Source organism: Photinus pyralis, unplaced genomic scaffold, assembly GCF_008802855.1.
Source record: "Photinus pyralis isolate 1611_PpyrPB1 unplaced genomic scaffold, Ppyr1.3 Ppyr1.4_LG7, whole genome shotgun sequence".
In the NCBI taxonomy this organism is placed as follows: Eukaryota; Metazoa; Arthropoda; class Insecta; order Coleoptera; family Lampyridae; genus Photinus; species Photinus pyralis.
The window spans coordinates 31,300,187-31,371,158 of NW_022170738.1; the positions used below are offsets into that span (position 1 = coordinate 31,300,187).

A 70,972-nucleotide genomic window follows, 5' to 3' on the forward strand; every position below is an offset into this window, starting at 1 on the left:
AGAGTTTTTGAAATGTATATAGAGCAATTAGGACAGATAGGCGCGATTAGATTTCGGTACTTTGAATGATTTTAAGGGTGGTTCCCCCAAATTAAGAAGTTAGGATTGAAGTTCTTTAAGGTTGTGTGGTTTTAGGGGAGAAGTACTATGGTGGTTTCATAATAGTGCGTTTTTTCCCTTGCTCTATTGATTTAGATGTCGATGGTTTCTGAATAAATTTGTTGCTCTATCATTTTTTTAATTAATGGTGGCCAGATGCGGGAATGACCGATTTATTGCGCGAGACTGTAGGTCGCGCTAGTCTGGCGGCAGATTAGGCAGAATTAATGGGTTATACGTGTCCGTTTCTGATTAGTAGGATCGGTTTCGTATCGCAAGTTAAATCAACCAGCAGCCGCAGAAACATTTGAAAGAATTCCTCTGTGTATCCCGTAGCGATTTTCATTTAAAGAAAGTTTTCAGTTTGCAAAGATAAACTTTCTTGGAGATAATAAAGTAAGGTGCAATGTATTAATGTTAAATGGTTTATATTAAATAAGGGTTTGTAGACGCGTCTCTTCAAAATCTCTTCAAGATCCCTTCACACTCTCTTCAAAATCTCTTTAAAATCTTTCCACGTCGTCAAAATCCCTTTAAAATCTCTTCACAATCTCTTCAAAATCTCTTCAGAACCTCTTCACACTCTCTTCAAAATCTCTTTAAAATCTCTTCACAATTTCTTTACAATCTCTTTATTTATTATCCCTCTCTTGTTCTGGGCCCTCAACAGGCTTGCGCATTAAGATCTCTTCAAAGTTTCTTAAAAATCTTTTCCAAACTTGTTAGGTCTTTTTCCTTATGGCCGTTTGCACCGACAAATTTAAGTGGAGCTTAGCTTAAGCGTAGCTTAAAATCCATGGCAACGATTATTGAGACAATGGTTGCCATGGATTTTAAGCTACGCCTTAAGCTAAGCTCCACTTAAATTTGTCGATGCAAACGGCCATTAACGATTTAAATTGCATTTAAGTAACGTTCGATTTGTGCTCTTAATTAAATTCTTACGCCATTTAGGTATTTCCTCTTTGTAAACCTAATGTAAGTTAGTTTTGTACTGGATTTCTTATTACCTTAGTTCTCTATTTTCTTTTTTCTTTTCATTTTTTCTACTTACGCCTTCCTTTCAGTGAAGATTCATGAAAATTATTTGTTCGGTACGCCATTATTTTTCTACTCACTTCGTGTCTATCTGAGCTTTTGGTTTTGTCTGTCACCATGTATCTTTGCGAGTGTTTCTTTCTGAAGTCTGTGGCTGTGCTCCACTGAACGCTTTAGGCGGATTTGTATTTGCACATAATCAGTGCAAGGTGCGTAGATTCATGATTGAGCATTTTTTAAGGCTATATCTTCCCTCGAGTTCCCTCATTCTTTTCTCAGAATTTCCTTTATTTTCCCTCGCAGTTTCCTTTATCTTCTCTCCCAGTTTCTTCGATTTTCCTTCTCTTATTGTTAATCTTTTTTACGCATTTTTTAAGAATTAAAAAAAAATGTGCTATTGTTTGCCTTTTGTCTGACCGTCCGTCCGTCTGCCCGGACCCACTCCTGCGGGTGTGAACTGCTTTTAGGGGAATGGTCCTAGAGTTCTGGAATTTTTTTGCAATACGTAGCCTATACCTTGGAGGTGTGCCAAGCGACCATCAAATTTCGTGGTCTCAAGGGGGAGGCTCCCCCATGAATTATTTCCTGAGATGTTGTTTTTTAAAATGAAACTTGCATAACTTTTACATGTCACAACCAGCTGGTCTTAAATTTTACATACACATGCCTTTAGTGGTGCAAGAAAATTCAAATTAAATTTTTGAAAATGAGGGGGAAGGGAATAAACAGACGTTCTACCCTTTATGGCATTCTAATGAAACGTCTCACCAAAATGAATTGGTTTGTACAAACTATAACTTTCCTGCGCGACTCCTTTTCGTGATCAGTAGGTGGCCGGGGAGGCGGTTGGAGGTAGAAATTAATTTTATCTTTCATGATATTCTAATGAAAGGTCTCAACAGAAGGTACCGTTTTCTACCATCTACCGTCATACTTTCTGATCCCTTATCAAAAGAAGGGGTTGGACGGGGTGGGGGTGGAACTGGTTTTATCCTTCATGGTACTCTAATGAAAGGTCTCAACGAAAGCAATTAATTTCTACCAACCATAGTATTTCTCCTTGACACCTTATCGTGATAGCATATAAACAATTCTCAAGAACAGATTGTCAGAGCATGGTGCTCACGAAGAGCGATTGGGACGTCTGAAAGATATATCCATTGATGATGGTGGTGGTCAAAACTTTACGAGCGAATATCTCGCGAACTCTTTGTCGCAGCAAACTACCCGCAAAGGCAAAATGAATTATCTGGGCGAGACATATCTATTGACGATGTCTCCCTATTAATCTCCACCTTCTAAGAAGACGTATACTATTGATAGATAGTGGCTCTCCTTCATCCAAGAAATCAATTACTCCCAGAACTAGATTGTCAAGACTAGAACAAGATCTCTCAGTAATCATTGTTTGCCCCTTTTGGTAAGTATTGTCTCCTCTCTTTTGAAATTTACTATTTACTACATTTCCCTTTCTGCTTCGTTTTTTTAGTGTACAAGAACCCCGATGTTCACCCCGACCCACCTCTACCTTGCCTGAGCTTACTGCGTGCTTATCTCAAAGTAATTTGGTTACTTTTGAGTTTTCCCCAAAGTAAACGTAACAATCTCTTCAACATTTTTGTTGCCCCTCCCCCTTCGATGCCTACCTCTGCCCCGTCGCTGTGCCCTGGTTGGAGACATCACTTTGCCATCAGTTTCATCCCTCCTTACTATATTTGCACATCCCCTCCGTTGCAATACAGTTAATATGGCGGTGGTGGGGGAGGGGGGGGATACATAGGGCATTCAATAAAAACCTTCGCAAATAAATATATTATCCTTTTTTAAATTTTAATAACACGATACTAAATAAAAGAAATACAAATGCCCAGATAGCAATAGAAATAAATCCCATGTGCACCACGGGAGAAGTCATTCCCCAGCCTCGCTGCAAAATACTTCGCATACTTTCAGTGGCTTTTGTGAGTGGCATCAAAAAGGAACATAACTGCAAGATGTAGTGCATGCCTTCAACTGGCCACACAATTCCGGATAACATCAGCAAAGGGACCAGACTTCCTAGAGCGATGTACATGGCCATTCGTTCAGAATCGACTCCACACGATATTGCGAAACCTGAAATTCGACCTTGGTGCATTTTCAAGACCACCAATGGAAAAGTTACCGAAGCACATTCCACAAAATCCACTCAGGATGGACAGTAAGGTCACTAACACTACGGATCCATTCAGAGTAAGTTTAAATATCACAAAAGAACACACGAGAACTATAGTAAGCTGAACTAGAATGATAACGAACTGGCAAATGATGTGAGTAACCAACAGTTCAATTGGTGTCACTCCGCTAACCATGGCCCTCTCGATACATCCCTGGTTTCTTTGAATTATCATGGCACCAGCCGTCAACGCCAAAGCCAAGAAGAAGGTCGTCCTACAATTACGATCAACCGTCCTCGTCGCCAATTAACAACTATACTCACGTTAGAATTATTCCCGGAGTCACGAATTCGGTAAAGCTGGGATAACGTAGCCCATAGACCGGCGGTTCCCACTGAAAGCAACATAGGTAGTTCATTTGGTTTAGGAAGTGCTGCTCACCTGGATCGGCACTGATATTGCGTGCGAGCGGAAGCCGCAGGATTTCAAATAGTTCTGGATGAACTCCTGAAAGGCCTCGTATATGTAGAACATGAGAAACATAGCGATGTCTTTACTGGTCGTGTCGCGAAGCACTTCGATCTCGCTGGCGGAAATGTCCCAAGGCGTCGCGTTGCAGCCTTTGGCGATGCGTGCTTGCAATCCCTCGGTGTAGTTGGCCTTGATTACGATGGATGCGTACGTTTCGCCTTTGAGCACTGAGTCGACTCCCTCATGGTCGGTTTTGTAATGGACCTGCCAAAGTCATCACAATTTTGCAATTATTGTGTTGAACACGTCTGAGCTGGTAACAGCAGAATATTAGGAGACACATTTATTTTGATGTGTGAGAGGGGCTGTCGAAACTTACAAAGTTTAGATCCTTTCCCTTCAAGTAGTAGAGGTATCCGCAACTGAGCGTGGAACTGTTACACGCCAGCGTGGTGTCACAATTCGACAAATTCTGCGTTTCGTAATTGACAATCGCCACCGTCAGACCTTTAGGATTGTGTCCTATCGCCGAACAGAACAGCGACATCTGCACCAGTGGTAGCAGCAACATGAAGAGGACCACGGGTAAATTTCTTAGCATCCATAGTCCGTTGATCCACAGCAACGTCCTTAGGTGATCCCAGTGTATCGAAGGAAGAAAGTGCGACTTTTCCACGAGATTTTGGGATCTTTGAGTAAGGGAGTCTCGTTTACCTGGCATGTCGTTCGATTCGTTTTCTTTCATCAAAATTTGATTGGCGCTCAATCGCAGAAAAACCTCCTCCAAACTGTCGGTACTGAACTTGACGAGAAGGTCTCTGGGCGATTCCTCTGCTAGGAAGCGACCTCCTCGCATTAAACCAATCTGCGAAATGAAAAGTTTATTGCAATGCGCCCGTGATCGGTTACACAAATTTTGCAAGAATGTCTCGCAACATTCAAAGAGAAGTGAATTGTGTAACGGTAGCCATCTTTGGATTAAATTCGGTTAATTAGGGCTACGTGATAAAAACTGCGAGTTAAGCAGAATGGTTTAGGTACTTAATTACCTACTAGAAGCCAAATCGAAAAGGGTGTTAGTTAGTCTGTAATTAATCAAGTAGGGGCTATTCCGCAGGATTTTACATTGATTCGCGTTTAAGCCATCGATGCGACCAGTGTGTGATTGATAGAAAGATTTTGGATTCATTAGGGTCTGGGTTACCAGAGCAAGCAGTGTTTAGTAAGAAAGTAAATTTGTTTTCTGAGACTGCCGGCGGGAAATTAATCAGGGAAAGTTTTGGTTCCGGTTCTTTGATCTCGGAGGCATCAGTTATTCAGTTACAAAGAAAAAGTTAAAAAATCATTTGACTTTGGATAAAGGGTTTGTTATAAAAATTCCACTGGGTATCCGCGAACTTTACCAGTGGGATAAATTAATATATAGAAGCCAGTTAATTAAATGTGTCAGTTAATTACACTACAAGAAAGGAAAAGAAAGAAATAAAGACTGTCGTAAAATATGCACCTTTTAGTAACATAAATTGAACAACCGTATTTCGGCCAAGGACAATCTAATTAAGCGCGCCAGTATATTTTTTTTCCATAAAGATCTATTGAAAAAAACATTATCGAAGGTTCTTCATATTTCAACTTCAGGATTGTGGTAGCCATTAGCTTCAGACAAACAAAACGATACTTTCCAGCTTTGTTCACTAAATGGGTAAGTAAAGCTTCCACCATTCATTTCAATTCGAGTGGCGAGATGAGTTTTTTTCCCCAAGAAGGCGATTTAAAGCTGCCCAAATGCAACTACGAGTCTATACCGGAGAAAATATGGATTCGTGGTTTCGGTTAATGCTTTTAAACCGCTGGACCTGTAAAATTGACTTGACCAAACGGCCAAAATCAGAAAAGGGTTCCGAAATTGTCTGAAACTTTCAGGAACATTCCACCATGTGCTGAAATTGTTGTAATCGCTAACCGCATCGTTCTAAAAACTTCTGCAACGTCTTCCAATATGTTTCAAACTATTCCGCAAAGATCTAGAATCACTCTCGATGTGGAATTAACGTGTTAACTGTTACTTTTTCAAAAATGACCATTACGCAAATTTGAAAAAAACATGGGTAAATTATCAAAGGTTATGGAAGTAATTCACAGATGCAATGTTGTGTGTATTATTTCTGTAGTCTTTGCGAAGTCTGGGAAGGTCCATTGCAGTTTTTATGAAGTGTCTTGAAATCTGTTTTTGAAGTTATCCGGATGAGGTCATTTAATGGAACAACGTTTAGTTGAAGCTAATAAAGCTCTTCATTTTGTCAGCTACCCGCATACAAAAATCTCTCCAACTCCGCTAATATCATATGACTTGAGCTCTCTGACGCCCCACAAGGAATTTAATTTGCCGTTCTTTAAAAAAACTTTTGATGTGGGCTCTACGACGGCTCAAAACGCATTGATCTTTTCGCGCTCGTGAACTACTCACAAGCCCACTTACGCTTTTTAAAATTGGCAGTTTCTTCTAAGTTGCGTCGCGTTCTTTCTCAACTACAGGATTTGATTCAGCTGTACTGTAACTTTATTTATGAAAAACCTGATCTTATAGCAGGCGCTTGAATTTTATCCGGCCATTAAAAAAGATCCTATGGCACATCTGGCCTTCGTCTGACAGAAATATCGACTTAAGAAAGGAATTTAAAACAACAAAATCTTGGAATATCAGCCCCTTCAGCAGACCACCCTACTCAACACTGAGCTACCCGAAACCCAGAAAACGAATCTAACCCTACAAGAATTAAAAAAAATCAACTTCATTCAAGGACCCCCGTTACAGGATGCAATCATTTTGTTCGAGAGAATGCGTAATGAAACACCTGTTTTTCGCTATGGCTTGGTGAACACCCGGTATATGGACGAACTCGAACGAGTGCTTCATTACGAAAAACCGTAGCTCCGGACCTATTCATTTATATTCTCGGGAACAGAAGGTAACGTTAAGTGCTTTAATTTATAACGTCGTTTTAGCCGCCGTTACGGAAAAAAGATGCCGTATCTAATTGTTCAGTTTCTTAATTTAGGTTGAGTTTAGTATCGAAAGAAGCGCGCTAATTTATGGTGGAAGATTTTTCGGATGACAGAGAAGAAACAATTAATTAAAGAAGTTTAAATTTTCTAGTTCTTTGGACGAGCCGGATTTTCCAGCATTTCCTTTCCGCATTTCGAGAATTTTAGAAAAGATGAGGCCGTTATTTACCGTTAGTTAATTTTTTTGCCGTTCTCACTGAAGAATTGGATACCGTTTTGTGTGCCGTAACTCTGTTTTTAGATTTTCCGCTAGTGACCTGCCACCGTTTGCCGGCAACCGCACGGGTATTAAATCGCCGACCTTGGTCAAGGGCAAGGCCACAACTACTGGTGGCGCTCGAGAATTCCGTTCAGTTTACACCGGTCGTGGAAAAGAATATCACATGATAATATTATAATACATTATAATATTTATATTAAATTAATATCCATACTGGACTTTTAATTTATTTGGAAAAACACTTCTACTTCCCGATTCTTTACGTAATGGTCTGTAAATTAGATGCGCTCAGTTTTATAAGTAGTACATTGGTATCCACCATCACTTTCGACATAATGAGTCTTATGTCTTCCCGAGCTTAATTGAGATGCCGCAATGATTTTTTTACCGTTTTAAAAAGCGAATAATGTTGAGGTTTAAATAATTCCGTAAAGCAAGTAGAATAGAAACAATTGACTTACTAGATGAGCTTGCCTCATTTCGTCTATATAGTGACTAGTCATGATAACGGTAGTTCCTTTGGTTTGGGTAATATCCACAAGGTGATCCCAAATAATCTGTCTAAGAACTGGGTCGACGCCAACGGTGGGTTCGTCAAGAATTAACAGTTCGGGCTCGTGGACCAAGGCGGAGGCTAGTGATACTCTTCTCTGTTGGCCTCCACTAAGATCGGCCACCTTCTTGTCTACCGACGGTAGCATCAGCAAATTAGACAGGAAGTTCAACCTGTCTTCGATCTTCTTAGCGCGCATGCCGACTAATCCACCGAAGTAATGCAAGGTTTCGCGGATGGTAAACTCTTGGTAAAGCGCCAACTCCTGAACTTTATTTAGAGTAATAGCGCAAAAGGGAAGATTTTTCACTCACCTGCGGCATGTATCCGACGCGCGCGCCTTTGACGCAGCTCCCGCCCAAAGCCCATATTTCGCCCGAGTTTAGTCTTCGCCTTGCAAGTATGCATCCTAATAACGTAGTCTTCCCGCACCCACTTGCACCCAGAAGTCCGTAGCTGCAACTTCAAGTTACTTTGAACAAATCCACAAATGATAAAAACTTACATAATCCCTTTTGGTACCGTCATACTAAGACCGTCGAGTACCACGCACAGGTTCTTATTTGTTCCATACTGCTTATGTGCGTGACGTACCCGTATGGCATATTCCCTATCCCTTTGCAATGAAGAATAGAACTGACCGTGAAAGTTCTCCATCGCAATATTGTCGCAGGTTGACATGTCCAACTGAGCAAAAAAAACCTTGATATTAGGTACCTACTAACAGAAAACTTTTTGGTGACGTTCTCCAGTCCGGTTTTCGTGGTGAATAATGGAACCCCATCACCTACTGCAAAAACTTTCCTCAAAAATAAGAACAAAATCCGATTCAGATCATTCAACTGTAGCAGTTATGTAAAACGAAAAGTGTAAAAGAGCAATTGAAGCTGGCGTTTCTTCTGCCACTTAATCTCTTACCTAAATACTTAATTGTCCAAAAATCCAAACTACTTTGTAGATAAAGTAGTTTTTTAATGACCAAATTACACAATATTATTGATTGTTCTAATTGGCTTAAGTACGCGAAGTAAGCCAACGTTATTGTTCAGTAGGTTTTGATTGACTAATAACAAATAACAAATTTTAGTAATGCACTCACCTGAACACCTTGTCTTGGAGGGGACAGCACTGGGTTTTTTCGAATACGTACGCAGTGGCGTATTTAGCTCAGTTTAGGGCTAAAAAATAGTTTGTAGGGGGGCCCTAGTTAACTAAGGGTGACCTGACAGCATCTAAATTCCTCGAATTACACACTTTAGGGCGAAAAAGTACGAATCGTTTTGGATTCTACGCCCCAAAATTAATAAGAAAAAGTGTTTTCCCGAGAAATTTTGGTGCAGTCGATTTTTGGTAATAAAGGAAGGTTATACACTGCCTTTTTTTGAGCCTCGAAAAAAAAATTGTCTCAGATCGACCGGGAAAAAAATATTCTTATAGAATGTGGCCTGTAGAATCCATAATTTCAAACAGTTCCAAGATTGGGCTACTAGTTCGAAAGTTATAGCCCTTTGAATTTTCTTTCGAAATTGGTTTCTAGTCTATAACTTTTGATTGAGAAGTCCGATCGAAAAAGTACGAATTGTTTTGGATTCTACGCACCAAGAATTATAAGAAAAAGTGTTTTCCCGAGAAATTTTGGTGCAGTCGATTTTTGGTAAAAAAGGAAGGTTGTACACTGCCTTTTTTTGAGGCCCGGAAAAAAATTGTCTCAGATCGACCGGGAAAAAAGATATTCTTATAGAATGTGGCCTGTAGAATCCATAATTTCAAACAGTTCCAAGATTGGGCTATTAGTTCGAAAGTTATAGCCCTTTGAATTTTCTTTCGAAATTGGTTTCTAGTCTATAACTTTTGATTGAGGAGTCCGATCGAAAAAGTACGAATTGTTTTGGATTCTACGCACCAAGATGTATAAGAAAAAGTGTTTTCCCGAGAAATTTTGGTGCAGTCGATTTTTGGTAAAAAAGGAAGGTTATACACTGCCTTCTTTTGAGCCTCGAAAAAAAAGTTGTCTCACCTCGACCGGGAAAAAAGATATTCTTATAGAATGTGGCCTGTAGAATCCATAATTTCAAACAGTTCCAAGATTGGGCTATTAGTTCGAAAGTTATAGCCCTTTGAATTTTCTTTCAAAATTGGTTTCTAGTCTATAACTTTTGATTGAGGAGTCCGATCGAAAAAGTACGAATTGTTTTGGATTCTACGCACCAAGATGTATAAGAAAAAGTGTTTTCCCGAGAAATTTTGGTGCAGTCGATTTTTGGTAAAAAAGGAAGGTTATACACTGCCTTTTTTTGAGGCGCGGAACAAAAATTGTCTCAGATCGACCGGGAAAAAAGATATTCTTATAGAATGTGGCCTGTAGAATCCATAATTTCAAACAGTTCCAAGATTGGGCTATTAGTTCGAAAGTTATAGCCCTTTGAATTTTCTTTCGAAATTGGTTTCTAGTCTATAACTTTTGATTGAGGAGTCCGATCAAAAAAGTACGAATTGTTTTGGATTCTACGCACCAAGATGTATAAGAAAAAGTGTTTTCCCGAGAAATTTTGGTGCAGTAGATTTTTGGTAAAAAAGGAAGGTTATACACTGCCTTCTTTTGAGCCTCGAAAAAAAAGTTGTCTCACCTCGACCGGGAAAAAAGATATTCTTATAGAATGTGGCCTGTAGAATCCATAATTTCAAACAGTTCCAAGATTGGGCTATTAGTTCGAAAGTTATAGCCCTTTGAATTTTCTTTCGAAATTGGTTTCTAGTCTATAACTTTTGATTGAGGAGTCCGATCGAAAAAGTACGAATTGTTTTGGATTCTACGCACCAAGATTATAAGAAAAAGTGTTTTCCCGAGAAATTTTGGTGCAGTCGATTTTTGGTAAAAAAGGAAGGTTATACACTGCCTTCTTTTGAGCCTCGAAAAAAAAGTTGTCTCACCTCGACCGGGAAAAAAGATATTCTTATAGAATGTGGCCTGTAGAAACCATAATTTCAAACAGTTCCAAGATTGGGCTATTAGTTAGAAAGTTATAGCCCTTTGAATTTTCTTTCGAAATTGGTTTCTAGTCTATAACTTTTGATTGAGAAGTCCGATCGAAAAAGTACGAATTGTTTTGGATTCTACGCACCAAGATGTATAAGAAAAAGTGTTTTCCCGAGAAATTTTGGTGCAGTCGATTTTTGGTAAAAAAGGAAGGTTATACACTGCCTTCCTTTGAGCCTCGAAAAAAAAGTTGTCTCACCTCGACCGGGAAAAAAGATATTCTTATAGAATGTGGCCTGTAGAATCCATAATTTCAAACAGTTCCAAGATTGGGCTATTAGTTCGAAAGTTATAGCCCTTTGAATTTTCTTTCGAAATTGGTTTCTAGTCTATAACTTTTGATTGAGGAGTCCGATCGAAAAAGTACGAATTGTTTTGGATTCTACGCACCAAGATGTATAAGAAAAAGTGTTTTCCCGAGAAATTTTGGTGCAGTCGATTTTTGGTAAAAAAGGAAGGTTATACACTGCCTTCTTTTGAGCCTCGAAAAAAAAGTTGTCTCACCTCGACCGGGAAAAAAGATATTCTTATAGAATGTGGCCTGTAGAAACCATAATTTCAAACAGTTCCAAGATTGGGCTATTAGTTCGAAAGTTATAGCCCTTTGAATTTTCTTTCGAAATTGGTTTCTAGTCTATAACTTTTGATTGAGAAGTCCGATCGAAAAAGTACGAATTGTTTTGGATTCTACGCACCAAGATTTATAAGAAAAAGTGTTTTCCCGAGAAATTTTGGTGCAGTCGATTTTTGGTAAAAAAGGAAGGTTGTACACTGCCTTTTTTTGAGGCGCGGAACAAAAATTGTCTCAGATCGAGCGGGAAAAAAGATATTCTTATAGAATGTGGCCTGTAGAATCCATAATTTCAAACAGTTCCAAGATTGGGCTATTAGTTCGAAAGTTATAGCCCTTTGAATTTTCTTTCAAAATTGGTTTCTAGTCTATAACTTTTGATTGAGGAGTCCGATCGAAAAAGTACGAATTGTTTTGGATTCTACGCACCAAGATGTATAAGAAAAAGTGGTTTCTCGAGAAATTTTGGTGCAGTCGATTTTTGGTAAAAAAGGAAGGTTATACACTGCTTTCTTTTGAGCTCCGAAAAGAAAATTGTCTAAGATCGACCGGGAAAAAAGATTTTCTTATAGAATGTGGCCTGTAGAATCCATAATTTCAAATAGTTCCAAGATTGGGCTACTAGTTCAAAAGTTATAGCCCTTTGAATTTTCTTTCGAAATTGGTTTCTTTGACTATAACTTTTGATTGAGAAGTCTAATCGAAAAAGTAGGAATCGTTTTGCATTCTACGCCCCAAAATTAATAAGAAAAAGTGTTTTCCCGAGAAATTTTGGTGCAGTCGATTTTTGGTAAAAAAAGGAAGGTTATACACTGCCTTCTTTTGAGCCTCGAAAAAAAAATTGTCTCAGATCGACCGGGAAAAAAGATTTTCTTATAGAATGTGGCCTGTAGAATCCATAATTTCAAACAGTTCCAAGATTGGGCTACTAGTTCAAAAGTTACAGCCCTTTGAATTTTCTTTCGAAATTGGTTTCTTTTACCGGGAAATAGTAGGCTAATAATATGAAAAATTTCCAATCACGTAGGTATCCGTCAGTATTGTAAAATTATCAAACTGGACAATAAAAAACAATGAGAAAAAGCTTAGATGTACAACCCGAAGGAGATCGCGATTCCCTCTTTTCCGACGAGGAAGTACTAGGTAATCTAACGTCTTATCCCCTTTCCATTTCATTGTAGCTTTTTCAACTGCAGAAAAGGTCGTCAGCGTAATACTACCAGATGTAGTAGAAGACTCGGGGATTGCGTCCTATACTGATGAGGAGTTGAACGAATTGGTGCAAGTGATCAAAGACTTGACGGTTTTGTATGATTTGAGAGATAGCGATTGGACCTGCGAAAATGGGAAGATTGTGGAGGAATTTTTCATCGACCTGACCATTCCTCTCATAGTGGTATACTTTAGAGAGGATGACCTTGTGGTTTCGAGGGAGTTTCCGCGACATCCGGTGGTTGATTTGATGTACTTCATTAGAAGTCATCGGGAAAGGTTTGAGCTTGCAACCGTGCACGACTGCCTCAACTTTGGTAACGTGCACGATGATGTCGAAGGTGCGGTTTTGGATGTACTGCAAGTGGTCTACGCGCCCGCTTTGTTTAGCGCGACTACGTGGGCTGACAGTATCCTTGCTTTTCAAAAATTACTGTGTGTAATTTTCTTTAATAATGTATTGGCATTAAACATGACATCTCTGGAGCGTTTCACACTTTCCTAGCGAAAGTAACGGACCTTTGTTATCGTCTGCAAGGCATAACTGTAGTTTACGTGCCGGAAGAAGGTGCGCAACTGTCACTTAATCAAGCGCACAAAGACAAGGATCTGATTAAGAGACTAGAAGGCATTGTGGTGTACTGGACGCGACAGATACGAATCACTCTGCAAGACCAAGACCAAAATGTTGCCGAAGATTTGCTTTGTCCAATTGACGAATATGAGTTTTGGGTTTATAGGTGTAAGTATCGTGTTTTGGCATTGTCCATTGTACAGGATTGCTTCTAGACGAAAATCTTTGCGGACTGGAGCATCAGATGGGAAACCTAAAACTGAAGCATGTATGCGACATTTTAGCTTTTGTACAGTCCACCCACGTTAACCAGTTTCTGTACGTGTTCGAAGATTTACACTCCAACGTGCAAGAAGCAAAGTCAAACATAGAATACCTTCAGACCATTATCGAACCATGCGCCGAACTATTTCAGTTGCAATCCCCACACGAAATTCCAGAGAAGTTGGTGGATATTTTGAATTTGTTCCGTTTCATTTGGATGCGTAGTCCCTATTACAACACTAGGCAAAGGATTACCACCCTATGCAGAGGGTTGAGTAATCAAATTATCATACAATGCATTAACTTCATCAAGCTGGACGTTGTGTTCAAGAGTAAGCATAGTCGAGCTGCGATCAAAATGTTTCAAACCTGCATTGACTGCTGTATGGACTACATCAAAATGTATGCTGTTGTAAGTTGTAGCATTAAGAAAACATACAAGAAGTTCGAGTTTACTCACTCATCTACATGGTCTGGAAAAATGACCATGGAACTCCAAAGCGTCGTACTTCTATTCTGTGTGGTTTTTTTTTATGATCGAGTTAATGAAGATGCCTTCGACCATGATCACCCAAAAGTACTCGTACTTTTTCGACGATCAATTTCCACGCATTCTGGATTCTAGGTCTTGGGCCTGATCTTGCCAAGAATCTTAGAACACACACCATTGATATTGAAGAACCTGATCAGTCTGCACCTACCGAGCCCATAGTTGACGTCGTGACCTCTGTAACTGTCAGCAAACATGAAACAGGCCATCGATCATCATCATCCTGTACCATTCCACTCCGTAAACATTGCTTTAAATGTGGGGCTAGTAATGTAACAGTAGGTAGTTTCCATAAATGTCAACGTGAAAGACGGGAAAACGGACATGGCGACGTTAAGGAGTCGACTAACTCACTGTTCTACTGGCAAGGCCACATCTTACGACGCCAGGAGATATTGGACTTCAATTTAAATCAAACTGAGGGTGATAAACGACCATATCTGGATGTCACAATTTTCGGTATACTTTTCCTAGGCGCTTCTCGTACCATTATCGGTGGACAATATTGGGACATACTAAAAGAATTTATTTTCAATTTCAAAATGTACAGCACTAGGAGAAAGAGCTATGTTCTGCCGGATGCTAGTAACTTCTCTGCTAAGTTTGCACCCAAGTACATAGGGCCCTTTAAGCTTTATAACATGCTGACTAGCTGGATATACCAACTTAAAGATCCTGATGGTACTGGTTGTGCAAAAGATTGTAACATTGCCTCCACGCACCAAGATACCGGCCCCCTTCTCATATCTTTGTTCCGAGTAACATTCGATATTTTTACAATACCGACCTCTAATTCGGGTGCAACTGAAATAGCATCGATCTCCATAGAAGTTTTCTAAATTGAAAAATTCCCCTAGGCCAAGGCTCATATTCGTGGTATATGAAGGAATTGGCAATGGGCCGATATTATGTAGATTATTTTTTTATGATCCTCTCATATTGATGAAATTTCCGTACTGGCTTTATACGGCTTTAGCTTTCCTTTGGTCAAAGAGTGTTGATAATGCATTAATTATGTACTTTGGAGATTCCGCGCTACTTGGTAGACGTATTGCACGGTTAGAATATATTTTAGTACAATGCGAATGTACCTTTCCTTTTTTAGTTTCCGAAATTGTAAAACGAAATTAATCTCCCGTCGCCCAAGTCTGTGATGGAAAATGCAACATCATGTCACCAGTATGAGGTTACGAATTACCCAATGCGATTTAAAAAATGAGTTTATTGCAATGAACTTTGCTTAGCTTCTCCGTCGCTCGCTCGAATTTTTATTGGGGACCTAGTCCCTCGTCTTGTTCACACTAAAATTGATCCCGGCCCGCTTGAAATCCTAGTCCCTGCTACACTGATACCATCCTTTAAGTTCCAAATTTCCCAAACAAATGATTACAAATTTCTTTCTTCCGCCGTAGGTATCGGAAACCCACGCTCAAAGAAGCCAAACGCCATGGGACCTTAACAAGGCGCCAATTTTCAACCACATCGACACATTTATCAAACGCTGCAGAGACATGGTAGAAATTTGCGAGTCGATGATAACGTTCGGTCGTTTCGACGAGGTCGATCCGATACCGGCGCCGAAATTCGGAGGAACGCGCGGCCGCGAGTTTGAAAACTGGTGTCTAGAAATCGAACGCGCATTCCTTGCCAGTTTGGAGGACGTCGAAAAGGTAAAATCCGTTATGTCGACGTATCCGGTGTCGTTCATCTTCTTTGGCAGCGCCAAGAACTGATTTTGGACGTGCAGGAGTCCTCGTGGAACGACGTCATTTTGAAATTTCGAGGGGAGATGAACGAGATCGAAACGATCATTGAAAATCTTGTTACGGCGATCTTTAAGAGGGTGGTCAATGTTGACGACGGCGTGGAAGCTTTGGCCGCACTCCACAATTATTCTACCAGGGAGTCTTTGAGGAATTTGTTCGATCAGAAAACTTGCTATGTAAGGGAGCTATTTCCAAATGATAATTAACCGTCGCACTTTAGGTGTATTCGCTGTTGAGAAGAAATATACAGGAGTGCAAGGAAGATTTGGTTAGAGAAAAGGACAGCTGTCCTTCGTACTTTCCCTTTTATGGCGGAAGGGCGTTAATCGCCTATTTGAAAATGCAGTTCTTGAAAAATCGGAAAACTGTTCTGGACAACGCCGCCTGGATGAGACCCTGCAGTACTTCTGGAGACGTCTTCAATCAGTACCATCACGTTTCCACGTCGATAGAGCATCTCATAAGAGATCTCTTTCAAGAGTGGATACGCAGTATCGAAGGTGACGTCATTACCAAACTGAGCAGGTCTTTGATGAATCGTAGCGTTACCAAGATAGGAATGTTGGAGTGTAACATTGACCGGTAAGCCTCAGTTAAACTTCAACAGCGGATCACCGAATCTTCTTCTAGTACTCTTCTGGAAATGTTTCGCGAGATCGCCTACTGGGAGGCGCTGAATTTCGAAATTCCTGGCTACCTGCAGTTCGTGCGCGATAGAGCGGAGCAAATTTCGATGGTCTATGAAAGCGTGCTGTCGGTTGTAATGGACTACAACAAAATTATTGCCGCGTTGACGAGTGAGGAGCTAATGCTTTTTAAGCAGCTCATCGGGAATGTGGAAAAGAAGATCTTGCCCGGACTTTCCAAGCTAACGTGGTCGGCGGATGTTGGCGACGCTTATGTTGCAGAATGCTGCGCCGCAACTGCTCAGGTACTTTGACTATACAACCGTATTGTAGCGTACACGAAAGAATATACAATACTTTGTGTTCCTTTCTGAAAACTCAATCCAGGTACGTAGATCGAAATTAGCCTCTCTAAGATGTCGCTGCTAAATGCAACTCGAAGAAAGTGGTGAACGATCAACGGCCCTTCAGATAAAAATACATATCTTCTAATCTCTTCGTCAACCGGAAATGCCTTCTGCAGTTGGTCGTGTGCTGAAAATGTCAAATCTGATTGGACAAAATGTAAATCTTGCGCAGGTTCAAAGGCTACGGTTCTTGTACATCCCCATTACTCGATGTGCTCTTATATAGCGTTGTAGCTAGTAAAATAAGAGCGAGAACGGTGAAGATAATAATAAATAAATACGGGAATGAAGATGAAAAATTAAATTACATAGTGTTCCATTACTGTCGCGATTATGTTCCTATTAACAATCTACCTACATTTCTAGTTGCAAGACTTTTTGGACGACTACAAATCTAGCAATCTTCAAATAATCCTATTGTGCGAGAAAATCTGCGACACCTCCCTGATATGTCTGCGGCCAAACTACGCGTACAACCTGATCGAACTAATAAAAGACATGAGCCAGTACAGAAATGAAACGATCGACACGATTGTAAAGTACTACCAAGAGATAATTCAATACGTGGTGCTGATTTACGAGGGATTCGAGAGTCAGATTCACTTGGTGAGTCCTACTGCGCCACGTAGCCGAAACGAAGGGATTTTTGCAGATGGGTGATCGCTGGGTCTCATATATTCACAACATCGACGTAGTCATCGAGGAGGCACTGAGGATATGTACGAGGAACTCTTTACGCACTATGCACTTGGCGTTGCATGGAGATGGTGGCACACAACCTTCGCCCATACTGCGACTCGAAGCCACACTGAAGAGCAACAGGGTAAGTGGGAACAGAGGCTCATGAGTGCACAATCCAAATCTTTTGTTTAGATTCACTTTGACCCATCTCTAGCCGATGTTGCTCGTGTAATATCGAATATTTTGCCCAGCATTACGAGCACATTGCGATCTTTGCCGAGGCTGGTAGAAAAATTCGACATTCAAACGGCATACGTTCGCCCTTTCCACATAGTGATCGGTGCAGATCGGGAATGCACGAGGCTCCAATCGCTTTTGAGTGAAGGTGAAGCTCCATCCTCGTCCTCCATCATCACCATTTCATGTGCTTTCAGAGGTGAATGTAAACGTTCAGCACATGCAAAGCTACCTCGCCATCTGGGAGCCATTCCGCGACATGTGGGAGGTGGACAAGGAGCGCTTCATCGGACGCTACGAGCTTTCAAAACCCAAGGCGATGCAGTTCGATTCCAACATCGGCCGATATACTGAGGTGGCAAATAACGTGCAAATCCAGGAGTCGACAACCGCTGTTCATTTTATCGTCGTCAACTCCGTCGAACTGAAGCGCGCAATTATCGAGCACTGCGTTGAGTGGCAGAGCAAACTGTGCGCCTTGCTGAAGAAGTTAACGTACGAACAAATTAACCACGTCTACACTTACATAAACACAAACACGGAAATGTAAGTAACTCCCTTCTCCCCATTTATGACTCAAACCGCGCATTCTAGAGTGATGCGCCAACCTCAAACGTTGGAGGAGATGACGGTGGCACTGAAGTACTTTGACGAGGTGATTATGGAAGCAGACGTCTTTCCCGAACAATTTCCGCCAATCACCGATCAAATTATCACTTTGGATAAGTACAACGTGGACATAAGCGAAGAGATGCGCAATTTGGAGAAGGAGATACCGACGGCGTGGATAAAGTATTTAGAAACCCTGGAGGAAGCTGAAAAATTGCTTGGACAGTCCAAGGTATGAATCCACCCTCGGTATATTAACTTGACTCCAAGTAAACGCGCTCCATCTTCCCTACAAAAATTTAATGCCGGGGCGCCACAAAGAGAAGCGGTCACAAGTATTCGTCTACAAAATAATAATAATAATTTATTGCATAGTTATTTACATAATTGAGAAAAATTAATTCCTTTCGTTGAGACCTTTCATTAGAGTACCATGAATGATAAAGCTAGTTTCACTCCCCCCCTCCCCCTCCGGCCCGTAATTAGATAAGAGGACAGAAAGAAGGGTAGTAGTTGGTAGAAAACGGTTCCTTTCGTTGAAACCTTTAATTAGAATACAATGAGAGATCAAATTAATTTTTAACCCCCCCCCCCCCCCCCCCCCGCCCCGTCGCTCAGTGATCTCGAAAAGAGTCGCACGAAGAATGTTACATTTGTACAAACCAATTTATTTCGATGAGAGCTTTCATTCGAATACCATGAAGGGTAGAACATGTGTTTGCCCCCCCCCCCTTCTCCCCCGTTCCTAAAGTTTACCTTAGCACCATTAAAGACATGCGTATGCAAAATCTGAGACCAATAATTATTGGTTGTCGTATGTAAAAGCTATGCACGTTTTACTTTCAAAAACAGCATCTCAGGAAATAATTCGTGGGGGGGTCCCCCTTTTAGACAGCGAAATTTGATGGCCGTCTGGCACACCTTCAAAGTATAGGCTACCTACTGCAAAACATTCCAGCACTCTAGGACCATTCCCCTAGAAGTAGTTCAAAACGGTAGAAGTGGGTCCGGCCGGCCGGACAAAATGCAAACAATAGCACACAACAAAATAGTAACAACAAAAAAATAAAGATATAATTCAATTGTATGCAAAAGGGTTTCAAAGCAGTAAAAGAATCCAAACCCAAATATTCCCCTCCGAAAAAGCTCCCTAAGATCAAAGTACGGAGGGGAGGGGGGTGGAACTAATTTTATCCTTCATGGTACTGTAATGAAAGGTCTCAACGAAAGGAATTAATTTCTACCAACCACAGCCCTCCTCCTCGACCTCCTATCCTGATCGGGTATATTCCCTTATACCTCAAGAACGGATTGTCGGAAGAGAGTACTCACAAGCGGCGATTGAGACGTCTGCAAGAAATATATCCAATGGTGATATCAAAAGAAAAGCTATTTCGGTTTAAAAAATGCGCTTTATCTGCACAGGAGTTGTGCACAACTTATACTTGTTTCTAATTGTGTTGGAGTCAAGTTTTTTAATATCTCAACCGTCCACCCTTTTTAGGGCAAAATGTGCTATTGTTTGCGTTTTGTCCGTCCGTCCAGCCCCACTTCTGCCGTTATGAACTACTGCTAGGGGAATGGTGCTAGAGTGCTGGAATTTTTTGCAGCAGGTAGCCTATATCTTGAAGGTGTGCCATCAAATTTCGCTGTCTTAAAGGGGGTGGGGGGAAATGAATTATTTCCTGAAATACTGTTTTTGAAAGTAAAAGTAAAGAAATAAAAAGCATAACTTTTACATACGGATATTGCATACGCATGCCTTTAGTGGTGCCAAGTAAAACTTTTGAAAATTGGAGGAGGAGGGAGGGAGGGGCACGTGCTACTCGTTATGTTATTCTATTGAAAAGTCTTATGGAAATAAATTGGTCTGTACACTGCACAGACTATAACTTTCCCTCGCGACTCATTTTCCTGATCATGAAGTAACCGGCTCATCTTTTACCCCTTATTAAAAAAAGGGGTTTGAGGCGCGGAGAGGGGGAACTGGTTTTATCCTTCATGGTACTATATAGGACTGAAAGGCCTCAACGAATGGAATTAATTTCTCCCAACCATAGTCCTCCTCCTCGACCACTTATCGTGATCAGGTGTATTCCCTTACATCTTCACAACGGAAAACTTTAAGAGCGAATATCTTGAAAACGGTTTGTCGGAGGAAAGTGCTCTCAAAGGCAAAATGAATCGACTGGACGTGACATATCTATTGGTGGAGCAAATACCTTAACGACGACGTGTCGGAAGAGGTACTCATAAAAGGAAAATGGAATGTCAGGACGAGACATAGGATTATGAATGTATGCCAGGCGGTCTTTAAATGTTTATGTGTAAAGCGCCTCCTCCCCCCCCCCTTCATTAATCATTTACCAAGAAAGTAAACATCGATAGCATGCTACGGTTTAAAAAAATGTGCTTTATCTGCACAAGTTGTGTACAATTTATACCTGTTTTAATATACCATGTAAAAATTCCAAACATCATCACCTTTTTTTACAGGAAAGTTTCAGAGCGGGTTTGTTGGAGAGTGCAGAAATGTTGCGGCAAGATGGCATAGCGCTATTTGATACCTTCCTACGAACCGGTCCCTTTTCGAGTACGATGAAGGCAAAAGATGCACTGTCTTACATAATGGCCATGAGGGAACACCTAAAAGCGCTTAGAGAGAAAGAGGCACAGTTGAGGAAGGACTTGGGGATATTCGATCTGAGTCTTCCCGAATCGTTGGAATTGCAGGCGTTGGAAGCGGTAAGTCGTTACAATACAACGTTCTAAAAATACGCTAGGAGTGTAGGAACTGGACGCTATCGAATTGGTGTGGCAACTTACGGACGAGTGGGATACCGCGTGGGAGAACTGGAAGAATTCGGCCTTTTGGGACATCAAAACCGAAGATATGGAGGACATCGCGCAAACCCTATTCCGGAAATTGACCCGCCTTTCAAGAGAACTGAAAGATAAAGGGTGGGACATAGTGGACCACACCAAAGCGCGAGTCGATAACTTTAGGAAAACTCTCCCGCTACTAACTGACCTGAAAAATCCGTCGATGCGTGCAAGGCACTGGGATCGAGTTAGGGCGGCTATGAATAGGGATTTTGATGAAAATTCGGCCGATTTTAACCTGGAGGCGATCATCGCAATGGAGATGCAGCTTTACGCCGACGAAATTAATGAGATTTCTAATGCCGCCACTATGGAGTTGCAAATTGAGAAAGGTTTGGAGAGCATAAGGGCTTTGTGGGAGGTGATGATCTTCGAAATCGTCCCGCATAAAGATACCGGGGTTTTTCGGTATATTACCCAATTCGATTCCTCTTCTGAGATATCTTTTACAGAATCAAGTCGGTTGACGACTGCTTTCAAGCGCTGGAGGAGAACATGCTGCAGTTATCCACGATGAAAAGCACGCGATACGTTGAGCCCTTCATAAAGGATGTGGACTACTGGGAGAAAACGCTGTCTTACGTTATGGAAACGCTAGAAGTTGCACTAGTCGTGCAAAGACAGTGGCTATACCTCGAGGTAGTCGGCGTGTCACATGCAATCTAAGTAACCTCCCACTTGCAGAACATTTTCGGCGGGGAAGACATTCGCAAGCAACTTCCCCAAGAAAGTCAGGACTTTGAAGATCTAACGCAGGACTGGATCCAAATCACCACGGCGATGTACCAAGCGGGTACGGCTCTGAGAGCAACCCACATCCAACCACCGCCGGCCCTACTCAACGTGATGAACAAAATGAACGACCAACTGGAGTTGATTCAGCGTGCCCTCGAACGATACCTGGAGACCAAGAGGCACATTTTCCCCCGCTTCTATTTTATTTCGAACGACGACATGTTGGAGATTCTTGGCAATTCTAAAAAACCGGAAGCCATACAGCCGCACTTCAAGAAGCTGTTCGACAACATCAACAAGATTAAGATACAAAAGGTATCTCGTTGTGGTTTGGGGGTGGTACACTAGTTGTTTTAGAACACAATTTTGAATAAAATGGAGTCGATCGGAATGACCTCGGAGGATGGGGAGTACTTGGAGTTTACCAGGTCGGTGATATTAGACGGCCCCGTTGAGATGTGGTTGTGCGATATTGAGACGGCCATGAGAGCGATACTGCGTGCGTTGTTTAAGCCGTGCCGAAGTGATCTGAAGAGGAATCTGCACTCGAGAGATAAGTGGTTGCTGTCCAACTGCGGGCAACTTTGCAACGCATGCAGCCAAGTACCGACAATCGGTAAGTTAGTTAGTAGCCAAACTAATGGGTTTTGTTTAGATTCAGTGGACGACTGATTGTACCAGAGCACTGGTACATTGTAAGATCATGGAAAGTAAGAAGCCGCTGAAGAAACTGCGCAAACAACAGAATCAGGTTTTAAACACGTTATCAGAGCTCAGTAGGAGAGAGCTGCCCAAGATCCAAAGACTGAAAACCAACTCGTTGATAACAATTGAAATTCACTCTCGCGACGTTATCGATCGGATGTACAAAGCCAGTGAGTACTTTCGTTGCATCTACCACTTGTACTAGTGGTTCTTTCAGATTGCCGAGATGTAGGTAGCTTTGAGTGGTTTTCCCAGTTACGTTTCTACTGGGATCGGGAATTGGACGATTGTTTAATTCGACAGACCAATACACACTTCATGTACGGTTACGAGTACAACGGTAACTCGGGACGTTTGGTCATCACCCCACTTACAGACAGGTAACTAAAAAACGTGAGACACTTACCGACCGTTTCTAACTGTAGATGCTACATCACGCTGACGACGGCCCTGCATCTGTTCCGCGGCGGTAGCCCGAAAGGCCCGGCCGGAACCGGGAAAACGGAAACGGTCAAGGACCTGGGCAAAGCGATGGGCATGTGGGTGATTGTCAATAATTGCTCGGAAGGTTTAGACTACAAAAGTATGGGAAAGTGTTTTTCGGGTTTGGCGCAGACCGGAGCCTGGGGTTGTTTTGACGAATTCAATCGTATCAATATTGAGGTGCTTTCCGTGGTGGCTCAGCAGATTTTGTGCATTCTGCAGGCGATTTCACAAAAGCAGACCTCTTTGGTGTTTGAAGGTAATGGTTCCACCTTAAAGCAAAATATCTAAAAAACAAATCGAAAGGTATCGAAATCAAGATAAAACATACGTGCGGAATTTTTATCACGATGAATCCCGGATACGCCGGCCGAACTGAGCTGCCCGACAATTTAAAGTCGATGTTTCGCCCCATATCGATGATGGTGCCCGATAATTTGATTATCGCCGAAAATACGCTGTTCAGCGATGGGTTTCAAAACACAAAGTTGTTGGCCAAGAAGGTCTTCACCTTGTACCAGCTGGCTCAAAGGCAGCTGAGCAAGCAGGACCATTATGACTTCGGTTTAAGATCCATGGTGGCTCTCTTGCGGTACGCCGGTCGTAAGCGAAGAGTTCACTCGGATTTCCCTGAAGAGCAAGTCGTCTACCTTGCGATGGCGGATATGAACATCGCCAAGTTCACATCGAACGATCTTCCCTTATTCAACGGGATTATGTCGGACATCTTTCCCGGAGTTTCCGTTCCCGTCGTAGACTACGAGGAAATGAACAATGCCATTCGGGCCGAGTTCACACTTATGGGTCTGCAGGTAAGTCTCCGTCGATCCGTTCATTTGTCATTTGAAGCGCTTCAGTCTATCAAGAAGGCGATGATTAAAGTAATTCAATTGTACGAAACAAAAAACTCGCGTCACTCAACTATGATACTCGGCAAGACCGGGACCGCGAAATCGGCGACGTGGAAGTGCCTGAAGGCGTCATTGGGTCACCTAAAAAAGGCAGGAAAACCAGGTTACAATGTGGTTTACGAGTACCCGATTAATCCAAAAGCTCTGAGCCAAGGAGAGTTGTATGGGGAATACAATCTAAGCACGAACGAGTGGTTGGATGGCGTCATAAGTGCTACAATGCGCCAGACTTGCTCAGAGGAGACTCCGGACGAGAAGTGGATACTCTTCGACGGACCAGTCGACGCAGTCTGGATCGAGAATATGAACAGCGTGATGGACGATAACAAGGTTCTGACTTTAATTAATAGCGATCGCATCACTATGCCCGAGCAAGTCTCGCTCCTCTTCGAAGTCGCAGATTTAACAGTGGCCTCACCCGCGACCGTCAGCCGATGCGGCATGGTCTACAATGACTACAAGGATTGGGGGTGGCGACCGTACATAGCATCCTGGATTCAAAAACAGGAAAAGAGGGGGAAACAGTTTCAGGAACTTGTGCGCATTCCTCTTGGCACATTGTCGTCACTAACCGAAAGCATTTTACAGATGAAATCATACTTTATGATCTACCTGGGAATGGTGCTCGAGTTCAAACGGTTTAATTGTAAGGAGCCAGTCCCTTGTGAGGAGCTACATTACGTGGCGTCGCTCTGTCGACTGCTGGAAGTTTTCGCTACTCGAGAAAATGGAGTGGATCCCAAGAATGAGGATACATTTGAAGATATGGCGAAGCAATGGTTTCTTTTCTGGTAAGTCGTCGTAGTGTACGAGAAATGTTCACATCTTAATCTGCAGCTTAATCTGGTCCGTATGTTGTACTGTTGATGAAGATGGTCGCAGGAAGATAGACGCATTCATTCGCGAGAAGGAAGGAGCGTTTCCTCTAAAAGATACCGTTTACGAGTATTTTGTCGATGTCAAGAAGAAGGCGTTTTCGTGTTGGGAGGACAAATTGAACGAGAATTGGCGCTACCCAGCCGAGTAATTCTTCAACTGATCTATTCCTTTCATCACGATATTTTTAGGGCGCCGTTTTTTAAGATCATAGTACCGACAGTAGACACAATTAGATATCAATGCATCGTCGAGACCTTACTTGCATCCGGTTATCCATCTTTACTCACAGGTCCTGTGGGAACAGGCAAAACTTCAACTGCGCAGTCGGTGTTGTTCAGTCTCGACCCCGTTAAATTCTCAGTACTAAACGTCAACCTTTCCGCTCAAGTAAGTTGCATCATTGCATCTTTCTAACCCTAGTATTAACCCTAGACCTCCTCCGTTAACGTCCAAGAAACGATCGAAAGCAGGCTAGAGAAGCGTACCAAAACCACTTTTGTGCCCGCTGGCAATAAAGTAATGGTAACCTTCTTCGACGACTTTAACATGCCAGCGAAGGAGACCTACGGATCTCAGCCACCCCTTGAATTACTTCGGCAGTGGATCGATTACGGCTTTTGGTACGACAGACAGAAACAAACGCGGAAATATGTCCAGGTATTGGCCACTCTTCCTATTTCACCTCATTCAACGAGCATTCCAGAACATGATGCTAATGGCAAGTATGGGACCTCCGGGTGGCGGACGGCAGAGCATATCGGAAAGGACGTTAAATCGGTTTAACGTTATCAACATGACGTTTCCTACAGAATCACAAATTATTCGAATCTTTGGCACGATGCTGGCTCAGCACCTCTCCAACTTTCCAGAGGAAGTAAAGGTGGTGCGACAGGAGATCACGCTCACAACCATCGATCTCTACAACAACGTGATCGCGAAAATGCTGCCAACTCCCGCAAAGATGCATTACCTGTTCAATTTACGCGACATATCCAAGATCTTCCAAGGACTCCTCCGAAGCCACAAGGATTACCAAAATACCAAAAATTCCATTCTGCGACTGTGGATACACGAAAGCTTTAGGGTCTTTTATGATCGCCTCATCGATGACAGGTGAGTAGGGTGTTTCAAATTGTGTCTTACGTGCACCGCCTCTCAGGGATCGCGAATGGTTCTACAGCCAAATGAATGACCAACTCGGTGCGCACTTCGACCAAACCTTGCACGCGCTATGCACCAACAAGGCAATACCGACCTTTGGCGATTTCCTAAACTCCTTCGGCATATACGAAGACATTATGGACTACGGCGTCCTGAAGCAGTATATCGACCACCAGATGGCCGAATACAACGTGTCACCCGGCGTGATTCGAATGGACTTGGTCTTGTTTCGCGATGCCATCGAGCATATTTGCAGAATAGTGAGGGTCATCTCCCAACCAAGGGGAAACATGCTACTCGTCGGCATCGGTAAGCCACATGACTCGCATTACCTATCCCTCCATTCTATTCTAGGCGGAAGTGGTCGGCAGTCACTGTCCCGGATCTCTTCTTTTATTTGTCTTTTGAATACCTTCCAAATAACTGTGACGAAAAACTACAAGGTGGGCGAATTTCGCGAAGATCTAAAGACGCTCTATTCGGTAACGGGCGTGTTTGCTCGACCCACGACATTTCTGTTTAATGACACCCAAGTGATGAACGAGCAGTTCCTGGAGATTATTAACAACATGTTAAGCAGTGGCGAGGTGTCCAATTTGTACAAGCCTGATGAATTTGAAGACGTAAGTTCCTAGGCCGGCCACAGACAAAGGGCTGTAACTTTTGAACTAGTAGCCCAATCTTGGAACTGTTTGAAATTATGCATTCTACAGGCCACATTCTATAAGAAATTTTTTTTTCCCGGTCAATCTGAGACAATTTTTTTTCGGGCCTCAAAAAAGGCAGTGTATAACCTTCCTTTTTTACCAAAAATCGACTGCACCAAAATTTCTCGGGAAAACACTCTTTCTTATTAATTTTGGGGCGTAGAATCCAAAACGATTCGTACTTTTTCGATTAGACTTCTCAATCAAAAGTTATGGACTAGAAACCAATTTCGAAAGATAATTCAAAGGGCTGTAACTTTTGAACTAGTAGCCCAATCTTGGAACTGTTTTAATTTATGGATTCTACAGGCCATGTTCTATAAGAAAATGTTTTTTTTTCCGGTCGATCTGAGACAATTTTTTTTTCGGGTCTCAAAAAAAGGCCTTTTTTTTACCAAAAATCGACTACACCAAAATTTCTCGGGAAAACACCTGATAGGTACGCCTGAACTGTATACCTGTCAGGTGTACCTGATAGTTTGTGGTAAAAATGACCTGACAAATGATGAAAATTCGATCAATTCTGTCTGACAGGTGAATAGACTGAATGTATGTGTGGCGGTTCCATCAGGTGTACCTCAATAGGTCTCAGTTTTTAACAATCTTTCGGCGTGGATAGGTTGTTCTTATTTTTTTAACTAATAAAACAAGTAGTTTACAGTGAAAAATGTCGCAAAGAAATATTGAAGTGCATGGTGACTTATTGAAATGTATAAACTTCAACCTTGCTTGTGGAAAGTTACGGCAAATATAGATTATAATATATGGGCACAATCGACTACTTCAGACGTGCGAAGAATTACAAAATGAAATTCTATAAATTTATTCTTCTCGAATTATTAGGGTCGCAGAATTTACCGTCGCGCGTTTAAGCTTCCACTATTGTTCGTGTTTATCGTAATAGTTTCTAATTCGCAAGTTGTCACTTGTATTTGAGGGTCACCAAAACTTTACGTTTAAACTTTACGCGTTTATTTTACACATAGGTGTAAGTGACATTGTACCTCGTACGGTTTACGAGATCACCATAGTGAAAATGAAAAAAAAACCTTCCTGTATAAACCATCCTGCGCTAATTTACAGTTATTTCACTTAAATCTGTCTCATTTCTAAAACGTACTCCACGGTAATTTACAGGTGGTGGACGTCGCTTACTTTACTTTCTTGGATTGACACCATCCCTTGACGCAAATCTTTTCCACCAATCAACTAACTTCGCACATCCAATCAGATTCATTGGCTATAAATGAACTCAACGTGGTGTAATTTTTCGTTTATTCTGCAATGGACAACTCGTCCACGTAATAAAAAAAAAGGAAGATGCAAGTTACAGTAACTCAGTTGTACCTACACTGATTCTTTCATGAACAAGAAATTGTGATAATCAGATGGCCCATCTCTTAATTCATTAAGGAGATCGATATGGGGAAATTCATTTACCCAAAATCGTCCTGAAACCAGGCAGAACTTGCCGCTTGTCACGTTACTGGCCGCACCTGTCACTTTACCGGCCGCATCTGTGACATTGATGAATGTCTATAATGACCCCTGTCATCACTGACAGATTGACATTAATCAAAAGTTCTATATAAAAATTGAAATTTTATATTAAAATACGATTTTGGGTAAAATTTAATACAAGACTCGTCAGTAAAATGACGGGGGCCTCGTACTTCAATACTTCCCCGCCAGTAATGTTGCATTTTCCTGAATGTTATGTAAATAACTATTCTTTTTTTAATTACTAGTAGGTAAGTATATATAAATTATAAAAGACAGCAATTTCAAATAAAGTGTTTCAAGTTTATTTTACAGTTTAAACAATGAAATCCAATGTATAAACATGTAACCACTGGATAGTGTTTCAGAGAATCTAACGGTTACGTGACGTTATAAAGCCCCCCAGGTATGATCATGAAGTTGATAAAAATAAGTGGTAGGTACCTTAATTAAACAAAAAAAATTTGCGGGAGAAGCCCTAAATTTTCCACAATCTTAATACAAAGTTCACATAATTTCGCCGAAATATGAGGTTATGTTACTCCGTATTTCATGATTACTTTTAAGTATTTCTTTTCCACGATAATACTGTAGAAGTACCTATATTTATGGACAAAAAACCAATTTCGAAAAAAAATTCAAAGGGCTGTAACTTTTGAACCAGTAGCCCAATCTTGGAACTGTTTGAAATTATGGATTCTACAGGCCACATTCTATAAGAAAATTTTTTCCGGGTCCATCTGAGACAATTTTTTTTCGGGTCTCAAAAAAAGGCAGTGTATAACCTTACTTTTTTACCAAAAATTGACTGTACCAAAATTTCTCGAGAAAACACTTTTTCTTATTAATTTTGGTGCGTAGAATCCAAAACAATTCGTACTTTTTCGATTAGACCTCTCAATCAAAAGTTATAGACTAGAAACCAATTTCGAAAGAAAATTCAAAAGGCTGTAACTTTTGAACTAGTAGCCCAATCTTGGAACTGTTTGAAATTATGGATTCTACAGGTCACATTCTATAAGAAAATTTTTTCCGGGTCGATCTGAGACAATTTTTTTTGAGGGCCTCAAAAAAGGCAGTGTATAACCTTCCTTTTTTACCAAAAATCGACTGCACCAAAATTTCTCGAGAAAACACTTTTTCTTATTAATTTTGGTGCGTAGAATCCAAAACAATTCGTACTTTTTCGATCAGACTTCTCAATCAAAAGTTATAGACTAGAAACCAATTACGAAAGAAAATTCAAAGGGCTGTAACTTTTGAACTAGTAGCCCAATCTTGGAACTGTTTGAAATTATGGATTCTACAGGCCACATTCTATAAGAAAATCTTTTTTCCCGGTCGATCTGAGACAATTTTTTTTTCGGGGCTCAAAAAAAGGCAGTGTATAACCTTCCTTTTTTACCAAAAATCGACTGCACCAAAATTTCTCGGAAAAACACTTTTTCTTATTAATTTTGGTGCGTAGAATCCAAAACAATTCGTACTTTTTCGATCAGACTTCTCAATCAAAAGTTATAGACTAGAAACCAATTTCGAAAGAAAATTCAAAGGGCTGTAACTTTTGAACTAGTAGCCCAATCTTGGAACTGTTTGAAATTATGGATTCTACAGGCCACATTCTATAAGAAAATTGTTTCCCGGGTCGATCTGAGACAATTTTTTTTTCGGGACCCAAAAAAGACAGTGTATAACCTTCCTTTTTTACCAAAAATCGACTACACCAAAATTTCTCGGGAAAACACCGGTCGATCTCAGACATTTTTTTTCCGGCCTCCAAAAAAGGCAGTACTTTTAAGTTCAAATATTTGAGACCGAACAATCCTGGAGTGAAACTTTTTGACTCGATAGTCTACGTAACTTAAAAACAATAGGGACCTTTCTTATATCCTTAAGACCATGTGTACCAATTTTCAAAGCGATCGCACGTTTTTAAACAAACTACCATGCACACGCACAAACGGATGGTCAAAAATGGATCTGTTCCAAAATCGCTAGGATTAATTTCAGAAAGGCGTACGTATCGTGTGCACTACGTACGTACGATCGCTTTGAAAACTGGTACACATATTCTTAAGGATATAACTGGTATAAGAAAGGTCCTGGTAGGTACCTCCTATATAATAATATAATAATAATATTACGCTTTTACTCCCCTTAAATTTGTATATAACAATAGAAATATAAAAAAGCTAACCCCATACAAAGTATAACTTGATTTTTTAAGTAGTATTAAGACTTTTATCTAGTATACTATTTTAAATTTTTAATGTATTTGAGTGACAAGTATTTGAATACTTTTCAATGTACCTATCTGTATCTAGTATTCGCTTGTGCTGGACGTAAAAGTATTTAGTATTCAAATACTTTTTGAAAGTATTGTGCCCAGTTCTGCCTGATAGTCTGTGGCAGGCCCTACAGTGCACACGTACGTCTAATTCCAGATTAAAAACAAGCTATCGGGAGCAGCGACAAGGGCGGGAATCATGCCAACCACCGAAGCCATGTACAATTTTCTAATTGAGAGAGTAAGAGAAAACCTTCACATCGTCCTGTGTATGAGCCCAATTGGTGACGCATTCCGAGTGCGCCTGCGTCAGTACCCTTCGCTGGTGAATTGCTCAACGATCGACTGGTTCTGCGATTGGCCGAAGGAAGCACTATTGGAAGTCGCTCAAAAGTACATTGGTGACGTCAACTTCGTCGCGACAATTACGGGCGATACATTGGTAAACGCCTTGCTAGCACCGGTCGTTCTCTCATTTGCTCTTTAGGAAAAACGCAAAGCTTCAGTTTTACTGTCGACGCAAGATCGGCTAAAGCAGGCCGTCGCGCTAGCCTTTGCCACAATTCATGATTCCGTCGCAAAGTGCTCGAAACGTATGGCCGACGAAATGAAGAGGCGTAATTACGTCACCCCAACTAACTACCTTGAGCTGGTCGCCGGGTATAAGATGTAAGTCGGTTTCTTTTGGGATCGCTACTAATCGGTTGCCTCGCCAGCATGCTACGTGATAAACGTTCCGAAATAGCGAGCCAAGCCAACAAGCTGCGGAATGGGCTGTGGAAGATCGACGATTGTCGGGCGAAAGTCGAGCTGATGTCACAGGAGCTGGAAGTGGCCCAGATCAAAGTGGCGGAGTTTCAAAAGCAGTGCGACGATTATTTGGTGATCATTGTCTCGCAACGCAAGGAGGCGGATGAACAGGCGAAGGAAGTGGCCATTACCAGCATTAAAATTGGAGAAGCGGAGATTGAATGTAAGAAACTGGCGGAAATCGCGCAAGCCGATTTGGACGAGGCAATGCCAGCCCTTGAAGAAGCCATACAAGCACTAGACGCGCTGAATAAAAAAGATATCTCCGAAATGAAATCTTACGGAAAACCACCGTATAAAGTGGAGATGGTGATGGAGGCCGTCATGATTCTAAAACAGGTAGGGTACACTTTCGCGCATTTATTATTGGACGCGGTGCTTACAGCTCGAGCCAACCTGGGCTGAGTCGAAACGGCAATTGGGCGAACAGAATTTCCTGAACGATTTAAGGGAGTTCGACAAGAACAACATATCCGACAAGACTTTGAAGAAAATTGCCACATACACGTCAAATAAGGAGTTTGTCCCTGAAAAGATCGGCATCGTGTCACTAGCCGCGAAGTCGCTGTGCATGTGGGTCATTGCCATTGAGAAATACGCTAAAGTCTGGAAGTGAGACGTGTACGTTGGAGTTAGTCCGCCTACTAAATTACCTTTGCAGAGTGGTAGCGCCCAAGAAAGCTCGTTTGGATGAAGCTATGGAGTCTCTCCGACTGCAGCAAAAACTCCTGGCCGAGGCCCACGCGAAACTGGCCGAGCTTAATATGATGCTCGCGAAACTGCAGAGGGAGTATGAAGAGAAATTGCTGCAAAAGGAGGAGCTGAACAGAAAGGCTGAAATGTTACGGTTGAAATTAGAAAGGGCTGCAATGCTCGTATCGAACTTGGCGGGAGAACGCGAACGGTGGTACACGACCGTATGTACGCTTGACGGCCAGTTTGCTGATTTACCAGGCGATTGCTTGTTGGCCACTGCCTTTGTCTCGTACTTGGGACCGTTTGTGTCTCAATATCGTGAAAGTCTGGTCGACTTTTGGAAGCAACAGGTACCTACCGCGCGGCACATCTGAGACCAGATAGAGGTTGCGGTTTTTTTCTCTTTTCTCAATAGTGTGTTCATCAGCACAGGTAATTTCTTGGTTAGAAATCATTTGAGCGATCCCAAAATTTTAAATCATTATTGTTGTGTAAATAACGTCATGCGTGCTTTTTAGTTGTCATTTGCACCTACAATAATGTTGGGTCACCCTGTACCATACAATTTTTTCAAGCGTAAATGTGGTCGTTAATTTGAGATGCAACACGCATTTGATCATTTTATTGATTTATATTTCTATTGATTTTTTTAATACATAAAGCTAGCTCTCGGGCCTCGGGCCTCATAGAAGGCTGCTCTTAAAAGTAATAAATAAGCCTTTAGACCGACGAGGGGATGGAATGGACTTTTAAAAATACGGTAAAAAAGTATTACTTGGTTACTGACGGACGATCAAAAATGAGTTGCAGTGGAGGCTTTGGAAGTTCATGTTCAGTACGATTTCTCATTTTTGATCGCACGGTATAAAGTGTTAACAACAAACAATAAATAAACACCATGCTCGCTTTTTTTTAATGTACGTAATCTTAGGTACTCGAGCTAGAGATTCCCTTCGACGAAGAGTTCAACGTAATCAAATTCCTAATCGACCCCACGACGATCCGTGAGTGGAACATACAAGGTTTACCATCGGACGGTTTCAGCACAGAAAACGGAATCATCGTCACCCGGGGCACTAGATGGCCGCTCGTGATTGATCCGCAAACGCAAGCGCAGAAGTGGATAAAGGCGATGGAGAGGAAAAATGGCCTAAAGGTGATTGACTTCGGCATGCACGATTATATGCGAACACTCGAAGCTGCCATACAAAATGGCAAACCAGTCATACTGCAGAACATTCTCGAAGAAATGGATCCGTCGCTTAATCCCCTCTTGAACAAAGATATAGTCAAACAAGGAGGGCTAGAGTATCTTAAATTCGACGAAAAACTGATAACATATAACTGGAAATTCAAGTTCTTCATTACAACCAAGCTGACTAACCCGCACTACCCGCCGGAAATCTCGACCAAAACCACCCTCGTCAATTTCGCCGTGAAGCAGCAGGGACTGGAGGCGCAACTCCTAGGTGTCGTCATTAGAAAGGAGCGGCCCCAATTGGAGGAGCAAAAGGATAAGATGGTGACGACAATCGCTCAGGGCAAACGTACCTTGATCAATTTAGAAAACGAGCTGCTGAGATTACTGAACGAATCGAAAGGTTCGCTTTTGGATAACGCCGAGCTCTTTGATACCCTACAGGTGTCGAAAGCGACCTCAATTGCAGTACAAGAAAGCTTGGAAGTCTCCGAAACCACAGAGATTCAAATTGACATGGCCAGAGAGGTGACCACGCGCCCGGTACCAAAACCGTAAGTGCTCATCGAAGTGTTTCAGGGATATCGACCGTGCGCCGAAAGGGCTTCAATCCTCTTCTTTGTGCTAAACGACATGGGGAAAATTGATCCAATGTACCAATTCGCCTTAGACTCGTATATTTTACTGTTCTCCCAGTCGATCGATAAAAGCCCCAAGTCGAACCACCTACCTCAGCGAATATCCAATTTGAATGATTATCACACATACGCCGTTTACCAGTGAGACCCAAAATACCCCAATCTGTTGTCACTCCGCCAGTCTTCTAGGAACACCTGCAGAACTCTCTTCGAGCGCCACAAGCTTCTATTCTCATTCTACATGTGCATCAAAATACTGGAAGCACAAGGAAAAATCGTACCGCACGAATACAACTTCCTTCTAAAGGGAGGAGTAGTGCTAGACAGAGAGAACCAACCGGATAACCCGTGCAGTAAGTCCAACATAAACTTCAGCTCGCACGGCTTTTACATTTCAGGTTGGCTAAACGGGGAAGGCTGGGACAACGTCACGGAACTGGATAAACTGCCCGGTTTCCACGGTGTTGTCGGTTGTTTCGAGCAGTTCACGCGCGACTGGCGCGATTGGTACATACACACGGAACCGGAAACCTTGCCTTTAATCGGTTTGCCCCACGCACTAATCACCGGTGGTTGTATAAGATTGGAATTTCAGACGAATGGGAGAATATCTGTAATGAGTTCCAACGAATGCTCTTCGTACGTTCCGTTCGGCAAGATCGCCTCTCGTTTTGCGTCATGAATTTTATAATTAACCAGTTAGGGCCGAAATTCGTAGAGCCGCCGGTTTTAGATGTCAAGGCCGTCTTTGAGGAGTCTATCCCGCAAACTCCCTTAATATTTGTCCTGTCACCAGGTGTAGATCCTACAGGTGCGCTCATTTCCTTTGCAGATTCATTAGATATGGGCGATAACTTTCACACGCTCTCCTTGGGCCAAGGACAGGCACCGATCGCGACGCGGTAAGTTCGCGCGTTAGTAGTAGATCTTCAAAAAATCCATAGCTTGATCACCACGGGAATTAAGGAAGGCAACTGGGTCTTCTTGGCAAACTGCCATCTCTCGCTGAGTTGGATGCCAAAGCTGGACAAAATAGTTGAGACCATCCAGACCGCCAAGGTCCATCCAGATTTTAGACTCTGGTTAAGTTCGAATCCCAACCCCGATTTTCCTTTGTCCATTTTGCAAGCTGGCATAAAAATGACCACTGAACCGCCAAAGGTGCCTCACCTGCTCGGGCCACTCGACTGTTAAAGCGTTTCTTCGTAGGGCATTAAAGCCAACCTAAAGCGGATGTACCAAATCATAACGGAGGACCAGTTCAATCTCTGCCAGGCCAGGGAGAAATACAAGAAGTTGCTGTTTGGCCTGTGTTACTTTCATGCAATACTTTTGGAACGGAAAAAGTTTCAGCAACTTGGCTGGAATGTCATTTACAGTTTTAATGACGCCGATTTTGAGGTGCCAAAGCGAATTGGGGTACTCAAACTGAGAATGTCGGTTATAGGTATCGGAAAATTTGCTATCGATCTACTTGGACGAGTATCCAATAACACCTTGGGATGCGTTGAAGTATCTAATTGCCGGTGTAAATTACGGTGGTCACGTAACAGACGACTGGGATAGGAGACTCCTTCTGACCTATATCGATCAATATTTTTGCGAGGATTCTCTAAGTACTCCTTACTATCGGTAGGTGGAAAAAAATGTTAGAGCCAGCGTCTGAATGAGCATCTTGCAGGCTTTCGTCTCTGGCAACATACTTCATACCACGCGACGGGTCGTTACAGTCATACATTGACTATATCAACGTTTTACCCAATTCCGATCGGCCCGAAGCTTTCGGCCAACATCCAAACGCGGACATTACGTCGCTTAACTCAGAAACGCGACTAATGTGCGAAACGCTAATGTCCTTACAAATACAGGCCAGTAGCAGCGCTGCCGAATCGAAGGAAGAGAAGGTACGAATTGACACCGGTAAGCTTCACGTCACTAACAATTTCCAGGTATTACAAATGGCCGCAGACGTTTTGCTTAAAATACCGTCGCCCATCGACTATGAGACCACGGATAAACTGATCGGCGCTGAAAAAAGTCCGTTGGACGTTGTGCTTCTCCAGGAAATTCAAAGGTTAGTATAATTTTGGTTTCGCAGAGTGCCCAAATGATATTTTTCAGGTACAACTTACTGCTTGTAGGCATACGCTTGTCCCTGAACGAACTTCAGAAGGGTATAAAAGGCTTGGTGGTGATGTCGTCTGAGCTGGAAGACATTTTTGTGTGCATTGACGAAGGACGAGTACCTTCACCTTGGTTAAAAAGTGAGCGACTCACCATTGGGTAAAAATGTCACTTTTCTCTTCAGCTTATCCGTCGCTGAAACTATTGGGATCGTGGACCAGAGATTTGGTCGGGCGAGTAGAACATTTCTTACAATGGGCAGAAACAATCAAACCGCCTCTATTTTTCTGGTTGTCGGCGTATACCTTCCCCACTGGGTTTTTGACCGCGTGTTTGCAAGTATATAAGACAAATATCGAGTCACAAAAACTGTTCATTTTTTAAATGTAGACAGCGGCGCGTGGAATGGAGGTTCCCATAGACACGTTGGGTTGGGAGTTCACGGTTTTAACCGTTGAAGAGCACGCAATCGTCGAAAAACCCCCATTGGGGGTCTACGTAAAAGGTCTCTACCTTGAAGGTGCCGGCTGGGATAAAAAGAATGCCATCCTGATCGAGCCTCTACCGATGCAGTTGGTGTGCGCAATGCCTCTAATTCATTTCAGACCGGTGGAACAACTCAAAAAAAGAACGCGAGGTAAGTATATTATGAGTGAAATGCCAAACCTCCAAACCGTACCATAGGATTGTATCAATGTCCCGCTTATTACTACCCCATCCGTACAGGAATGCAGGGATGGCCCGCCTTCGTCGTGGCGGTCGATTTGAAATCAGGTACGGAAAATTCTGATTTCTGGGTTAAAAGGGGTACAGCGTTATTACTTAGTTTATCTAATTGATTTATGCTTAATTAAATGTTTTGTTATTATGTTAAGCCTAATTTGAATAAATAAAGCATGTATAAACAACTGAAATTTTTCCACCGGTTTAAAAATTATGATCCTTTATCCTCGGCCTTAAATTTGAGAGAAAACAAAGATTGGGATTGTAATACTTAGTCCAGGAAGTTGCCCTAAACGACATACTGATTGCAGGAGTTTTTATGAAGAGTTTTGTCACTCATTCATGGAGTGGAACTGTATAGGGTTTGCCGTCCGCCGCGACGAGCAGCCACATATCTGATGTCTGATGTCTGACGCCTGACGGTTCCGAAGAGTATTATTTGCTTCTTCCGTAGGGTATATTCAAAGATCGTAACTGAAAAATCAACTGCATTCATATCTTTTCAGATAAGAAAATATATTTTTCAATGGCTATAATTAATATCTGACAAACGGATGGCATTACGAAAAAATGATGACATATAATACATAAATTCTATCATTAAGGGCGTATCAAAACATAAAAATTAATATGACGGTTCATTACATAGTCACGAGTTTTTATTCTTAAAAATATTTTTTGGTTATAAAGCTTTTCGTACTACGAAGCTTCAGTTTAATACATTTATTTCTAATTAATCTTTTACGTGCCATCGGCTGTTTACAAAATATTGACTCGCCCTGTATATACAAGTTCGTTTCAAAATTAATTGGAACACGCTGTAGAGTACCTCAATAATGACATATGACGTCACATAACCTAGAAAAAATCGTGTCGTGAACGTTTATAAACATTACATTCTAAATAATTTATTTATATTATTTCTTGTAAACAAAATGGGTTCCAATACGAAAAAGGCGAAGGAGAGTCGAAAGAGACGCCACCGTAGCAGAAGTCAGTCATATGAAGAAAAAGAGGCTCCTCGTGAGAAGAAACACAGACATCATCGCAGACACAAGGAAAGAAAACGAGAAAAGCTCCAAAGGCACGAACGCGATAGTGATGGTAGGTCTCTCGCGATCCGTCTTTTTTTTAATGTGTGTTTTTGCATCAGATTCCGACGTGGTGGAAGTTGTTCCTGTTGACGTTCCTCCATCATCACCTCCTCCTCCACCGGAAATATCAGGCGGAGGATCCGTAGAGAGCCTCTCGATCAAAGAGACGAACAAATTGCGCGCAAAGCTCGGTCTCAAACCGTTGCAAACCGAAAGCGGCGCCAAACTGGACAAGCAAAAACCGGACAATGATGGAAAGAAGAAAGACGACTTGGGGGAATTCTACCACAAGCCCGCTCACAGCCTGACTGCTAAGAATCAGCAAGAAAAACTACGGTCAAGGCTGTCTGATCATCGTGAGAAACGCAGTTACGATGTAAAATTGTCGAAAGTTAAATTGTTGGGTCAGGATGAAAGCGATGACGATGCGGCCGCTTGGGTTGAGAAGAATCGGCAAATTCAAGATTCGAAAAAGGAAGCTGAGCGTAGGGTTAGTTCCGTTTCATTAAATGTATAATTGATGTGACACGGTTTGGTTTTAGGCCATGATGTTGGAGGAGCTCGACGCACAGTTTGGGATTGGAGAGATTGTCGAGTCGGAACACAAAACGAAGCGTAACAAGCAGTATGGAGAAAAGCATCTGAAAGGGCTACGTGTCCATCATGATGTCGACACTTTTGGCGAATCTGCCGTCATTCTCACTCTGGAAGATAAAGAGGTTTTAGATGGGGGCGACGACGTTCTTATCAATATCAATTTACGCGAAAACGAAAAATATAGAAAGATTAACGAGAGTAAAATTAAGAAAGGCTTGGGTGACGAGGAGCTGGACGAATTTGGTAATCTAAAACCGAAAGTGCTACTAGACAAGTACGATGAGGAACTTGAAGGGGAGAAGCGAGAGAGTTTCCAAATTGGGTACGATAACGCGGCCGAACGTAAACAAATGATCTTGCAAAGCATAAAACAGAAGTTGGCAAATAAAATCGTGGATAATGCAAGTACTGCGCCACTAACTCTCGCCTCTGACTACTACAATGAGGAGGAGATGTCGAAATTTAAGAAGCCCAAGAAGAAAGTGCGAAAGATACGGGCTAAAGGGAAGTTGTCTGCAGCTGATTTGGAAAACTTAGATACCAAGAGACATTTGAAGCAGGAGCATTATGATATCGATGATATTCCCGGTAGGTGTCTAGGAAGAGGTGCAATTTCGAATACAAAAATATTCGTTATCTTTTTGTACTCCCTCTTTCCATGTTTAATTTTGAGGAACCATTCCTCAAAGTTTCATCCTGATCGGATGAACGGTTTAGGCAGGCATAAAAGACATACAAACATTCATTTTTTTTATACAAGGTGTTCTTAAACATGATGGCAACTAACCATTCCCTATCTAAAATCGCAACGTTGCAGTGTAAGTTTTCCGGCGTTTCAAGAATTCCCGGCGGAAAAATTACACTTCAACTTTGCCATTTTAGATAGTGTAGGTTGCCTAAGCGGCAGAAGCTTCCAGTTATTATTACTTTAGTCGCGATCTTACATATAGAAGGGAGGGGAAGGGGGAAGCCAATGGAATAGGATAGATTTAACTGTCAAAATTAATAAAAACAAGAGATTATCTAAATAAAACCAGGGCCTACTGGACTATTTTAAAAATGTATTTTCATTTTTTATTCTTGATAAGGGTTGCAGATACGACAAAATTATGAGACCAAAAAGTTTCTAAAGAAACCAGAAAATTCCTTCTTATTTTACAATCTACCAGCGGCATACTGAAGAAAAGTTCAGTGGTAAAAAAATGAAACATTGGCCTCTAAAAGAACACTGTGTAAATTTGGACTATTATTGAAATGACCGATGATATAAGCCCTTCATCTTAAATTATATTTCAAATTTGAGCTAAATATAACTGCAGGAGATTAAACAATCGAGAACACGCTGTAGATTGGAAACTTTGTACTTTTAGTCACAAAATAAGCCAACGAATAGCCTCTTCCGTATGTACATATTATTTGGGAACACCCTGCATAGATTGACTTCACATTATCTTGCATTTTTATTTTATGATCGTGATATCATCAATTCATTTTTGAATGGAACGCCCTGTATTTTGGTGGTTACTTACATTTCTCCAGATATATCAGGTTTTAGAGGTGTAAAGTTAACAATTTTTTCAAATATACGAGTTTTAATCGTGAGGGTTGGTTATGGAGAACGCTCTAATGTTGCAACAAACACGTATTTTAAAAGGTACTGTTTAGAGTACAGGGGTGTTCCATTAAAAAATAGTCGATAACGCCACAACTTCAAATGAAATTATAAAACAGTTACCTGTGCTCCAAAACGTGTAGCAGCAGATCATTATTCCATACCTTCTGGGGCAAATAATGGATGGTAATATACGACATTTGGAATGTATTACATTTTCATGGCCTTTTCAGTTGTTTTTCTGACACAAAATTGTGGTTTGCGCTTCAACAAACGCAGTCCAAATAAATTTTACTTATCCTTTACTAATGCATTTCAAAATTGGATTTGCGCATGCGCAAACGTATTATAAGAACAACAAATCACTCGGTGATATTGGCCAATAAATGAGAATGAGTTGTTTTCGCTTCCCTTTTCAGCAATTAATCCAAAAATGGAGGTGAAAATGGAAGACGAGGTCGACGATGCGTTAGAGAGAGCATTGCAAAAATCGCGGCGTCTGAAACAGAAGCAGATCATTAACAACGCGTTATCCGTCGACGACCTTGTGAAGACGGAACCCAAAGAGGAATCCATGGAATTGGGTAATATCGTATTGAACGCGACAGCCGAATTCTGTCGAACTCTGGGCGACATTCCGACCTACGGTAAATCGGGTAATCGGGAGGACAGCGAGAATTTATTGGATATTGAAAAGGAAGAGGAGGAGGAGGACGACGACGATGTCGAGATAATCGAGGACGAAATCGACGAGGGCGGCAAGTGGAACGCGGTCGACCCGAACCGGATCGTGCGGGAGGCTGTGCGCGTTACCGTCGTCGAAACGCCGATCTTGGACGAGGAACCGGACGTTGGCTCCGGCGTAGGCGCCGCACTGAAGCTCGCGATGAGCAAGGGATACCTCGATAAGGAAGAGAATAATCGACCGTCGAATTCTAGGTTCGCGCATCTGCAGGCGCAGCATTACTCCATCGAAGATAAAACGTACGGCGATGAAACGGAACGCGGCGGGGGTGGAGGAGGCGGCGCGAATCGTCGAGAACGGTACGCAGGACCAATAACTGACTTTAAGGAGAAAGATGCGTTCAAACCCAACGTCAAACTGGAATACATAGACGATGAAGGTCACGTGCTATGCGCCAAGGAGGCATTTAGGTATTTGTCTCACAAATTTCACGGCAAAGGTCCCGGAAAGAATAAGGTTGAAAAACGGCTGAAGAAATCCCAACAGGAAGGGGTGAGTTCAATTTCAGTGTGCTCGACAGTATGTAATTACTTGTTTGCAGTTGATGAAGAAGATGAGCTCGACTGATACACCGCTAGGTACATTGAATATGCTCCAATCAAAACAAAAGGAGATGCAGTCGCCTTATATAGTTTTGTCAGGAGGCAAACACACCCACTCAACGACAATTGCTAAAGTGAGACGTTAGATTTTAAACAATATTAGTCAAATGGAATGTTTCGGAGTTGATGGGTGTGGAATTTTTGCAAGAATTTCAAGAGCAACACAGTCAATGGGTTAATTAGCAGTTAGATCTAAATGTATGCTTTTAATGTAAATATTCAACGTTTATAAAAATAAAATTTTCCCATGTGTACCTTTTTTTTTAAACGCACTTCACAATATAGTTCCACCCAGTGGCAAATAATCACCCGTTCTACGTCTGACAACCCTATAAGTACATAATATTGTTGGTAGTACAAAAGACGCTAACCTTTAAACTATTAGCCATCGCCATTTTGTAAGGTAATTCCCCAAAAAACTGAAATTAGTTGTCTTGTGTCCGAACGATAGTTCATAAGGGCAGTTCGGGGAACTTAAAGTTGTGTAAGATTTTACTACCAGTATTCAACGGAGCAGCGTTTAGTAAAGTTGCAAAGAGGTGCTGGTCTCGATTCTTGCACTCCCTTGGCTATATCTGCATTTATTTGACACTTCAAAAAGTGTGTTACATACAAGAAACCCGTAAAGTTTGTGTCATACCATTTCTTCAATGGAATTGATTAAAACCGCATTCTGAAGTTGAACTTGTTAAGGATCAAATTTAGCTCCATAACTGTTGGACCTCAGATGTAAAAAATATACGCGGTACCTCGGGCATTAATCCAGTCAGTAAAAGCATTTGGAGATATTAAGTATTTTTAACAATTCTACCATTTTTAGCGCTTTTAAAATAAAATGTGCTATTTGTTTAATTGTGTTTTGTCCCAACCCACTTAGTGGTTTTGTACTACTTATAGGGGAATATACCGCTCTATTTACGACCCCTTAATCGAGATCAGCGAGTGGGTCGAGGATTCTAAAAACTGGTTAGATACCTCAAGGAAGAAGAGCGGTACATTATTTATACCTAATAGCATAGTAGTGATAATGTCAAAACTTTTAAATTCGCACCATTTCTGACGCATTAAAAAAAATTATCGTGCGAGAAGATAGCAAAAAAACAGAAAAATCACCGCGTTAGTACCTATAAACACGCTCGGGGATGACGCCCAGATGTCGCCGACTCCACATATATCATGTAGCCCCCGTGCCTTAAATTGTTAATTACACGAATTATTTTGAATAAAAACTTCCGTTATCAATGCTTTTTTTCTGAAGACCCACCTTTTGAAAACTGTTTGCCACAGCTACTACGGCCCTGGTTATTCTAGCGAGCGGTTTTTTTCTGTCCCGCTCATGAGCGTTTTTCCGCTCGCAAGCTCTTTTTTCGCTCGTGAGTGCTTTTTCCGCTCCTGAACGTTTTTTTTTCGCTCGTGAGCGCTTTTAACCGCCCTCAAGCGCTGAAGTATTAAGCGCGGCTCGCGAGCGTTTTTTCCGCTCACGAGCACTTTCCCCGAGCGCTCGCGATAAACCGCTCGAGCACTTTTAGGAGTGTTCGGAACTCGCAAGCGGTTTCGCTTTGCAAAACAACTCCATGCTTGCGAGCATTTTTGAGAAAATTAGAGCGCTCGTCGCTCGAGCGGTTTCTTAGAACGCTCGGCCCAGCTCTGTATGTATCTCCTATTGTTTGTTGTGTAATTGCACTGTTCACAATTAAACACTATCGAAATGCATATGCGTTAGACGATTTCTTAAATGGTCCATGTTGGTTGCATAATTGTACTTTTCGCAATTGTAAATAAGCAAAATGGCGGTTTTATCCCACCAATAGTAATTACAATGTGTTGCCACCAGAGATCTCTCTGTTAATCTGAATCTCAAAATTGTATTATGAATAACAATCACACGGCACACACAAAAACAAGAGTTGGAAACTGTTGACGGTTTCAATAGGATGCTGAACCCGCGCACCAATGCTCTACCTATCGCACAAATTTTCTGGAAAGTATGTTCGATATGTATTCTGGCACGATTAAGTAGGCGCATTGGTAGGCGTTAGCAGATGAGACCTGTAAACTCCATATAAGTCACTTTTTTACATTACAACTGCATAATTGAGTACCTATAATAAAAATAATTTTTAATTCAAGATAAAAGTGTCTAACGAACTACTTAGTTGGCACCTGCAATAACGATAGGACAACCTATATGTGTGATTTTCATTTATTTTTTAAGAGTTAAATGTTAGTCGCTAATTCAGAATGAACACCATTTTTGTGTAAATAATCATTTGTATTTTATTTAATTGTAAAGAAATTACGTGTTAAAAGATTAAGCTTATTCTTTTGTGAAAATGATATCCCAAGCCATTGCGATAAGAGCGTTATCGCTGCATAAGCTAATTTATTAGTCTCGAAACAAGCATGTTTTATTTCAGATGTTTTTTCGAGTGGAACGGAAATTGTTTTAAATAGAAGAGACATTAACCATGGCTTGTTTGTCCTACCAGTTCGAGTTTTTGTAGAAAAAAATCTGTGTACTCCTAAAAGATTTTTAATACGTCGTTGAAAGTTAAACAGAGTCAAGCGGACTGTTGTCTCGTCTCTTAGATAAACCCTTTCCCAGTACCAGTTAAACTTTCAAGGGAGTTTTTCAGTCATCAAAATGCCAATTTGACATTTGTAATATCAACAAACCCCCTCAAGTGTTGTCTTACTCGCAATTTGAGCCCAATCAACGAAGTGAATTTCAGAAGTATGTTCAATTTGTGCGTCATTTATTGTAAATCACAGTTACAATCAGAGTTTTTGAACTACTTTTATGGCTGTTTGCACCGATAAAGGTAAGCTGAGCTTAGCTTAAAATCCATGGCAACGATTGTCTCAATATTCGTTGCCATGGATTTTAGGCTAAGCTTCGCTTACATTTGTCGGTGCAAACGGCCATTAAGGTAATTAAGATTTTTTAATCAGTTGTTTCTATCAACCGCTTGTTACATGATATTTGTTGTTCTGGCCCTCGGCGCCTATATTTATTTCAGGTTATATGATAGATTGGTTTCGAATAAATTTATTTCATCTGTAAATGGTTAGTTCCATGTCCAAATTAGAACCTAAATCTATTTTGTACCCAGAATTACATCAGTTGTTAATTTGAAATGTTAATAAAATTTTGTCAATATTAAGACTCATTTTGGTGGTTGGACGTGCCCTAGAAAAATTATAACTATTTCTTTTGTCTGTCAGCACCAGTTTACATTGAGCTGGCTAGGCCAGGTGTCAATGTGGGTGGTTTAGTGGAAACAAAATTACTAAAATGCAATAAAAATTATTATTAGTATATTATTAGTGGTCGTTTGCCATTGCATATAGCAATATAATTTTTAGTATTCACCGGTTTTAGTTTTGTTTAACAAGTAACAGAGGTCATAGTTATTTTTGGTATATTTATTGATTACATGTAAGTATTGTTTAGAGGCCTACGCGTACGTTACTCTGATCGTCAGATTGAAAATTTCAATCTTCTTCAAACACATGAAGCTTTAACAGCCTACAAAATGGTTAATGAGAGCTCAAAGATTTTAAAGATATTTATTTAGTGCTGCATTTCAAGGGTTACAACTTTAGATAACTGGTTACCAAACACAATTAAAACGGCATAAGAAAAAAAACAAATTCAACTATAAAAATATAAAATTTTAAAAATTCTCAACGTGCTTCAAATTCCCTTACAAGTATTTGAAAATAATTAAGTAGCATAAATTATAGTAAGTGGACTCTTTACCGCAGAAGAGCTCGGAAAAAGTAAACAGCATCGATAATGTTCTCATCTATATGTTATTATGTATATATATACCAAGTTGGGTCGCTATTACCATATTACATTAACCATTGTTCTACAAGATCTATAATATTTAACAGAAAGGAGATAATTTTCCATATGAAAAGCATGCAAAAATAGCACCCGATAGTTTAATCCAATAATTTACTTAAAACATATTTACATGAAAAGTGCATCGCAAATCACAATCTTCTTCAGCACACCTAAAAGCCAAGCTTAATAAAAACGTTAAAAATACATACAAAAAAATTAGCGTTAGGGAGATTACAAGAAATATGCCATCCTCCGATGTATAAGAAAAATCTATCCCCGTTTCGTGGCCCTCTTCAGTCTTCTTTCGTAAAAAAACAACACAAAAAGTAATTGTAAATATAAAATGTTCTCTTTGCCTCGGAATAAGAGAAAAGGGCCGTCGTTTACAAATAATGTAGTATACTGGAGTTGTAAATAAATAAGCATAATTTGATAAAAATAATTATAGTCTTCAGTCTGTATGTTGCATTTCTAGTATTTGAGAGTTATCGACTATCTGTCTTTCAACTATTGGCGATACGTCTTTGATTAGTTTCGTTTCAGTTGTTCTTGTTATTGTCGTCGATACTTTTGTTGTGACGCCGTTTGTTACGGTTTTTGTTGTGGGCGGTTTCTTTATTCCGGTTGTGGTTGTGGTCTTTGGTTTGGTTGTGCTGTGTCGGACAAGTTCGGCCGGTTTCTTAGCATCCACGCTAGTCTTTGACGGTGCCGCAGGCTGCAAGTAGCAATTAGTATTCTTCTAACAACGTAAATTAGCCATTAATGCTACTTTAGATTATTGTACACTATGCAAAAGGAGGTATTGTCACTTCATTTTTGAAGCACCTTCAAATGACGGACACATTTTTACATACAAATCTCCTATGTTCAATTCTTAAATATACATGTTAATGCAGTGATATGCCTGACAGTTATGCAACGCATCTTACCAATATGACAGTAGTGTAAACAAAAGAAACTTAGTAGTTATTTTAGATATGTATTCGGCCGATTTATTTATCAGATCCAACTAATTCACTGAGAAACTGTCAAAGTGGTTTTATAGTGTTTTTTTTCAGTTACTGGAACTTTACTCATTTACTGTGAATTGTTGCATTCAATATGGACATATGTGAAATTTGAAATTCTCTAGCTAAATTATGAATAGTGATGTAATTGGTAATTTTTCTAAATGTTAACTTCATTTCTACAGTTAAAACATGGCAAGCTCTTTTTCTGGTGTAATCTTCATTAACAATTCAACCATCAACATGAAATTTTTTAATGCTGTGATTATGGAAGTATATTTGTAACATTTCCATTTTTTTCTTTTTGTGTACATTTTATTAAGATGTAATTAATAATCTTAATTTAATTAATAATTCAGATATTGACGTTTATTGAAAAACATTTGAAAGATGAAAGTATGTCAGATTGGTTGCATATCGTTAAGGGGCATTTGACATGTATATTTCACAATTGAACATAGGATATATCTTTGGTTAGAGTTAAAATTTACGCACTGTATATAAATATTAAGACTACACAAAAGAAGAAGTTTCTAACTTTTAAGTTGGTCAATACTCCAACTTGAATTTCACACCACTATGAAATGGGAGGGTTGGCAATACGTCCTTCATATAGTTTACTTTAAATACCTAGTGCTCCACTAAACCTGCATCCTTACCTTAGTGGCGGGTTTCCGAGTCGCCGACGTGAGTGGCTTGCCGGGCGATGAAAGTCTACTTGCCGTTAATTGCTTATTTGTAGATTCTTTAATTTGTTTTTCCGTATCCGGAGCGTTTGTGGATAATTTCGACACCAAAGTGCGGGGTTTCATGGGTGGAACAGTGGTTTTAGGTTTGGCTGTTAAGGTAGATGTTGTGGATTTCGTTGCCGCCACAGTTGACGGTTTAGTTTGCTAGAAAAATAAAAGTTAATCAGTCTTTGGGACAGAAATTCATCTAAGAACCATCACAGAATTTGTCAAAAAAGTTGGAAAACAATATAAACGTTTGTATTCTCATCATTTTTTCCTTTCCAGACATGTTCACCACCACCCATTGGACACTTCTAAGAATACCTGCATTTTGAAGAAATCAATTACAATTACACCAGTCTTTCCAAAGCCTTGAAAGAGTATAATACCCCGCAATCGAAAACTTTCAGAGCGTCCTTGCGTCTATCTGTCTATAGCTCTAAATAGCGTCCAAGGAGTCTATTAAACTAAGTTAAAAAAGCAAACATAAATGACGAGAACGTATTTTCCTCCTAATAATATTAATGCTAGGGCGGGGAAAAAATACCTGTAGGTACAAGATCCTTGCCCCATTCTCTTTCAAATGAAAGGCTATTAAGTTTGAGAAAGTAGGGATACTATACCTAATGATGGAGCATATACAAATATAAAACAAGTAAAAAGGTTTTCGCCCTACAGTGAGTAACTAGCGCATTTTCCATGCTCAGTACTTCCCAAGATATCTCGATAAATAAAAACAGTTGATATTGCGCACATTAATTTGATGTTTATAATATGCGATATGTTTGCTTCTGTCGTTAAAATTTCAAAAAATATCTTCATAAATAAGAAAGCAATCTGCGCATGCGCACATCTGATTTTTACTATATGTGATGTCTTTACTAGACTTCTAGATACAGATACTTATCTGTGGTTAAAATTTTATCAAAATATATTAATAAATAAATAACATAGTTGATATTGCGCAATCAGCCTGCGCATGCGCACATTATTCGTCAAGAGAACTAAGTGCCAGAGCTACAAGCTACCAAATTAAAAAAGAACGAACAGAGAAAGTGACTGCAATGGCGTAGTCAACTTCGTTAGAAAATGCGCAAAAAATGTAATTAAAGTGCTTCCATTAATAAAAATGTTGGAAGTGCGTTGCGCATGCGCAAAATCAAATTTGAAAGTGGTGTCAGATTTGTCTTTATTCCAAATGCCTATGTATCAAATTTCATTTAAATGATTGTGTAAATAGGAATGTTGGCACTGGGCATGCGCAAAACAATATCATGCCACACCTTAGTTAGGGAATGCGCACATTGAGACAAGCAACATCCAAGGTAAAGCAAAAAACAATTACAAAAAAACGCTGTGATATACTTAGATATATTGCAAATTGTATAAAATAATGTACATTTTTTAATAAATAATAATAATTTAGTACTTGACAAAACTTGATTAGAAAAACGACGTACAGACAAACACTACTTGATTTTAATCTGTGCGAATAGTTAACCAGGCTAGAGCTGAGTTCTGACAATAATAAAGACTGGCCATAATTATAATAATAACGTAACACAACCCACGGCCACACAGGCTCCGAAATTACTTCAAAATCTGGATCTCAGACACTGTGGCATCAGATATGTTATAATATGTGTTTGCTCATTCAATCCGACAGAATACAAAGAGTGTGTTGCGTGCGTCTTAGTGTGCGCACCTCCATAATATGCGCATGCGCGGTCAACTTTCTTAATAGATATATTTTTGAGATTTTAACCACAGCTGTTTCTAATAAAGACAGACATCGCATATTGTAAAAACCAGATGCGCGCTTGCGCAGGTTTATAACATTTTTTTGAAATTTTAACCAAAGATTCTTCTAGTAAAGGTCAATTTATCGGATATTTTAATATTTATGCTTTATTTTCCTTTGTACAAGTTGCCTCGTCATTGGGATCTCCCGAACGGTGAGAGTGTGAGCGTAGGTTAAATGGGGGCAAAGTTGCCCTTTTTTGTGACTAAAAAAATACATTTGAAATTTTTGAAAAACTGAAAAAGTCAAATATCGTTTTCGTTTTCCCTAGCTTAAACGGAAATGTCTTCTATGGGCACTTTTTTCGGAAAATCTGCTATCAGAATTTTCATAACAAGATCTAGAGTAGGCGCTCGGTAATATGCCACCCAATTTTTTTCGCCTACGCCGCGGGCAACTAAAGTCACTGATATAGAAAGTACCGCAATCATCCGCCATTTTTGGGCAAATTTGCTGCCAACTTAAAAAAATTGACAAATAAAATTTGATTAGCTGTAATTTTTTATAACCTAACTTCATAGTACTGTCATGTTTTATAAAAATATATAGATATCTCCAAACAGGTGGAACAATCCCTAACATTAAAGTTACTAGAATCTGGTAACTTCCGCCATTTTTGGGCAAAAATCATGCGTTCTCCCTCTAACGCACAAGTCCAATGGCATGTTTCTATATTTAGTGACTTTACGGGCAAATAATTATAAGCGCACTCTATGCAGGCAGGTGTCAACTAAAGAAAAAAACCCAACGCGAAAGCATAGTTTGCAATTTCTTGAAGATTTCATTAAAATTCACTGTATACTTGAGAACAAATTAAAACATTTAAAAATTTATTTGAAATAGAAAATTTTGGTAGGAAATCCTTGCTTGTCAACGCTATCTCATAGATTTTCCTACGAAGAGCTACAAAAGGTGATCCCATGGTTGCACAAAAGAGAGTCTAGCTATAGAAAGCTCTCAGTAGCTTTTGTTGTGAAACGCCTTTTTGATGGACTTGTTGCACATCTTCTAGAGCTTCCTATGCTATTTCCACAGTCAGGAAATCCTAAAAACCTCTGACAAGGACCCGAAATGCCCTGGAAAAATTTTATCAAGTTCTAGACAGTGACAGTGGAAAGTCCTAGAAAACACTTGTAAATCTAACTATTCTGGAAATGCCCTATGATGTTTTAGAATTTAGATCTTCTAAAACACCAAGGGGAGGTGGGAGAAAGATCAAAATAGGGTTAGAATGCACTCTGAAACGCGACTAGAATAGTAGAAGAGCATTGGTGTACTGGAAAACTTTCAAATATTGCGCAAGTCATTGGAAGGCTCTTGACATCCAAAGTTTTCCAAAACCTTTCTAAAAAGTTCTAACCGTATCGAAGTACGACCTGAAATGCGTTGGGAGCACGAATTTATAAATTAAGATGGACTGCTAATGCTGAATTGACAAATGACACCTACATGGGTGCAGCCATGATGTGCACTCACTTGGCGCGAAATTCATATCAACTAATAAACAAGTATTAACCTCACGTTTTCTAAATAAATTACTGTCACACGCCATTTCTCAAGGCTGCAATAGTCTCAAAACTTGAGAACTAGAAAAATTCCCCTAGAAAATAACTAAAACGTGCACATCATGGCCGCCCCCATGCTAGGACCATTTCTACCTTTATGCAACTGTTTGATCAGCAGTCCATCTTAAGTTCGTGTTTGGGAGCAAGACAGAATGCTTTACAATGAGCACCCAGTCTTGAAAATGATTTATGTAAGACAATGCTATCCACACGCCGTGTACAGGGTGTTCATTTTATTTTGTCCACTATTGCTATCTCGAGAGCTATAAGGACTACGAGGTCAATAATTAGCAAACAATTTCTATTTTACCTATTTTAATGAAAATTTTTTTTTCAACCAGTGGTTCACAAACTGCAGATACCAACTTGTTATTTTCAACAGAACTATATTTTCTTATTTCCTTATTCGATAGAGAATTTTATTCTGAATTCAGGGATATAATATTTGGATACCCTTAGATAAAGAACAACTTTTATAAGACAAATTTATATCAGTTTTAATTTAAAATGACTAAAATAAGTGTGCCATGGACGATACAAATGAATGTGAAAAACAATTACACCACAAATACATAAATTTACAAATACCACTCAAATTGTCCTCCGTTTTCGTTAATAGTAACATCCGGGAGTCAATATTATTTAAAACATTTTCAAATGAAGTCATTGAAAATTGCATTACTTTGCACATTGTGCGCAGATGCACCATCTTGTTAATAATATAAATCTCTTACAATATTTTCAGGCAAATCATCTAGCATATTTGCTAACTTGTTGTTAATTTAACCAACCTAGTAGCTCTCGAGATAGGAATAGTGCACAAACTAAAATGAACACTCTGTATTTTAATAATTGTCATATATTATTGCATAATATGACTAGTATTAGTTGAAACACTTGGGGTAAGAAGTAGTAAAATACACTATATAACGCGTTTTTCGATAACCCACTATGTCCTTTTCAAAACACTGCATTCTTGCAGAAGCACCCGCATGTTGGAGTTTATAAAAGTCTGGAAAGTATATCTAGACTAGCCCTAAAGAATGGAAACAGTTTAATGAAAAATGCATCAAGTTAAAATTTGATTTGGCTAGATGGACCAAGAAGCACGCTACAAAATTTGTCACGAATTTGATGAGAATAAAAACGTAAATTAACGGCAGTGTTTAATACAATCAGACAGCGTGAACTGGAACGCTTCGCCATGCTAATAAACACGAAAACACAACATAACTTACCGACAGTCGTTCGAAAACATTCTGAAAACATGCGAAATTGTTCCGTAAGGGTTGTTCTTTGAGACGACCACACTTACCTTAACGGTGGTAGGCGACGGTTTCGGGGGGGCGGGTTTCGGCGCGGGCTTGGCGGCCAAAGGACGCGTGCTCGTCGGCGTTAATTTCGTCGCCGTGACTTTGGTAGGGCTCAATTTCAGCGGGGCCGCCTTGGCGGTCGGTGTAGTTTTCGTTGCGGTCAACGCAGGCTTCTTCGCCAGAGGTTTGACGTCCCCGTTCGCGATCGGCTTCTTCTCCGCGACTTTGCTTGGCGGTTTCACGTCTTTTGGCGTCAGTTTACCGCCTAAAGTTTTGCTGACCGCCGATGCGGTTTTCGGCGGTGCGGGTTTCGTTGGCGCGGTCGTTTTTGCAGGTTGCGCTTTCGCCGCCGGCGCCGCTTTGGGCGCAAGTTTTGTGGCGGAGATTCTCGCGGGTGTCTTCTTTGACGCGGCGGCGGCAACGGCAGTTGCGGGTTTCGCCTTTTCCACTACTCGCTCGATTAGAGCCGCCGGTGCGACGAGCACATCGTCAGATTTGCTCTCTTGCGACGGTGTGGTTACGGTCTGCACGGGAAACTCGGGCGCTATGATTTCTGATTTAATTTCCAGAGTGACATTTTGCGTTTCGTCCCCGCTTAGTGGAGACGCGATGTCGGGTATGCGAGATCTTTCTATGAAAGAATTTACATCGGTCGTCGCTATGGATTCCGTATCGGCAATTGACTTTGGAGAATCGGATATGTGGGGGATGGTTTCAAGAATTTCGGTTGGTGACGCTAGGGGCAAAGGCGAGTCTTTTACAGATGAGGTTATGTCATCGACCGGCGAGTCAAGTTGGGGAGAATCGGTAGATCGGGTAGGTAGTAGAAGGGGAGATTGAACTTGTGGTGAAGGTGCTTTTGTTGGTGTTAATGGTAAATCCATAGGAGGTTGATAGGATTGTACCGGGGGTTCGAAAATTGTGTCAGTCTTAATTAGATCATTGGAGAGTTTGACGGAATTGGATGGTTCTATTTCTAAGAACGGCTTTGTTTCTTGTACAGGGGAGGAGATTGTCGATCTTATGGAAGTATCTACAAGGAATGGCCTCGTTTCCTGTATCGGTGAAGAAAGAGGGGACTTTGCCAGGTTATCAAACAGAGTTGGTTTCTCTATGTGTGACTCTATGGGAATATCTGCAATTTCATTTGTAATTAAGGTTCTCTCTTCTTGGATAGGTGAGGAAAGGAAGTCATGGGGAGGTTCATCTAAGACTAGTGGTGTAGACTCTTCCACAGGAGAGGAAAGAGGAGATGGTTCTATAGGAATATGCGATATAAATTCGTGCTTTAAGTCCTGTACAGGCGATTCCACATGCGATGCTTGCTTTGGCAAATCAAGAGCGGGCACCTCGGGCAATAAAACTTCAGGCTCATGGTTTTCACTACATTTCAATTCATCAACGGAAACTGGAGATTCTCTATCAAACATCGGCGATTTCGTTTCAAACCTATCCTCTTCGGAAATCGGTGACTTAATCCTGTCCTTTTCCGAAATTGGTGACTTAACCCTACCCTCTTCCGAAATTGGTGACTTGGCATGTGGCTGCTCGTCTGGTATCAACGGTGAATGAATATTGGGCTTAGGTGGTTCAACATCTGCAATCAACACTTCATCGTGAACATCCGGTACGGGGGACTGTAGGTCTGGTATCGAGGATTGGGAGCCCAAATTTCCAGAAGAAACCGAAAGGTGATCCTTAAATGGTGACAATCTTTCGCTGATATTAACCTCCACCTCAATCGGTTCCTTTGTCAACCGATCGTCGCTTTTAGGCCTCTCCAGGAATTCTTCTAAATTTTCCGGTAACACTTGAACTTTATTTAGATCCAAAGCATTGGGTTCATCTTCCTCTTGATAAAATGAAATTGACATGCAATTCTCCTCCTTATTTAAATTCTGAAGGTCGTCATTCAAGGACTCGTTTAAATAATTCGACTCATCATCGATAACGGCCTTGGTGGACTGATCCATGAATTTCCCCGGAGTCGAGAACGGTGTAGAATTCGGCCCGAAATGAAATTCGTTCGCTTTCGGCAAGGACGGTTGAAATTCAATTTCTTCCATTGTCTTCCCGTTAAGCAAGTTCTCCATGATTTCCTGCGAGGACAAATTGTGCGCATTGTCCGGTTCGGTCTCGACAACATCACCGGGTCTCTGCTTGATTTCGGTTTCGAACTCTTGTGGATTAGGAACTTTGATGTCGATATCGTTATTTGTAAATCGTTTCGGGGACTGCGCGATCACCATATCGTCCATTAGCGCCTGATAGACGGGCGAAGTTACATCCCGTTTCGGTGAAACGGGCACAAATTCCGCCGCGTTCGGATTTAATTGCGACATCGTGTCGGATTCCAAGTCCAGGTCAGAAATCTGAAAACCAACAAGTTTAGCACATGAACTGTCTCAACGAGAGGCGATTCGCAAGCTAAAGTCCTCGCACACTATACCTAATTGTTGTACAGGGTGGTCTAAATTGGACACTTTCTTATGGTAACACCCTTTATTATAATAAGAGATAGAAAAAATGGATCTAGGTGTCAAGAGCTCAATTTTAAAGAGAAAATCACTGCATCAAAAAATGTAACTATCTCTAATCGTTTGGCCGCTAGGGGGCGTTTCTCGAATTTGGTCGATTTCTTTAATACACCATAACTTTCTTATTATTAAAGATAATTGATTTTGGGCAAAATCTTTCTTAGGGCACTTTTTTATGTAGAATCCATCGCGATTCACAGTTTTAATACAGGGTATTTGGTTTTAATTACTTGTGGTACTTAATTAATCCCTGTATATCAGATATATATCATAAATATCCTATATATTCCATATATATCATGATAGGCAACATTCGCCCCCTTATTGCCGATATACTGCTCCAGCTGCTCAAAAAAGTAGTCTTCCAGATTGCTTCATTCGAGCTAGCCGCGGCGCCCATAGGCCAGAAATCTTATTTAAACACAAAGGGTATACACTTATCTTTCGAATAAAGCCAATACCGTGGCCATTACCATTATTTTTATGTGTTATGTCATTTTTAAAGTTCTATACCTCTAAAAAACCACCCTTTACAATAAAGATCGTCGTCAGTGACCCACCAAAAGTGTATGTTAAAAATGTTGAGCAGCCCTGCCATAGAAGATAAGATTGTCAAATGAGGGAAAAGTTGCGCAATTAAAGAGCTATTATGCTGTAAATAAAACCAGATAACTTCCCAAGATATTCCAGAAAATTTCGTTTTTATTTTTTTCTGATGAAAGGTATTTGAACAGATACAAAACAATAAAAAAAACCTTTTCTTATTGAGCTTTACAAGGCACTGTCGAGAGATATAGCGTTTTATTTTGGAGAAATCATCATTAACTTTATTTTTTTATATGGACCATAGCAGTAGGCGTTGACAAATTTTTAATAATAAAAAAATATGTAATATACAGTGTGTTCTATTTTGGTGGAAACTGCAGTGTACCTCTGCTATTTTTAAAGATAGCGACTTGCGGTTTTCTCGACCCTCTGCCACTTTATTGTGAAACTTTCAATATCACAAACAATATCAATCTAGCTACATTTGTTTCCGACATACAGGGTGAAAACGAAAAGTTTGACTTCCTGAGATGTTATCGTATGTTACTACCCATGAAGATAATTATAATAATAATACCATTTATTCCATGAGACTTGTATACAAGCATTGGAACGTCAAAATTATAAAACAAGTTTTTAAATCAGCATATGCATGATGAAAGCGCATTTTTGGTAATACAGATCAGTATTTTATTACTAAGGTTTAAAATTATCGATCTAACTCAAAACAGACTAGAGCCTGCACATCTATACTATAGCAGAAAGCTTTTAGTGAAAATTTGAAGTCTCTAGCTATTATAATTGCCAAGCCGGACAACCGGCCAGCCAGCCATAACGAATAGAATATCGTGTCTTTTTCAAAACTGCGCTAAAAAAAGATACTGGTATCAAGAAAATCGAAATATAATTTTCGAAAAACAACTACAGGGCTGGTTTAGTTTCAGTGTTTCTTGCTAATGCCTCGATACCAACACTGTTTTATTTTCGATTTTACTTTTAATGTGGGTTGGGATGCTTGGAACACATTTAATAGGTTCTTTTTGACGCATTTTTTGGGAAAAAAATATGAAATTATATTTGTTATGGCTGGCTGGCTGTCCGACTAAGATCTCAGCAATTACAATTGCTAGAGATTTTAAATTTTCACTAGAAGCTTTCTGTTATAGTGTAGATGTGCAGGCTCTAGTTAGATTACTTGTGAGATCGATTATTTTAAACTTTGCTACTAAAATACTGATCTGCATTACCAAAAATGCGCTTTCATCATGCATATGCTGATTTACAACTTGTTTCACAAACATTCTCTTACCGCAAGGTTTAGAGCACAATTTAAAAGAGGCCTTGGACAACACTTACCACTAGCAACAATTTTGGAAACTGTGGCTTTCAACAAGATGGTGCACCAGCGCACAAGACCCTAATCATGCGAGCATAAGACAAATTTCCTGAAAAATACTTATTCCACAGTTTCGTGGCCCGCTAGTTCACCGGACATAACTCCCCTAGATTTTTTCTTGGGGGGTATTGCAAAAATTATGCTTACCACTGTGTTTTTCAAACTGAAAATCAACTGAGTTCTTTAAGCGTTCGCAAACCTTAAACCTGAGATGTTAATAAGTGTTTTAGATTCGACACTTAGAAAGTGTTATGTTTGGAGAATAATGGTCATTTGTTTGCAATTCTTTATAATGTACCTTGATATAATTTGTTATAATGAGTTTCACTAATCAGTTTAATAATTTAATTAATTAACTCTTTAATGTCCAAAATGTTAAAAAATGAATGAAAACCCTTTTTTCTGACTTAAATAAAAAAAACATGTTTATTTATTTATTTTAAAATAAAAATTTAAAAAAAAGATAAAAATTTAAAAAATAAATAAAATAAAGAATCGTAGTTCCATATACCTATCGTAATATTCTTAATAAAAAATGCTACTCAATACAGTGTGCACTTTTTTACGGACCATATAAAAAAATAAAGTTGATGATGATGTCTCCGAAACGAAACGGTGTTTTGTAAAACTCAAAAAATGCAATAAGCGGTTTTTATTTTTTTTGCTGTCTGCAAATAACATCAAAATCGGCCAATTTCGGTTTTTTGACATATCTTAAGAATTAGGAGAATTCTAGTTTTCTTTAAAGTGTAATAACTCTTTAATTGCCCATCTTTTCCCTAATTAAACCATCTTCGTATCTTCTACAGTGTCGGAGATGCCCATGAATTTATCTTGGACACTGTATATAAAATAATTTTTTTTTCAAAAACCTGCTAGTGCCAGTACTATAAAAATTGTACAAAAGAAAGCTATAGAAAGCTCTCAGAAGGGCACTACTTCCTAGAGCTTTCACGCGGTTTTGAAAATCCTCATAGACGTCCTCCTCGCTCTTTTTGGAGCGAGGGAAATGCACCTTAAATGTTCTTAAAAGAGATTTCTGTTGTTCTGGAAAATCAAAGGGTTCGAAGGTATTTACCATTCATCAATTCTCCGTTAGTTCTTGAGTGCGATTTTCTAAAAGAGAAACATAAATAAAGGTGCTACTGGAGCTGACTGCCTTTCTACATTTCTAAGAATTAAATACCTACAATGGGCAATGTCAATCACTATCCGGTTAACTAATTTGAAAACACGAAATACTCCCAAATTATCCAAAAGGTCTGTAAATTCTCAAATTCGCAGGTAGATTGTAAATTCCCAGGAAGACTAGCGAACTCTTCCCCATTCTATGCTTCCGCAAAATAAATATGACTCGCATCAACCAGTAAAATTTAAGGTTAAGATTGATGCTCATACCAATTGTTTTTACACATCTTTGTTATTTACAATATAAAAATGAATTGTGGTAATTGATTGCGTGAAATAAGACAGTGAAGCTCAGCCCCATCTGAAGAGCTGCCACGGCACCACAAAACCTAAAGTTCAGTGTAATATCTGCAATTTTCAAGAGCGAAGAAGCGCTTTATCCGTTCCTCTGTCCATGTAAGCGACAAAATTTCAAAAATGGAAAGTCATACCAAGCTCACTTTGGTCTTGTTTAGACGGAATCCCAGATAGAGTGTGCGGAGTAACTTTCGGATTATTCAAATTCCAGCTTAGGTTAAATGAGTAGCTATTATTATATTTTAATAAAAATACACATTAATTTTACATAGATTCTTTAGTCAAAATCAGTCAAAAAGTTGCTTATTCATGTCAGCCATTTTGAATGTTACTTTTCCCTAAGAATTTGGACACTGATCCTCCCAAAAAAATCTTCTTTGCTATCTATCAAAGCAGACATCAATGAGCTTTGTATGACTTTCCAGTGCTGCTGAGATCTCGACTCTTTGAGGGATGGAGAACAAAACACTAAAGGCAGTAGAATCCTTAACTAAGAAGTTTCAAATTATCATGCATCGACATTAAATTCTTAGAACATTTACAATTCCCTGTGTAAAATCGTTGCAAAATAGGACTTCATAGTGCGAATCACCCCTCGCTCTCATTAACCGTCAAACCTTTTTATCACTTTCCGAAGGATTGATGTTTTCTTTCTCCGCTTGATCGCCTTTAAAGTAATTCCATTCGTCTTCGGATTCCTCCCCACTTTCAGCTACATTATCTACTAATCCGCTAGTATCTTGAACTGTAAATAAATAACAGAATAAGTCGAGTAGAGTGGCTTTCACTGGGAAAATATACAATTAGATTTGTTAACCTACTTTTTAATGCACTGATTATGCCTTAATTAGTTTAATTAAGAATCTTGCCAAGATGGGAAATTAGCGCCGTTCGTTCAAAAATAGAAAGTCGGTAACTAAGCGCTCTATTTCAAAAACGTGCGTCTTATGACATTTTGGCAAATCGAAACGGGGCCAAAAATCTTAATTGCAATTCCGTTTCGATGAAGGTGAGCGAGTTTTCTAACCGTGTCATTAAAGCGTAGGTGGTCCCCGCGGAACTGTAATTGTCGACTTTTTATCAAATTTCTGGGCGAGATAACGCAAAAACCGTAAACAAACCGAGTCATAGGAATGGCAACAAGTTGGTCACCTACACCGTTAATGCCAAACCACATAAATAGACCTCGCTAAAAATAAACTTTCGGCACAACGAAGAAGATCACGATATAAATACGTTGGGGCCACGTAAAAAATATAATCGGCAGGAACAATCTACAGGTAAGCGACCTTAACACACGAAATTTGGCAGAGCCCCCATTGTTTTACGGGATTATTCCTTTGAACCGCGAAACGTACCTGTTTTTGTAGTAAGTATAAAAATGGAAACGCTAACGTAGTAAAATATCACAGAAAAATTTGAAAGAATTAAACTTATAGGCACTGAAATAACACTTTTATTAAGATCACAAATACCGGCAACTGCTGCGGCTACAAGAAGAAACGGGGTTGGGCCGTCTTATGCGCACGCGCCTCCCTTTGCCATCTGGGAATACGCATGAGTTGCATTCACAGTGGCGTATCGCGTAGATGGTGAACGATAAAACTAGTGGTACAATAGACCAACGCCAATAAACGAAAGCGCAAACATATCGTTTCCATTTTCTTTTTCACACAATTAAACATTCTTTGACCGTTACAAAATTAGGTACACGGCTTAACATTAAAATATCCAGTTAGATGATTATGAAATCTGCCACTAATTAATGATTTCTCATTTGCGATTCTATAAACTTAAATTCCCATATGTTGAATTGGAAGATGAAACAGAAAATGAAAAGGTTGTGTTGACCCATAATTTTCTGGCGCATTTTAACGGAAGTCAATTTGCTCCCATTATTATACAGGGTGGCTCCTGACCCAATCGAGTGAAACTGTAACTTTGTAATATTGAACATACGAGAATCGATTCGATTAAAAAAATGTTATTTGTACGTCCGTAACGAGGTCCGTAACCGTCATCTCGAAATTCATGTCGACATTTGTATGTTTTTCCTATGGGAATAAAGAAATGTTCATATTAACCTTTTTGTAGTAGCTTTTAATAAACTTTCAGGAAAAATGCAGCTTCGTTCGTCCGAATGAGAGTGAGTCACAAAGTGACAAAAAAGAGTCGATCAAAAAAGGGTCCTACCATCAGAGCAACTGCAACTTGCGAAAAGTGTTCTTCTCTTCCCAAAAATAAAAACCGGGGCGAAGGCAAATGTTTTCACACCATTCCCCGTATTGAGAGAGCCAATGGCAGTGCAGTTAAAAGTCATCAAAAGACATCCAAGCATTGGATAAACGCAGCGCTAGTCAAGAAGTTCTTTAAAAGAGATCAAATAAGATTGAATGTATACTATTACATGTATTATTATTTTTTATCGAAATAAAAAATGTGGTATTGTTGGCGTTTTATCCGTACGCCTGTCCGCCAGTCACCAAATTTTGTTGTTTTAAGCCCCCTCCCACAATCCTCATCAATTATTTCCCGAGATGCCGGTCCGTCATATTGAAATTAGACATACAGGGTGGCTTATTTTAAGTTATTTGTCTTGCACAACATTAGAATCTCACAATCCGAGTTACAATGGTCAATTAAATTAAATGATATTTTTAAAAAATGCAAAGAAACGCATTTTGTACATTTTCACAAGGTTTTAATTGACGCATTACTTCACATCACCGTTGTTCAAAATATAGTATTTTCAACAATATAGCGGATGATGTTTTTGTTTTTATTTTATTTTTAATTGTAGACAAATTTCCCCAAAAACGCATTTTCCGTATAAGAAACCATCAAGTATTCCATGAAAACAATAAATCATCAAAAAAACAGTGTTACTACCTTAGAGAGTAAAGGCGCGTATACATCTGAGCATTGGGTCCGAATGAGCAAGGCGAGCGCGAATGAGCATTCAAATGTGGACGACTGAGCAACGTGCGCCGAGCACGCTCGACCCGATCCAAATTTTGTCGGTAGATCAAAGCGAGCGATTGCGGCGAACACGCTCATACGTGCTCAGTGTGGACATCGACAGGGAACGGAAAGGACATACCATATTGAAACGCGCACTACGAGCATTCATTGAGCGAAGCTCATGTGTCTCGCTCGCGTGTCCCATTCAGATGTGTACTCAGCCCCCTTTCCAAATGCTCATTCGCGCTCGCCTTGCTCATTCGACCCAATGCTCAGATGTATACGCGCCTTAAGACTTTATTTTTTACTCCAAGGTTACGGCCTTCGATATTTTAAAAAATACAAAAATGGCAGATGTACTTTTTTACGTAAAATTCAGTGGAGTCGAAATACTCTACATATGGACCCACTGTTTTCAAAACACTTTTTTATGGTTACTTTCTTGGCTTGTACGTCAGTCACGGACTTGTCACCCGCTGTGCGTGCGTAAACCAAGACACGCCCTACGTCTACGGCCACGAACGAGAAAAATCTTTTTATCTTTTCAGTGAGTGAATATAAGCACAAATAAAAAACTTAAAAGAACATTTCTCGTCAACAGAACAGTGTTCAGATTTTCTCAATATTGGATCTATTCATAAGATCCCAACATTTTTCAACGAAAATTTTATTATTGGTTCAGATTCTGTGTTCTGTTGACGTTTTTTAAATTTTCTTTATTTCATGTTCATTTGTTTTCATGCCATACCTGATTTATTATAAGCAAAATTCCTTTTTGGGTCAAATTTGTCCATAATTTTAAAAACAAAGATATCAACCCTTGTAACATTAAAAAGAGCGAAAAGCGAATTTATTGAACAACGATGGGATTAACACTGTGCTATTTCTGAAAAACAGTAGTGGATATAAAAATGATTTCTGCGCTACTGATTTTCTGCGTGTAAAAGTCCAAACCTATAGCTTTGTCTTTTAGCGTAGAATTTTCAAGTTGGGGGGAAATGGACGGTTCCCGTTAGCACCTTCTATGGGCACTTTTTTTTGGAGAATCTGAATCTACTATCAGAACTTCCATGACACGTTAGATGTAGAAGCTGCATGCTACTACTTTATTTCTTATGGGCGCCATATTGGATTTTTACGGAATGAGAAAGAGTACAAAAAAGAATTCATAGCCATGTTGATTCAGCAAGATCAGATGACTAGAGGTTGTTTAGATGTAAAACATTTGATTTTGAAATTCCAGTAAAAGTATGACGCGTGATTATTTTTGTCCTCTATCTCATTTCGTAAAAATCCAATATGGCGGCCATAAGAAATAAATAAGAGATGGCCTGTAGCTTCTACATCTAGCGTGTTATGAAAATACTAATATCAGATTCAGATTCTACGAAAAAAATTCATCTATACAGGGTAGCCCAAAAAAATGTTATGACCATTAACTTTTTTTTTAATGAAAGCATCTATTTTTAATTTCATTTCAAAATTTTACATAAAATGTCAAGTAGGTTTCATGTACAGGGTGGTTCACTATTTGGTTCTTCGTAAAAGTGGGAGATACAGTGTAGGTGAAATGGGGGCAAAGTTTTGATATCAAGAAAAATATCAACATCTAATCTAGTTATTTGTGAATGGATGGAAAACATTTCATTATGAAATTTTTCTTGTAGATTTATATAAAATTATTGAGTGTGACACGTCATTACACATCTCATTCTGTAAAAATCCAATATGGCGCCCATAAGAAACAAGAAAGTAGTCGCCTGTAGCCTCTACATCTAGCGTGCTATGGAAATTCTGATAACAGAATCAGATTCTCCGAAAAGTCAAAGTGCTAACAGGAACAGTCTATTTCCGAAGGTTTAAGCTAGGGCAAATGAAAACGAAATTTGACATTCAAAAAAACTGCTCTATTCGTTGGGAAGCGTCTCTTTCAAAATTGCATTTCTTTGTTATTTTTATTATTCTCAAGAACAATAATATGCATCAAGAATGATGACATGTCTTTGGATAGGATACTGACTATTCCATTATTTTGCATTTTTTTTTCAAAATTCCTACCCCCTAAAGAGGGAACAGAAAAATTTATAGTTCATCGATATTTGGTAGTCTTTTAACATAAAAATGCCAGCTTTGCAATTAGTTTCTGAAAATTAAAAAAAAATCCTACTGCCATAATTCGTGACTGGACCATCATCATACGTGATTAGAACTTTCAAGAAATGTCCGGTGTGTGTTTCAGAACAAAATGGTCAGAAAGTTTTTCAATATGCACATGAGAACATTGCGAGAATGTTAGATTGGAATTAACAAAACAAATGAGAACTATTAAGTACCGTATCGACAACTTTACCCATACGTACCCATATAAGAAAACTTAAACATTTCCAATGTTTCAAAAAATTTTGTTCTGGTCCTCTATCGCCCGATTTTTTTTCCACCACTCCACTCCAATTTAACAATTTGGTCAGTCGACTATAGGGCATAGCCAATAATTCTTGGACAGGTTTTTTTGACATTTGGATGCCGTTCAAAAATGGATCCAAAGCGCTACGTGGTTGATCTTCAGATCTCACAGAAATGTCATGACAGGTTCTGCAAAGAGCTCCTTTGCAATATTATGATAACCAAAACGGGCGACCTTCTGCCCCTTTCATCCTTTCATCGCCAAATCTACCATCAATATCACGATCCTAATGGGCATAGACCATAAATAAACTAGGTGGTCTTTTAACGACATAAACAATTTGCCAATGCCAAACAAAGAAAATCTTTTACTTCACAATTTCAATGAAGTCATCTTTGCAACGCCTCGTTAACTCCGATGAATTCTTGACAAGGTTTTGGACCGATTTTCACTGGGCCGCGCCCACTTCCCATACAGCGAAAATTGTCCCCATCTCAGCACTTTTCCCTAATTGGGGAAACGATGAGCAATTATGAGGGTCTGACAAGAAAATTCTTCAAAATTATACGCTTTCCGCGTTTGATAATTACGAAACAATTTTCGTGTTTAGATAATGGGAGACAAAAAATGGATTTGGTTACCTTTATGACATAGAAAGGCGATTACATTCTTTATTGTACAGTTACGTGGCAATGGCACGTATTTTTAATCGTGAAAGAATGCATTTCCGTCCGCTTACCGCGTGTTAAGAAGATGAATTAATTGTTTTCGGCCGAGAGTAGGTATTTTGGGACTAGTCCCAAGAAGAAGTTGGATTTTGCATTTTAATCCACTTTTTTCGATCAATCAAGAACATTGAAAAATCCGATCAACATCTTCAATCCAAACCCGTTGATGCCATTGTGAAGCTAATCTAAAGTGATTGACCCATCATTCACATACGCTTGCCTCATTAGCATCACATGCGCGCCCCGACTATTTATGTGAGAAAACCGTGAATATTTAATAAATTTTGACTGCTCTGAAAAATGTGCGAAAACATTAATCGAGAGTCTGGCATCTGTTCCTTACAAAAAGTACGAAAAAAAAACGTATCAACGCGGTTATTTTAAGGACTTTCAAATGCAGTAGAGTTCATCAACATTTCTTTAAAAATAAATTGTCTCTAAGCGAGCGATGTTAACACGAACTAGACGAAACAATGAAATTTGTTGCGGCCAAATACTTTCAAATGGATAGCGAGATACCCAGTTTTAATTGCGAAATCACGATCGAGTTGAAATGAAAGAGGTAAAAAAAGGCAATATCTGGGATCGGATCGCTATGTGGGAGGTCAGAAGAATTCATACAAAACCAACTGTGAAACACTATTGAACAAGAAGTATTATCAATTTGCCATGACCAATTTCCACGTTAGAAGAGACGAATTGAAACGACATATCCGGTCAAGGTGAAAAGATACGGGGGGCTCTCCTGAAAGAATTAAATGTTTCAAAACAGACATTTTCGCAAATTTAATCAGATTTATAGAGTTGACTGGAGGTTCTTATCGCGACTAAGAGGTTATTGTCATGGGTAAACGTAAGGTGATTAGATTATATGTATCAAAAACACGTTAAGTTCTAATTTGCCAATAGTTCCCAAGATTTCCTTTTTCCGTACCAAGACTAGAGTTTAGATTTTGCTTACTCTTGTAGAAAAACTACGCAACGTTCAGGGGAAATCGTTGCAAATCACTCGTTGATAGTCAATGGAATTCAGTTACACTTTTACAGAATGTGATATTCAATAGAAGTACGCACCTGTAATCCACATGCCCTTAAGATGTTTTTTAGGAGTCACAAAAATAAGGATTTTGACTATTGGAAGTGCATGTTCCTTTTGTTGGAAGTCGATGGCAGTCACGAGAAGTCGGCGGAAATCGTCAGAAATCATTGGCAGTCCTTGGAAGTACTAAATAATCACGGAATTCATTAGCACATCGAAGAATTCTGGACGAAAGCACATAACTCGAGAAGAAAGTGACTACTTAATCCAAAAAATATTTGTCGTTCTGGTCTTGGCTTTCTACTACACCGTATAAGAAAAAAAACCACATTGAAAAAGCTTAAACTGGAGGACTAGTAGTGGTACAGACGGACAAACGGACAATAAAAATTAAAAGGTTGTTGTTAATTCTCTCTGTTTTTTTAGGTAATTCCCAGGCATATCTCATTTATTGTAAAATGAACCTTTTTACTTTGTCGATTGCTACGGTTTTGAAAAATGGAAAATTATAACTAATAGTATGAATAGATGCAGTCTTTTTTTCTCTAAAAAAAAACGTATTTAGACTTTTGCTCTAAAATAATTAGGGGAGCTAAGTAATTGACTATAAAGAAATTAAATTAAATTAGGCACCACCCGGTATACGGCTCAGACGTAATGTAAAAATACAATAATAATTGACGTCCATCGAAAAAACGCTCGGACCCGTCGATGCTTTACGTTTTTTTAATGGTAAATTCATCTATACAGGGTAGCCCAAAAATATGTTATGACCATTAACTTTTTTTAAATGAAAACATCTTATTAATTTCATTTTAAAATTTTACATAAAATGCCAAGTAGATTTCATGTACAGGGTGGTTCACTATTGGGATCTTCGTAAAAGTGGGAGATAGAGTGTAGGTTAAATGGGACCGAAGTTTTGAAATCAAGAAAAATTTTAATATCTAATCTAGTTATCTGTAAATGGATGTAAAACACTTCATTTTGAAATTTTTCTTGTAGATTTATGTAAAATTATAGACTGTGACACGTCATTACACATCTAATTCTGTAAAAATCCAATATGGCGCCCATGAGAAACAAGAAAGTAGTCGCCTGTAGTCTCTACATCTAGCGTGCTATGGAAATTCTGATAACAGAATCAGATTCTCCGAAAATTCAAACTAACGGGGACAGTCTATTTGCGACCGTTTCAGCTAGGGAAAATGAAAACGAAATTTGCCATTTTCAGATTGTTGATCATATCTCAGTTATTTTCAAAAATTTCAAATGCGTTTTTTTAGTCATAAAAAGGGGCCCCATTTAACCTACACTGTATCTCTCACCATTATAGATATCCCAATGATGAGCCACAAATTTAAACCACCCTGTAGCTATACCCACACAAAATAGTTGTAGAAAAAATTGCGATTGAACATATCAATACGATTTTTTTTTGGGCTACCCTGTACACAAATTGATGTCCTTAGAAATTAGAATTCCTTGGAAGTCGTAAAAAAATTGGGATTTTGGCAGTAAGTGTACCTACTTTTTTCCACAGTGAGAGGTCCCTCCAAAGGATTGAACAAACGGGTGTAACCAGAGTCATTCTCATTGTAGCGTTTTATAGAAATTTTTGTACGTCCATCTGTTCCTCATCTAATTGGAGGACGAAACTGCGATGTCAAACCTTCGCCAATCGATTTCTACGAGTTCAAGGATCAGTGCTATTGAATATTTTTAAGAATTAAAAAAAATGCGCTATTGTTTGCGTTTTGTCCGTCCGTCCGTCCGGACCCACTTCTGCCGTTTCGAACTACTTCTAAAGGAATGGTCCTAGAGTCTTGGAATTTTTTGCAGTAGGTAGCCTATACCTTGAAAGTGCGTCAGACGGCCATCAAATTTCGCTGCCTAAAAGGGCCCCCCCCCCTCGAATTATTTTCCGAGATGCTGTTTTTGAAAGTAAAAGTGCATAATTTTTACATACGACAACCAATTGGCCTCTGATTTTGCATACGCATACCTTTAATGGTGCCAAGTTAAACTTTAGGGGGGACAGGGGGGGGGATAAACACATGTTCTACCCTTCATGGTATTCTAATGAAAGGTATCATCGAAATAAAATGGTTTGTACAAACTATAACTTTCCCGTGCGACTCTTTTCGAGACGGGGCCAGGAGGGGGGGGGGGGTTAAAAATTAATATCTCTCATTGTATTCTAATTAAAGATGTCAACGAAAGGAACCGTTTTCTACCAACTACTGCCCTTCTTTCTGAATGAAAGGTCTCAACGAAAGGAATTAATTTAAATAATGCCAACTTTACAAGTTTCTGTCAGCACAAAATGCAATTGCGTTATTTACGAAAACCCGTTTGAGAACGTAAGTTTTAAAATTGGCACCTTCATCCGCAAATAGGTTGTATTGCCTTTTAGAAAAAGACTGCATAGAACCACAGGCTGATTTTCACTTGGCGACGCGTCGCGATGCGTTTCGGCAGCGACGCGACGCGGCTGACGACGGCATCTGTCACTGTTCTACCTACGAGTTTTGAGTACCTAGTTTTTTTTGTGATAACCGTACTTTTTCGTGTTAAATTAATGGTAGCCGATGCTGTTCATTTTGATGTTTTGCGCCCCTTTGGTACCGAATATAAGGTGGTTTCATTATAGGGCAAGTTTCTCGAAAATTTGTTTTTTTAGGTCGATGGTCCAGACAGTGCACTGACTAATTAATTACGTGAGAAAGTAGGTCGCGCCAGTCTGGCGGAAAATTAGACGAAATTAATGGGTTATACGTGTTAAGTCCTGATGAGTTGGATGCGATGAACAGATAATTGCTTTTCTAAACAGGATTGGTCAAGGGATATGAAAATGATTGGTTGTAACGAATAAACATGGTCACTGAAACCGATTAGCCGCCATTTTAAAGGTGTGCTTGTAACATTGGTAAAAAGGGGGCCACAAGGGTGTGCTAGGAATATAAGGATACGCGTAGGGTTACAAAAAGTTCGTGTCGACGGGCCGTAATAAATATCAAAGCGTGAGAGGAGGGCACTTGTTATTAAAATACTGACCTCAAATTAAGCTCTGCGATTTCGGAGCCATTTCCATATTAAAGAGACAACCCTAAAATTATATTGCCCCCCCCTTCGCCAACCTTGTTCAAAAAAATTGACCTTCGACATTTCCAATATGAGAAACTTACGAAACAAAACACCCCCCCAGTTCCCAATCCTCGAACCCACGTTAATAAAATAAAAAATTTTACAAAATACAATTTCTTTCGTTCTTCAATTTTGCACCACATCTATCTTGCAAAGAATCGAGTCTCCCCCCACTTTTGGAACTGACCTAACGAATAAGTACACTGATACAATGTTTATTGCGAGGTTTTATTAGTTAAAACAGATAGGTCTAAAGGTTTAAGGGCACTTTTCTTGGATTGATCGGAAATGGTACGCAGCACTTCGAGTACGTCAAAAAGTACTTTGATCGCGCGAAGATTATCGTTAACAGTTTTAAAATTCCGCAGTTTTTTCATTAGGTGCAACTGGTTCGTAATCGCCGTAGTTTCCGAATTGGTTAAGCGTCTAATCATTATCCCGGCGTCAATTCGCACTGAAACAGGGGTTGGGGGGACGACAGCGCCTCGCTGATCCAGCGGACTTACCTGAGTCGGCGGGTGGCGTAGGCGTCTCTTCGCGCAATTCGCAATACTTTTGCGAGTCCATCTCGAGAGTTGCCTTTTCCTCCTTGTTGTCGCAGTCCGTTTGGAAGGGGTTGTTATTTACAATTTCGTCAACCAACCCTTTCGACTGCAGGGGCGTCGGCGAGAAGGACAGCTCGTCGATGCAGTCGACGTCGGTTTCGGGTCCCAGATCCTCGTCGTCGTCGAATTCGTCGGCGGAACGTTTGCCGTTCGCCGACCTCTCCAAGAAGTCGGCCACATTCTCCGTTCCGTTCTGTTTACATCCGTCGGCCAAATTTAGGACGAAACCCTCCTTCTGGCCTAGGATGTCGGGGTTGTTCGAGTTGGCGAAGGGATTTGTGGCGTTCGCGTTGTCTAAGGTATCCATGATTAGGCTGTGGCGGGTCGCCCAGTGGGCCTCCGCGGCCACTTTGGACGGTTCGCGAAGAAAAACTACGATAACAGAGATGTTATCACAGGAACCTTGCTGCTTCGCTAGCTGAACTAAACGCTCGCTTACGGATTCGATATCGTCTGTAACAAAAAGAGAAAAGAGCAGATGAGTACAATGTTTGAAATCTGTAACGTTAGAAGAGCATAAGGCAGTGAGGTGTTAAGAAGAAGTCAAAGCAGAAGCTCATCGGCCGTGAAGTTCGACGACCTTTTTCAGTCACTGCCCGTTGTTGATTAACTGCATTGCAGGTGGTAATCGTGTTACCTATATAAGTAATTGTTATTGTATACCGTTTTTTTACGACACGCAAATATGTAAAGTGTACATTGTGGTCATTACTACACGTTGGAGAAGCGCTCCCTCACATATTCTACGTCAACTACCTACGCGACACACATTTGTCAACGTACTGTATATCAACAGTTTATTAAGAACGTTATTGATAAGAGTGACATTTCCCAAAGCATGTACCAACACTTCTCTTAAAGTGCTGAAAGAGAAATAAATGATGTGGAACAGATCATTCGTTAACAAGACGGTCGATTAATCTTATTTTCCTTGCAAATATTCTTACAAATTATATACTTGAAGTCTTGTGAATCAATTTCAGACATACGCTAAAACACTGTAACATCTATCAAGTGTGCGAAATCGATAAAAAAACTTGTCTGAAATTGACTCACAAATCAATGATGCAGGGTCACAGCCTCCCGATTTCAATTGTATTGTTTTTTGAAAAATATTCGGGAATCGTTTCTCCTTTGGAATCGTATTCAAAAGTCTGGCTTCGCAATCTTCTAGACATTCTCTTGAAATATTAGTAAACATCTTCATAGGAGAACCACATCTTGAAAACGTTATTAGGAATTTTCTAAAAAAGCCACAAAATTGGTTTTGGTTTTAATTTAAGACCTTCTTAACTTCAAGAAATGTTCTTCTGGAAATTTTCTTGGAGCATTCCTCGAAGTCCACTCAAAAAAAGTCAAAAGAAATCACGTGAATATTTTAAAAAATCTTCCTTGAAGACCTCCTCGAAATTTTACTTCTTTTCCTCTGTCCGGGAATTTTCTTGGCTCTTAGAAAGTGTCTTCCTAACACATTTTATTCTTGGAATATTCGTGGGACCGGGGAGTGAATGGTTACGGTAAGGGCGGTGGGAGTGGCGACAAGTCAAAGAAGTTTCTCCCAAAATGTTACAAATGTGGCGAGTTACGCCATTATAAGCGAGACTGTAAGAATTCTAAGAAGTCCAAGTCTGAGAAGAGTTAGTTTGTTAGCCAGTCGGATATCCAAAAGCTGTGACTTCTCCCAATGTTTGGATTGCAAATTCCCGTGCAATGAAGCACATGACCATGAACCGTAATTTTGTTGTGTCTTTGTGTATCCCCCTCGGTATCCCCGGATGGTTTATATTCACAATTGGACCCGATCGGATCATAGGATTTTTTAAATTTTTTTTTCATTGATGTCGCACTCTGCTAATTTGCGTACCGATCGATAAGTCACTTGCATCGTACCGTGCCGATGTGTTCCGATTTTTATATTTTGTACGGTAGGTTTCCTAATCATATATCCGTCATACCATCATAGCCCGTAGATGGTCATACGAAGTCGTGGAGAAAAATCTACTAAATTTTGCTAAACACCACCGATTTGCACATCAATTTGGATTCAGGTACTGACCCTGTCGGATGTTGGTTTATATTTTTTTACGGTGAAAACTACCCCTATTTGAAAATAATTTAAAATTGTAGAATCGATGAATTTTTATAAAAGTGATACGCCATTTAATCAGATGACAATGTTGTAATTTTAAACTATTGATCTTGTGGATTTTGGGACGCACAGGAAAAACCCGCACTAATTGCCAAACAAGTTTTTAATACGTAAGCATTAATTTCGATCCCCGATTAAGTTAACGATGAAAAAGTGGCCTCAGAAAGGTGTAATTGTATAAGTATTATCACAAACGTAAAAGTACAATGACCGCCCATTAAAAAAAATCTTCCTCCATCAATTTAAAACAATTATTTCCGATGAGCATAGATCATTTAAGCTACGAAGTATACGGAGGCGTAATAATTGACGCGTTTGACACCCGGTATATTTCACTCCGATCCGCACCTAAATAATTCTATTAAATTTCTTTAATTTAATTATTAGCCCAGCCCCTATTAAGTACTCTTCGGGCGTAGCCTTTTCGTCAAATAGTTCCCAAAGGGAAAAATTTCGTTTTGAACGTGCCTGAAAACGG

General features: G+C 39.9%; 4 protein-coding genes and 1 long non-coding RNA gene across 13 annotated transcripts in view; 3 read left to right on the forward strand and 2 right to left on the reverse strand.

Annotated features, from left to right (window-relative positions):
• Positions 1-2,942: 2,942 nt before the first annotated feature.
• Positions 2,943-8,660, reverse strand: LOC116176678 (ABC transporter G family member 20-like). 5 transcript variants are annotated; one of them, XM_031495405.1, is made up of 9 exons: positions 8,522-8,660; positions 8,109-8,290; positions 7,918-8,059; positions 7,512-7,868; positions 4,144-4,629; positions 3,735-4,028; positions 3,617-3,687; positions 3,302-3,567; positions 2,943-3,252 (listed from the first exon to the last, which is right to left on the reverse strand). In XM_031495405.1, the coding sequence occupies exons 2-9, from the start codon at positions 8,282-8,284 to the stop codon at positions 2,951-2,953; spliced, it is 2,094 nt and encodes a 697-aa protein (XP_031351265.1). In that variant the 5' UTR covers positions 8,285-8,290; positions 8,522-8,660; the 3' UTR covers positions 2,943-2,950. The 5 variants fall into 5 exon arrangements, with proteins under 5 accessions (XP_031351265.1, XP_031351264.1, XP_031351266.1 ...); XM_031495404.1 differs by having other exon boundaries at positions 8,109-8,393; positions 8,522-8,658; XM_031495406.1 differs by having other exon boundaries at positions 8,109-8,402; positions 8,522-8,658.
• A 3,624-nt stretch (positions 8,661-12,284) lies between these two features.
• On the forward strand, positions 12,285-36,693 carry LOC116176173 (dynein heavy chain 2, axonemal-like). The gene is made up of 48 exons (XM_031494650.1): positions 12,285-12,354; positions 12,408-12,833; positions 12,887-13,165; positions 13,213-13,673; positions 15,224-15,481; positions 15,532-15,753; positions 15,798-16,159; positions 16,208-16,508; positions 16,977-17,216; positions 17,263-17,433; positions 17,484-17,676; positions 17,726-18,074; positions 18,123-18,369; positions 20,634-20,882; positions 20,929-21,428; positions 21,473-21,659; positions 21,705-22,070; positions 22,113-22,358; positions 22,411-22,630; positions 22,678-22,840; positions 22,886-23,202; positions 23,250-23,755; positions 23,801-24,391; positions 24,443-24,645; positions 24,692-24,877; positions 24,922-25,120; positions 25,166-25,390; positions 25,437-25,846; positions 25,893-26,203; positions 26,249-26,517; positions 30,546-30,830; positions 30,876-31,057; positions 31,105-31,537; positions 31,584-31,810; positions 31,860-32,244; positions 32,826-33,620; positions 33,672-33,871; positions 33,920-34,275; positions 34,326-34,632; positions 34,675-34,891; positions 34,940-35,131; positions 35,178-35,362; positions 35,412-35,634; positions 35,680-35,804; positions 35,852-35,994; positions 36,039-36,193; positions 36,245-36,491; positions 36,539-36,693. The coding sequence occupies exons 1-48, from the start codon at positions 12,285-12,287 to the stop codon at positions 36,691-36,693; spliced, it is 13,539 nt and encodes a 4,512-aa protein (XP_031350510.1).
• Positions 36,694-37,415: 722 nt separating this feature from the next.
• Positions 37,416-41,481, forward strand: LOC116176380 (U4/U6.U5 tri-snRNP-associated protein 1). Its single transcript, XM_031494906.1, has 5 exons — positions 37,416-37,681; positions 37,731-38,161; positions 38,214-38,856; positions 40,300-41,117; positions 41,167-41,481. Exons 1-5 carry the CDS (start codon positions 37,513-37,515, stop codon positions 41,311-41,313), a joined length of 2,208 nt encoding a protein of 735 aa, XP_031350766.1. The 5' UTR covers positions 37,416-37,512; the 3' UTR covers positions 41,314-41,481.
• Positions 41,482-44,783: 3,302 nt separating this feature from the next.
• The window catches only part of LOC116175807 (microtubule-associated protein 4-like), an 80,789-nt gene continuing 54,600 nt past the window's right edge, over positions 44,784-70,972 (reverse strand). For 4 of the 5 annotated variants that reach the window (XM_031494115.1, XM_031494111.1, XM_031494113.1 and 1 more), the window contains 6 exons: positions 68,247-68,798; positions 58,079-58,206; positions 51,500-53,869; positions 51,423-51,443; positions 46,747-46,980; positions 44,784-45,795 (listed from right to left, as the gene is read on the reverse strand). In XM_031494115.1, coding sequence (XP_031349975.1) covers positions 45,532-45,795; positions 46,747-46,980; positions 51,423-51,443; positions 51,500-53,869; positions 58,079-58,206; positions 68,247-68,798 — 3,569 coding nt within the window. In that variant the 3' untranslated portion in view covers positions 44,784-45,531. The remainder of the gene's footprint in view (positions 45,796-46,746; positions 46,981-51,422; positions 51,444-51,499; positions 53,870-58,078; positions 58,207-68,246; positions 68,799-70,972) is intronic. The other variant, XM_031494112.1, reaches the window with a different exon arrangement.
• On the forward strand, positions 58,212-59,910 carry LOC116175809. Its single transcript, XR_004146358.1, has 2 exons — positions 58,212-58,741; positions 59,577-59,910. It is a non-coding gene; the product is annotated as an uncharacterized LOC116175809 (long non-coding RNA).

Bases quoted from the DNA above. Each gene is read 5' to 3' on its own strand.
- LOC116176380 (XM_031494906.1), top strand. From the start codon at position 37,513: ATGGGTTCCAATACGAAAAAGGCGAAGGAGAGTCGAAAGAGACGCCAC. The intron at 37,682-37,730 runs GTAGGTCTCTCG...TTTTTGCATCAG, and splicing joins GCACGAACGCGATAGTGATG to ATTCCGACGTGGTGGAAGTT. The intron at 38,162-38,213 runs GTTAGTTCCGTT...GTTTGGTTTTAG, and splicing joins AAAAGGAAGCTGAGCGTAGG to GCCATGATGTTGGAGGAGCT.
- LOC116176173 (XM_031494650.1), top strand. From the start codon at position 12,285: ATGAGAAAAAGCTTAGATGTACAACCCGAAGGAGATCGCGATTCCCTC. The intron at 15,754-15,797 runs GTAAGGGAGCTA...GTCGCACTTTAG, and splicing joins TCGATCAGAAAACTTGCTAT to GTGTATTCGCTGTTGAGAAG. The intron at 35,805-35,851 runs GTTAGTATAATT...GATATTTTTCAG, and splicing joins CTTCTCCAGGAAATTCAAAG to GTACAACTTACTGCTTGTAG.
- LOC116176678 (XM_031495405.1), bottom strand. From the start codon at position 8,284: ATGTCAACCTGCGACAATATTGCGATGGAGAACTTTCACGGTCAGTTC. The intron at 8,060-8,108 runs GTAAGTTTTTAT...TTGAAGTTGCAG, and splicing joins ACGGTACCAAAAGGGATTAT to CTACGGACTTCTGGGTGCAA. The intron at 7,869-7,917 runs GTGAGTGAAAAA...AATAAAGTTCAG, and splicing joins GCGTCGGATACATGCCGCAG to GAGTTGGCGCTTTACCAAGA.